At 35.1% G+C, this 72,089-nt stretch overlaps 3 protein-coding genes and 3 long non-coding RNA genes across 6 annotated transcripts; 5 read left to right on the top strand and 1 right to left on the bottom strand.

Annotated features, from left to right (window-relative positions):
• The first annotated feature begins 8,108 nt into the window (after nucleotides 1-8,108).
• On the top strand, nucleotides 8,109-9,394 carry LOC115699961 (uncharacterized). The gene is made up of 4 exons (XM_030627507.2): nucleotides 8,109-8,352; nucleotides 8,442-8,606; nucleotides 8,705-9,129; nucleotides 9,215-9,394. Exons 1-4 carry the CDS (start codon nucleotides 8,109-8,111, stop codon nucleotides 9,392-9,394), a joined length of 1,014 nt encoding a protein of 337 aa, XP_030483367.2.
• Nucleotides 9,395-26,717: 17,323 nt separating this feature from the next.
• On the top strand, nucleotides 26,718-27,802 carry LOC133030046 (uncharacterized). The gene is made up of 3 exons (XR_009683948.1): nucleotides 26,718-27,405; nucleotides 27,573-27,648; nucleotides 27,740-27,802. It is a non-coding gene; the product is annotated as an uncharacterized LOC133030046 (long non-coding RNA).
• A 64-nt stretch (nucleotides 27,803-27,866) lies between these two features.
• LOC133030047 (uncharacterized) lies at nucleotides 27,867-29,920 on the top strand. Its single transcript, XR_009683949.1, has 4 exons — nucleotides 27,867-28,010; nucleotides 28,769-28,852; nucleotides 29,485-29,625; nucleotides 29,723-29,920. It is a non-coding gene; the product is annotated as an uncharacterized LOC133030047 (long non-coding RNA).
• A 1,175-nt stretch (nucleotides 29,921-31,095) lies between these two features.
• Nucleotides 31,096-32,576, bottom strand: LOC133030199 (uncharacterized). Its single transcript, XR_009684068.1, has 2 exons — nucleotides 32,436-32,576; nucleotides 31,096-31,741 (listed from the first exon to the last, which is right to left on the bottom strand). It is a non-coding gene; the product is annotated as an uncharacterized LOC133030199 (long non-coding RNA).
• Nucleotides 31,211-33,086, top strand: LOC115701306 (peroxidase A2). Its single transcript, XM_030629061.2, has 4 exons — nucleotides 31,211-31,447; nucleotides 31,555-31,746; nucleotides 31,881-32,046; nucleotides 32,443-33,086. The coding sequence occupies exons 1-4, from the start codon at nucleotides 31,211-31,213 to the stop codon at nucleotides 32,859-32,861; spliced, it is 1,014 nt and encodes a 337-aa protein (XP_030484921.2). The 3' UTR covers nucleotides 32,862-33,086.
• A 23,765-nt stretch (nucleotides 33,087-56,851) lies between these two features.
• Nucleotides 56,852-59,979, top strand: LOC115701270 (uncharacterized). Its single transcript, XM_030629020.2, has 4 exons — nucleotides 56,852-57,821; nucleotides 58,075-58,124; nucleotides 58,637-58,719; nucleotides 58,835-59,979. Exons 1-4 carry the CDS (start codon nucleotides 57,468-57,470, stop codon nucleotides 59,701-59,703), a joined length of 1,356 nt encoding a protein of 451 aa, XP_030484880.2. The 5' UTR covers nucleotides 56,852-57,467; the 3' UTR covers nucleotides 59,704-59,979.
• The last annotated feature ends 12,110 nt before the right edge of the window (nucleotides 59,980-72,089 follow it).

Below are 72,089 nucleotides of genomic sequence, written 5' to 3' on the forward strand. Positions count from 1 at the left end.
AACCATGCCGACCACAACAATGAAGATATGGCAAGGTTTACCAAGTGAAATAAAATTTTCTTTGATCGAATTTCTAAGGAAAAACCTCAATGTATTTGCATGGCTGCATAATAATATGGCCAGAATCTGTCCATGTGTAATCTTTCACGCCTTAAATATTGATGCATGCAACTTCTGACCAATACATCAAAAACAGAGGCGGCTTGACAAGGAAAGAGCCCAAACTCTTAAAGAGGAAGTGGAAAAACTCTAAACTAAAAAATTCATCATAAAGGCATTTTACTTGATTTGGGTATCAAACCCAGTGCTCATCCCATAACCCAACAGTAAATGGCGAGTATGCATAGAATTAACCGACCTATTTAAGTCATACCCAAAGGATTGTTTCCCACTTTTTAGGATTGATCAATTGGTGGATGCTTTTGCTTGTCATGATCTTAAGCTTTATGGATGCCTACTCAAGCTATAATTAGATCAAGATGTTCCCACCAATTAAATAACACATTAGCTTCCAAACAGATGTTGGTCTATATTGTTACAAGGTTATGCCATTTAGTCTAAAAAATTGCTGGAGCAACCTACCAGTGCTTGGTCAACTGAATGTTTAAAGATTAGATTGGACAAAACATGGAATTATATGTAGATGACATGCTTGTCAAGTCCAAAAAGGCTAGGGGCACATAGAGAATGTGGATGAATACTTCAAAATACTGAGAAAATATAGTATGAAGCTCAACCCTCTCAAATGTTCATTCAGGGTAGGATCGGACAAGTTCTTAGGCTCATTAACCCTCAAATAGCGCATCCTCTTAAGAGGCAAAGAGAGGAGGAATTTGATGGTTTTTGTACTAAGAAAAGTCGGTATGATTCTAAGAATCATCGAGACCCATATGTGTTTAAAGCTTCCATTCCATCTCATTGAAATGTAGGCAGTGAAGACCAACCACTTGCTCAGGCAAAGTAACTTGTTGAAGATGAAGTAGTTGCTCAGGTGGAGTAACTAATGGATATTTCCCAAAAGGTCACACACACGGATTTAGATAGCTTACATGAGTTGGTGAGAGACCTTGCTGCCTCGAGAGGTATCGTAGACATGAGTCTCAATAGAGATAAGCTATCTCCACTCTCGAGAAGGGTCATCGCATTGACCATCTTGATCAGGATGCTGAAATGGAGTATGTATGTAGGAAAGGGAGACCCTCTTTCTGACATACATAATTTCAAAGTGCAGATCAATCTGCAAGGTGTTTGAGATGATTCTCGATGTTAAGTCTTTTCATCCACCCTGTTAGTAACAACACATCAGTAGTATATCAAGCTTTCTCTAGGATCTATTAATTATTATGGAGCAATTGCAAGAGCGTTCTATGACAATTTCTCACCATCAAGAGAAAGACCAATCAAGCCCAACAATTTGGTATGTATCAAGCAAGAGTAAGATGAGCCTCAAAAGAATTATATATAATGATTTTTAGAGGCATCCACTCAGACGAGGGTACTCAGTGAAGACATTAAATTCATGGCAATGGCAGTAGGACTTGCTACTATGAGTCCATTATGGCAAAACTTGAAACTCAAAACAGTGTACACTATTTAAGAGTTTCTAGACAAAGCTGATGGTTTCATCAAGATCAAAGAGGCCACCGAGAAGTTTGGTGGCATTGATCCACTTACAGCATTGCATTACTTTGCTTATCGGATTCCTAATTTGAGTTTAAATACATGATCTTGAAAATTGTAAAAGATATGTTTATTTCAGTAAAGTTTATGTTATTTATAAAATTTAAATTAATCACATTTTTCACTAATCTATTTGATAAGAAAAGGTTGGCACAGTAATTTGGAAAACACTGAAGCGTGCCTAACCAAGTAGGGCATTACAATTTTAGAAACTGATATATAATGTAATAAAGCTAATGAAATAGATCAAAAACAAAAAATAACACAGGAGTTTTTACATGGTTCAAGGATTAACGACCTCTAGTCCACGAGTCAATATTATTATGAGGCTTAAAAAGCCTTTTGATTTACATAAGTATTTTGTCAAGTGCTTGAACCTTAGAATTTTCCTTAGCTCCCAAGTTTCTAGATTTTAACCCTTTGCATGAATGAGTTTTCTTATATTTATAGAGTTAGGGTTCTCATATGTAAATCTTGCCCACTAGTGGGGTAAAAATAAATAACATATTGACTTTAGGTTTCTTTGGTGAAGCCCGACCCATGAGGCCTTTATCTTCTACTAACGTGGATTCCACATCATGTTGATAGTTGTCAAAACATGTCCTACCTTTGTCAATAATAAAGACACATAAATGCTTGATTGATGATTACTCCATTTATTTACTTATAATATTCGATTCTCAGACATGATCTTGGAAATAAGTCTTGATATTATGGGATTTGATAATAAATAAGTGAGATACGGAGCTAGATATCTGAACGTCCCTTAAGCACTCTCTCTGAAGCACTACTTGATGTTATCTAGAGAGATGTTATGCTGGATGCTTATCTCATCTAGACGAGATCTTCATCCATCATCTAGATGGCTTGACCTAGCTAATGGATGCAATCCATTAACTTGGCTAGGCCTACATTTAGACCTATTTGTAACTGAACTAAACCATCTTCGAATTACACGTGTCTTCTGTACAAAAACACAGATAATATTTATCCCTAAGCCTTCAGAACTTTAGGGTTTTAGAGGCTTGTAGTCTCCTTTCAGATGGCTTGAGGCCATGTGGAGGCTAAAACGGTGGAAACCTTTTTAAATTCTAAGTAGAAAAGTTGTGGTTGACAACTTGTTGCTTTTTGAAATGGAGCGACATGTAGAATTTTTTCATTTGCTCATGCAAATTACGCTTACTAAAAAGGTGTGTGAAGCGTGGGTTTGCAAAAAAACGACAAATGATCATGTCAGCGATTATCCTGAGGCAAATATTATCATTCAAATATCTTGGTTCCAGGCAATGAATCAAATGTAAATTTGATAGCTTTTTGGACCGTCGAATGCATTTTATGTTTCTTTGGATACAATTTGAGCCATTGATTTAACGGCATGTAGATCGCCATTTCAGTACTATAAATATCGTAGAAATCGTATGTTTACCACTTTTGCTTATTTTTAATTTTGCATTCAAATTTTTAGAGAATGAACCATTACTTCAACCAGTATCTTTGTCCTCTTCTTCCGATTTGTGCACGTGAATACTCAGGAGTGCCACCCCCAGTTTTAACCATTGACTCTTTAAATCTATCATGACCACTGGATCTTCAAGCAGAGATCGAAGCGCTCATTAATAAATTCTCATTCCCTTAATACTAGGCTTGTGCACCTTGACCAACTTTCCTTGGTGGGAGTATCTTTAAGACCGATGCACGACGTTCGAATTTCTTATTCAAATCCTCCACCACCCCTAAGTTCTTCATCTTTATCAAGTAAGTGATCTTTAAGTATCTAAAATTCTAAACAATGTTTGAATTTTGTTTTCCTTACTTGATGATGTTCACTCTAGGAGTTAAAAGAATAAGATTTAGCTATTTGGGGAAGTTATGAACATCCTTTCAAAATAGAGACCTTTTACATATACTATTTGTAAATATTGTTAGGTTCTTAAAAATATTGTCTTCATTAGTGAATTTATGGTTATATAGCCAAATGTCAGCAATATATGCGTTTCATTTTAAATCCTTTGTCTGGGATTCTTATGGTTCTGGAAGATATACTTTGGAACAATGTTCTTTGAGAATCTTGCTTCTGGATGTAGGGTCCGGTGGGGACCTCTCCAGGCAGTGATAAAGGAGGACTCTCCCATACCCTTGTTATCTTCTTTAGTGTGGGTATTTAGTTGTTTGTTTTTTTTATTCTTTTTAAGTTTCTATTATGGGTGAAGCTGCTCAAATCGAGGAGGCCAAAATTTTGGAACAAGAGGAAATTACAGCTCTAAGAGTAGTGTATAATTCATCTCCATGGGAGATGGATCAACATAACGAGCCCTCAAGAACATCCCTGGCTTATTCTGGAATAAGCTTTCCATCTTGGGGGAATTTCCATGTCAATGCGCTAATTGTTTCAGTGTTTGGATCATAAGGAGATGGGAGCTCATCTTCCTTTTAGAAGTTACTTCATGTACTTCTGTGCGGAAGTAGGGATCGCGCCCTTCCAGGTGATCCCTTAAGTTTACAAGTTGTTGGTGGGTTGGTTCATCCTGTGTTGAGCCATGATGGAGAAAGTCCTATCCCTGGAGGAAATCATTTACTTTTATCGAGTAAAGTCTAATACAATGTGGAAGAATAGGAGCAAGGTTGACCAACTCGAGAAACAATATTGAACGCTAATATGTCTGACCAACACGGTAAAATACACACATGACTTCTAGGACTATTGGTTTTTCACCACCGAATTTTCGTTTAAGAGGGTTCCGATCCTGTCTTTGAATTTTAGCATAGTAAGTGATGACTCCCTTTTCTCCTTTCCAACTTTTCATTCAATCTTGTAGTGAAAAATCTAATTAGGACTTCTTTTTCTTTTTTTTAGACAATACTGCACATCTGACAACCACTTCTTTCTTGCATGAGAGAGAGGCTTTGTATAAAGGCTTCCCTAAGGAAGATTTGTAGGTGGAGAAACTGGTCCCTACAACCAACCTTAGGCAAGTTGTTCTACTTACTCCTCACCAGGGCATTGATGCCTGTCATGCTCGTGATGTCCATAATGACGCTCCAAAGGTCAAGAAAGTTATTGCAAAGATAATCGCAGATGAGGCGAGGAAGACCATCAAGAAGGACAAGCAATGGCTTAGAGAGTGGGCTAGGCTGCATCTGAAGTTATTCCTGATAGAGGTGCTTTGTGTGCCAACATGTCTGGAAGAGGCAACTCTCCCTTCCGTTTATTTCGTGCCTCAAATCTAGAAGACATAGGCCACGTTTATCAAGGAGGCTTTGATCCATATTTTTTAGAACTAGACCACCATAGATACCTTATGATTCGTTATTATGATAGGGTAGATGACATAGTTGAAAGCCAAAACTATTTCCTCCTGCCTTCCTAATGTGTTAGAGTAGACCCATTCATCTTGCTGAAGTATTTAGGGTTCTTCCAATACGGTAGCTTCTTAAGCAAAGAGGATATCTCTTTATTTTCTTGTGGGGATCCAAAATACAGTAGTGTTAATGTTTGGATCCAGACTTAGCTTTCAAATTATTTTACTGTTATTGTTTTTGTTGCTTCCATATGTTTTAACTTTTGTGATCTTCTTGTAGAAAATACCCAGACCGCCCAGATGGGGCCTGGGTCCAAAGAGGCCAAAGAGGCAAGTCTAGAACATCTTCCCAGACCATAGTTAAAGAATCAACACCTCCAGACAATTTGCCAGAGGCTATTCTAGAGGTTGTAGTCCTGGACGTTATTTAAGGATCCCAAACCAAAGAGGCTGCGGTGGAAGCTCATGCTCAAGAAGTTGCGATGGCTTTGACTCTTTAAGTGGAACCTTTCCAACAGGATACACTTGCCACTCTCAGGTCATTACTGTTGAGGAAGATGATGAAGAAGACGGTGAATGAATAGTATTTAATCGAAAGAGGCCAAGATCTAACATCGATACGGAGGGCAAGAGAATAAAGGCAGAGGTTTTCCAGCAATTAAACCAATGCCGTAAAAATGAGAAGTTGCGTGGAGAGTGGAGGAGCAAAGAGAAGCTAAAAAGAAGAGGGCAGAGAAGAAGAAGAAGAAGAAGAAGTAGAAGCCAAGGAAAATCTCACATACTAATAGAAAGGTTTTAGATCCCAAGTCCCGGGATGCTAGACCTAATTTTAGCGTACATCTTCAAATCCTTTCGCAAATCTTATTCTTCCTATACTTCCTTCAACTAGCTTAACTCTTCCAGACTGGTCATTGGAATTGTTAGAGGAAAAGCATGTCCAACTTGAAGAGTTAGGTCAATTCTTACAAAAGAAGATTGAGGTTGAGGAAGCTAAGATCCGCCAGAGGACTAACGTGATTGCCACCAGATGCAAGGTTGAACTAACTGATTTGGTTGTGGGATCTAATGCGCCTAATCTGATTATTGATCATCTAGCCATCTCTGAGAAGCTTCAGACTAGGGTTGAAAGTGATTTGGCTCTGTTTATTGTAGATCTCTTAGAGAAAATAGGTGACACTTATTGTTGGATGGGAGCATAGAGATGGGTTACAACGACTAGTGAAGATCTAGCTTTTCTTGCATATTCTCTTCGTCGTCAATTGGTTTTATTTTATATCTTCCAGGGAACTTGTTGGTAGAAAGGTGCTCTAAAGCAGTGGTTAAGATGTCTCTGGAACTCAAGACCTTTAGGGCTGAACAAGATGCCTTAGAGTGAAAGAGAGAGGAAACCTTGGCTGAATGGAAGAAAGCCCAAGCACAATCAAAGGAGTTGCTGAAGCATCAAGTTAAAGCAAGGCTAGAGTCAACCATAGACAATGTTGTAGCTGGTTATAAAGATGAAATCTAGAGGCTACAGAAGTGCGGTGATGACTATAAGGCTAGCTATCAACATGTCAAGACTCAAGTTAATTTGTTGGATGCTTGTGTTGAAAGCTAAAGGCTAAAATTTTAGGAGGCTGAGATCAAAGAAAAAAGTGCTACTCTCAAGGAAGACATGTTGAAGGAGGAGATTAACGAAAAAGACCTTAAATTCACAACCTAAAGCAAGAAGTAAATCTGTTGACCAACTTCTAGGATTCTATAGTTCAGGCCTAAAAAGAGATTTCTACCAAACTCACCTAAGTGGAAATTGACCTTGACTTTCTTTCAAAAATGTTAGGATACAGTTAAAGTAGATGTGACTCGATTTGTTCAACGATTCTTTGAAAGTGGTGAGTTAGAATCGTCTTGTGGTGAGGCTAATGTGGTATTGATCCCGAAAAAGAAATGCACAGATACCATGAAAGATCTTAGGCCAATCGCTCTTTGTAATGTTTTGTATAAGGTAATCACAAAAGTGATAGCTAATCGAATGAAGCCATTCATGGATATAATTATCTCAGACTCTCAAAGTGCATTCATACTTGAGAGATTGATCTCAGACAATGGTCTCCTTTAAAGTTCTTCATTACCTCAAAAGGAAGAGAAAGGGGAAGACAGGGTTCATGGTGTTGAAACTCGATATGAGTAAGTCGTATGATTACATAGCATGGCCTTTTTTGGAGGCTATGCTGAAGAAAATGGGTTTTTTGCCTAGATGGATTCGTTTAATTATGACATGTGTTACTTCAGCTAATTATAAAGTTATTCATGGCTGCCATGATATGAGCCCTATCATTCCAGGTATCCGACAGGGGGATCCTCTCTCTCCGTATTTGTTTATTCTTTGTGCGGAGGGACTGTCATCTCTTATGCGTATGTATGAAAATCATGGTTGGATTCATGGTTGTAAAGTGGCTAATAGAGCGCCAAGAGTCTCATATATGATGGCTTATGGAAAACATGTTAATTTTGTTAAGTCCTCAATTTTTTTTTAGTGTTAATACTGAAGCTAATTTGAGGAGCCACATATGTTCTTTTCTCCACATGAATGAGGCGGTAAAAGGAAGCTTTTATTTGGGTCTCCCTCGTACAATGTCTCTGAATAAGAATGTGGTCTTGGGATATCTTAAAGATAAAGTCCGTAGACGCATACAAGGATGGGAAGGAAAGTTTCTGTCAAGGGTAGGGAAAGAAATTTTGGTGAAAACAATTCTTCAAGCCTTACCTACCTATGCAATGAGTGCATCCTTACTTTCTTTGGAAATAGTAGAGACATGTACCGTATCATGACTAAATTTTGGCGACAAACTTCAAAGGATGCGTTGAAAGGTATACACTAGATTGTCATGGGATAAACTCGGTAAAAATAAGAAAGGGGGTGGTTTAGGCTTTCGTGACTTGCGGATTTCAATCTGGTAATGTTGGGTAAGCATTGTTGGAGACTCCTTACCAGACCCGAGTCATTGGCATCAATAGTTTTTGAGGCAAGGTATTTCTTTGATGGTAACTTTCTCTCTTCTCAACTCGGTTCTAACCCAAGCTTCGTTTGGCAAAGCATTCTTGAATCAAAAGAGCTAGTTCTTACTAGCACGAGATGGTGTGTGGGGAATGGCCAATCTATATCAGTTTTGGGCGAGCCTTGTACCTGATGCAACTAATCCCAATATCATTTTAACTCACCCGACTCTTTCTAGTGCTACTGTGGCAAACTTAATGGGTATGGATAGTTCTAGTTGGGACGAGGAGATTATTATGGATCTATATGAGGAAAGAGACCGACGGTTGATTAAAAGTATCCCTTTGCAAGCTTCAACAGCCTCGAATCAACTGTTTTGGATAAAGGAGGTGTTAGGTATGTACACGGTAAAGAGTGCTTATGGTTTATTGCAACTTCAAAAGGGCTTCTGGTATGAAGACACTATATCAAATTTTTGGCACAAGCTTTGGAGCCTGAAGGTGCCACCGAATTAGCTAACTTGCTATGGCGTGCTTACTCCGAGTGCCTCCTCACGTTGTTACAGCTTCGTGTTAAGAGAGTGGTGGTTTGTACCTTGTGCTCGTTATGCCGTGAATCAGAGGAAACAACCCTGCATTTCTTGGTCACCTGTAGATCGATTCAAGTATGCTGGAATCGTGTAGGGATCGGCACAATTCCACGCCTGGTGCATAATTTCTTGATTGGTGCATCACTACTTTTCAAGCAGTAAGTTTAGAGAAGAAAGGTATTGTCATTGCTGTTTACTGGGCTATATGGGGAGCCCAAAATTATCTCTTTTGGAAAAATAATGAATTTAACCCAGGTGACGCTGTTGTGTTTGCTAATTTTTATCTTGATCAATGGAAGAATGCTACAAAATCTAACATGGATGCATCATGGTCTAAATATCAGACAGGTGATGGGAGAGAGCATTGGACACCACCAAATGTCAATAGTATTAAGATTAACATGGATGCAACATTGTTCAAGGGCAGTCGTAGTTATGGCATTGGTCTTGTGGCTAGAGATTATAATGTAATGCTTATTGAGGGTAGAAATTCCTTTTCCCATAGCATGGTTGAACCATCTCTTGCTGAAGCTATAGGCATGAAAGAGGCTCTCAGCTGGATCAAAAAAAGGCAATGGCAGAATGTTTGTTTGGAGTCTAATTATCTATGCGTGATTCAAGCTTTACAGAGCTTTAAAAATAATTTTTTTGTTTGGTTTAGTTATTTAGGACTGTAAATCTTTGTTTAATACTATTGGTACTGTGTCTTTCTCTTTTGTTAAACAATCTGTTAATGTAGTGGCCCATAACTTTGCTAAGGCTGCTATTTTATTTCCTAATCGTCATTTTAGTTTGGAGGATGTTCCAACTGATTTGCTACCTTGTTTGGTGGTTGATGTAATTAGTTAATAAAGAAATTCCCTATTCAAAAGAAAATTAAATTACTTAATTTAACATTATTTTTTTTATATTGATTTTATTTTATAATTATGAGGTAACTAAAATTTTATTTTAGAATATGGACCCTATTATTTAATCTTGGCCTCATCCTTGATTCTAAGGGGTATTATTATCAGGACGTATACTACAAAAGATACAATTTGATAGGGTTCCAAGCCAAACTCTATATTACTCGAACAGGGTTCCCCTTGTGGTCTTAGAATATGCCTTGCCACGTGTCACTTATCACTCTATTCGAGTATGCCCCAGTTTCATATTTTGTTGCGTTATGTCACATAGTCAAAGCTTTTTATGTTGACTCTTTTCTATTTCCAAAAGTTAGGTACAAGAAGTTCTAATCTATAAACGACAATTATAACATAACTCTAATACATATTAAGTAATGTTTTGTTTAGTGTAATAGAATGGTAACATTAGTGATAATAGATTATAATAGAAATAGTAATGAGAATGATATTATGATGTTTAATTTATTTTTGAAATGGTAATGAGTAGCGTATTCATAAAATTATATATACTTTTTAAATTTTTTTAAATGAAGGGTATAAATATAATTTTATTTTAATATGTTTTGTAATGGTAATTTTTTTATTATTGAAACATTTAATAAATATATTTTTGAGTATACAAGTTGAGATTCGATCCCATGATCCTCACACACGCATCCCAATGACCCATATTGCCACTTTTGTAGTTTTGTGTTACATTTTTAATTAAAGTGTGATGGTGATTACATATGTATAGTGTAATTTTTATTTCTATAAATAGTGTAATAGTGATTACATTATAAAAGTATTATAAGATTCTTTTAAAAAAATAAACAATTAAATAAATGGTTATTTTATTATGATTACGATTATACTATAAATTAAATCTGGCTTAGTTCAAGTGAAGAAATAGATACAATAATAAGATCAACAATGGGTGAATTAATAAAATATGGTACTTATTTTTTGGGTTTGTGTAAGTTAAGTTTTCTTTTTAACTATATTCTGGTTTTCAACTAGTTTTTTTTGTTTTATTTTGAAATTTCTTCATGTTAATTGTTCCCTCCATCACAATTTGCCATGTTTCCCTTCTCGCTGGTGCCTACTCCCTTACTCTTGTGTCTTTCTTCTCCTACTTTTCATGGATCCTCTAATGAACAACTTGCATTCAATGCTCTCTCTTACTGATGAGGAGAGTTCTATTATTCACTTCCTGATGTTGCACTTCCTAAACCAATGGCTCGACCTTCCTTTGTTCTCTTAGCCAAAATTCTCATCACTTAAAATATCTACAAACCAAGCTTTTTTGATCAAATGTTTGGCCATTAGCAGGGTCAGTTTCCAGTCACAATTATAGAATACATGGGTGATGATGGTTTATTTCATATATTGTTTGGTTGTGAGGGAGACAAACATCACGTTCTTAATAAAGAACCTTAGCACTTCCAAAACTATCTCATCATATTTTTGGCACCAGATGCTATATAAAATATCTCAAAGAAAAATATGACATACACTCCTTTTTGGGTACAAATATATCGACGACCTTTCTTAAGCAAATCAAGTTTGTTGGCTGAAGCACTTAGTAATATCATTGGTAAGTTTATAGAGGTATTTGATGACTCTACTAATGAAGATTGAGGTCCTTTTTTACGTGTCGGAGTTAAACTTTGTGTTACCAAGCCACTAATGCGGGGTCAAATGATCCGACTGCCAAATATCAAGGATGAATTTCGTGTAGATTTCCGCTACGAGCGACTTCCTAAATTTTGCTTTGATTATGGTCACTTAGGTCATCCCTTTGAACATTGCATCATTTTTATGGAATGAATGGATAGTGGCAATGATAATGATTTTCAATATGGATCGTGGATGAAGGGTGCAAAACTCCCTATTCATGGTTATGATAGATATCGTTTAGACTTCTCAAAATAAAATACTTAGCCACTTCATAATAGATTGGCCCACCACTCCCTCTGCCGACATTATGTTCTCGTAGTCTGCCTCAACTGCAAGTTCTTCATGACGGAGAGTCTTCCAACCAACTTCTTCTACATAGTGCCCATAATAACCATGACAATGCCTCTCCCCAAATCATTCCAATCTCAAACCAACTACGCCCTTTACTACCTCGCATCAGTCAAATGAACATGCCTCCTTTTTCTACATTTCCTACAACTGCCACTACCTCTACTTAGGAGTTTCCAAACACTACTTCCACTACCACCACTAATACAAATCCTAAACCTATTATACCTGATTTCCTACATCTATATACCTGATCTTGGTCATGGGACAACATCCCATACTTCTCCACACAATCTTTTTTCCACCTACCCGCCCTTGACCCCATTACAACCATTTGGTCCACTACCTTACCTAAATCACACAACCATACCAGTAACTTCTACCTTCACCACCACATCGCCCATTGCCACTACATCAAGGGATTAAGAAAATATCTCACCGAACAGTAATTCTAAGAGACCAAATGACTCCTTGCCTGTGCGGAAAATGCTTAAACGATCTTGGGTTATTGATGGAGCAACATCTTCTTCTTCATTAGGGGAAGATGGTTTTGTGCCTTTCATTTCTATTACTGCATATTTAAAGGACATCACTGACATAACAGTGAAGGTTGCAATGCAACCTCGCATTTTTCCATGAAAATACTTAGTTGGAATGCTCGGGGTTTGGGGAACCCGAGTGCATTCAGACACCTTCAATTGCTTGTCCAACAACAATCGCCCCATATTTTGTTTCTTATGGAAACCAATCTTAGTATTAATTATGTTTTCCATTGTTGTCAATTTATAAATTTTAAGAACGGTCTAGAGGCTCCCAAAATTAGTCTCAGCAGTTGATTACTACTTTTATATAATGTTGATGTTACGCTTTTAAACTATGGTCATTCTTTTTTTGATTGTTTTATGATTTTTGAAGAAGACTCGAGCTTCCATTTCACTAGCTTTTATGGTGCTCCAACATCACATAATAGGAACGACTCTTGGACCCTTTTACGAAGGCTGGCTGATGTCTCACCTCTTCAACCATAGCTTGTAATTGGTGATTTCAATGAGATCTTATCAAATAACAATAAACAGGGTGGATCTTTACGTAATGAATCTCAAATGGCAGCCTTTCATGGTTTAGACCACTATTTTCTGCATGAAAATTCCTATAATGGTGATGTGTTCTCTTGGATTAAGAATCAGACTATAGTTCACACAATAAAAGAGCGTCTTAATTGGTATTTTGTCAATAATTAATAGGATAATATTTTTGTGGTTTCACAGATATCCCACTGGGATTATTTCCACTCTGATGATCGTGTTTTTACTGCTACATTTACTCCCAATATTAAATGACCTTAACAAGGAAAATGAAGGAGTCGCTTTCGCTTTGAAAAGCTCTGGCTATCTAATCTAGAGAGCTAAGAAATAATCTCTCAATGCTGGCATAACCAATCTACATATTACCCTATAACTAATGTTCTCAACAACCTAGAGTCTTGCGCTACAAATTTACAAATATGGCATATTATGAAATATGATTGTATGAAGAAAAATATTGTAGAAGCCCACTCCAAAGTAACAAACCTTAACAACTCTTTGTCTCGAACCAGCAATGTGATGAAGGAGCTTAAGTTTTTGGAATTTATTCTCGATGACTTATTGGAACAAGAAGAGGTCTATTGGAAACAATGCTCACATGTCAATTGGATGAATTTAGGGAATAAAAATACAAAGTTTTTTCACGCAAAAGCTACAGCAAGGAATTCCAATAACAAAATTAAATTTCTTTTCAATGAATCAAGCCACAAAGTTCAATCATAAGCTGATATGCCAGCTGTAATTCAAGATTATTTTCAGAATATTTTTTAGGCCTCCAATATCGACGAAGCGACCTTGTTCATGGTCATTGACACCATTCCTTCAATGGTTACTACTGAGATGAAACATGGTCTGATCAAACTGTTGTTAGAGCTGAAGTGGAAGACACACTACAACAAATGGGTCTGGATGAAAGCCCGAAAATTGATGGTATATCTGTAATATTTTACCAACCAAATTGGAATATTATTGATAATTTGGTCACCAAGGCAGTGTTGGGGATTCTCAATGAAGGTGTTGATCCCACTAGTTTGAAAAAAAACCATCATCACGCTCATCCCAAAAATTAAAAAACCACAAAATATGAAAGACTTATCGACCCATTAGCCTTTGTAATGTGATCTCAAAGATAGTTACTAAGGTCCTTGTTACCAGATTTAAGGTCGTCCTTTCGCTGGTCATTTCGAAGACGCAAAGTGCCTTTGAACCAATTAATTATAGACAACATTTTCGTGGCTTTTGAGCTTGTTAATGCTATTAAAAATAGAACCACTAACCGCAATGGAATTGTCTCTTTGAAATTAGATATGAGTAAAGCCTTTGGCTGAGTGGAATGGTGTTTTCTTCAGGAAGTTATGAGAAAAATGGGCTCCGCCGACCAATTGTTAACACTTATCATGACCTGCTTATCTACAGGTTCTTTGATTCCCTTTCGTGGTCTTTGCCACGGGTTTCCTTTATCTCCATATATGTTCTTTATTTGTTTGGAAAGCTTGTTAAGATTACTAAAACATGAGGAACGAGTTGGTTGTCTCCATGGTTATAAGCTCACTAGACATGCTACTCTTATTTCTCACTTGCTCTTCGCTGATGATAGCCTCTTTTTTTATCATGTGAATGAAAGCTCTTGCCTTGCAATAAAGTAAGTGTTAGACATTTACCATCACGCTTCTGGTCAAGTCGTGACTCCGTTGAATCGATTATGTCTTTCTCTTCTAATACCACCTTGGTTGCCCAAGTTTTTTTCCATCGATAACTCTCTATGCCAATTTGTGAATGTCATGAAAAATATCTGGGCCTACCATCATATTTCGGAAGAGATAAACAACAACTTTTCAGCAATATAAAGGAGAAAATTTGGAGACTCATGCACAGTACGAGTGAAAATATTTTTTTAGAGGGGGGTCATGAAGTGCTTTTTAAGGCTGTAGTTCAAGCTATTCCCACATACTCTATGAGCTATTTCGGACTGCCTATAACACCCTAACTAGCATAGGCGTATTACGTGATTTTTAAACATACTGTGCAGCTCGTTGCTAATCAACGAGGTTTATGGAAATCGTGATTAATTAAAATTTTTTCTTTTTAATTAAACTTTTAAATTATTTATACAAAAATACTCGGGATACCGATTACAAAACATTTTACAAAAGTTCACTGACTATACAAAATACTTGTCGCCTAGCAACTAATTACAAGAATAGCCTTGCTGTCCCGAGGATCGTACGCTCCAGGCCTAACCGCCCCGACATGTACAATCTTCACCGGCTCGCTCTCACGGTCCTTCAGCCTTAGCCTTGCCCTTACCTACACATAAACATAGCACTGTGAGTCGACAGACTCAGTAAGAAAAGCATAAACAAATATCATACACAAATCCCGAGTTATGATCAGATGCCCATACCCCTGACCATAACCCTAAATGCCGTGTCCCACACGATACTGAGTCTTGAACGTTCATAAGACGGTACTATTGTCAAGTAACAGCCTATACTCAATACACTGGTCATACTCCAGCTGCTAGTCATACTCTAGCCTGTACCGATGTGTTACAGTATCAGCCTATACTCGGCACGCTGGTCATACTCCAGCTGCTAGTCATACTCTAGCCTCTGCCGATGTGATACGTCAAATAGTACAGAACCACCAACCCTAGTATCAGCCTATACTCGGTACACTGGTCATACTCCAGTTGATAGTCCTACTCTAGCCTGTACCAATGTGATACAGTGTCAGCCTATACTCGGTACACTGGTCATACTCCAGCTGCTAGTCATACTCTAGCCTGTACCGATGTGACACAGTCAGATGGTTCGAAGCCAATATACATATCTAATGTAATCAACCAGGCTTCCTACATGCACGCTAAACATGTAATATATATGCATACTGTTATACTAATCTTACCTCAATTTCGAATTTAGGTATGCCGGTCAACCTGACTGGAACGAACTGCGCAGCGGTTTACAGGCTCCTAAACCATAACAATCACAACACTATAAGTGATACGCTAAATCACTTCTCGGGGACTTAAACTAGAAACTAAAAGTTTCCCTATCGATAAAAAGCATGGAAATACCCCAAATAACATAAAAACGAGAAAATCTAGGGTTCCTGAAAATCACCAACCGGCAGACCGGTTGCCCAACCGGAATTCTGGTTCTGGGAATTTCAGAACCCCATCTGGAATTCCGGATGCACAACTGGAATTCCGGTTCCTCGCAAACAAAACTCAAAAATTCATACATTGCTCAAATCAAATCCAAACCACACCAAAACTTGCAGACCTGTTCTAAATACCCTAAAGAACAAGTCTAAAGCAACAAAACCGTCCAGAAACCTTAGATACCAAAAATGCCATGTGAGCTTCAAGCTTTGAGTTTAAAAATCAAACTTGGCTAAAGCTCACCTACAAGCATCTAAACTTGATTTAATCTACATAAACATGCATTTAGAAACTGCAGAAAACAATCTCAAACTCATGCAACAAACACAGCAACTAATTTCAAAATTTCTCTTTGAAAACTAAAGCTTTTGAACCAAAAACTATAAACTAGGTTAAACCCAATCAAACAAGCACCAAAACAGATTCAATCCACTCAATCCAACATGCTTAAACCTCTGAATACAACAACAAAATCACAACAACAACATCAACACAAAACTAGCATGCAACACTCATCTTTTTCATCAAAATTTCAAGAAACTAAAAGAGAGAGATGAAGAAACTTTACCAACAATTAAAGATCACCAAAATCTTGCTAAAATGAGCTTGATTCGCCAAGAAAAAATCCCACTTCCTTGCTGCTCAAGGAGGGCCGAATAGAGAGGAAAAGAGAGAGAGCTTTTTCACAATTTTTCTAACTTTGGAAAATGAAAATAAAGGTTTTAATTACATACTTTAGCCAATATAAATGCCACATAATCACATAATTTCCAATTACAAAGTCCACTGAAGGACAAAATATCATTGGGGAAAAATGACCAATTTGCCCCTCCATACTAAAACAACATAAAGGCACTAAAGGGGTATTTTGGGAAATTCTAAATTCCCGGCCAATCCCGACATTCCCAATGTCTAAAAAAAACTGTCCCAAAATACTAACATACTACGTTGTGATTTTACTAAGCCAAACACCGAGTTCCATGTTACCGGGCACCGGAAATGCAAAATTATGAAAATCACTAAATGACATAAAATGCATTTCAGAGTTCAATAATAACAGCATAATAATTATTTAAATAGCTATAAATAATTTTCCATAATTAAACATAATTAACTGCTAATTTCCAAATTAAACTAAGCGGTCTTTACAACTATTCCCCCCTTAAAAGGATTTCGTCCCCGAAATCTAACCTGAATAACTCTGGATATTGAGCTCTCACATCTGATTCTAGCTCCCAGGTGGCTTCCTCCACCTTGCTGTTTCTCCAGAGAACTTTGACCAATGCTATGGTCTTATTCCGGAGGACTTTATCCTTTCTATCCAGGATCTGCACTGGCTGTTCTTCGTAAGACATATCTGGCTGCAGTTCAAGGCTCTCATAACTGAGTATATGAGAGGGATCTGAAACGTATTTTCTCAACATAGAGACATGGAATACATTGTGAACTGCTCATAAAGCTGGAGGCAATGCTAACCGGTATGCCACTTGACCTATCTTCTCGAGAATCTCGAAAGCTCCTATAAATCTAGGGCATAACTTGCCTCTTTTCCCGAAACGTTTGATCCCCTTCATTAGAGATACCCGTAAAAACACATGGTCCCCTACTTGGAACTCAACATCTCTACGTTTTGGATCTGCGTAACTTATCTGTCTACTCTGTGAGGCAAGCATTCTAGCTTTTATCTTTTCAATTGCCTCATTGGTCCGCTGCACTGACTCCGGACCTAGGTATTTTCTCTCCCCTGTCTCATCCCAGTGGATGGGAGATCTACACTTCCTACCGTATAACAGTTCATAGGGAGCCATCCCTATCGTACTCTGATAACTGTTGTTGTAAGAAAATTCTATCAACGGTAGATATTTATTCCAAGAGCCTTCAAAATCCAAGGCTCGTAACATGTCCTCCAATATCTGAATTTTCCTTTCGGACTGACCATCTGTCTGAGGATGGAATGCTGTACTGAATTTTAGTTTTGTACCCATTGCTCGTTGCAAACTCTGCCAAAACTTGGAGGTGAACTTCGGATCTCTATCCGAAACTATAGACTTCGGTACCCCGTGAAGTCTTACAATCTCTCTAACATACAATTCTGCCAACTGATCCACTGTAAAGGTTGTTCTAACAGGCAGAAAATGAGCAGATTTTGTGAATCGATCCACCACTACCCAGATGGAATCAAATAAGCCCGTGGTTCTAGGTAACCCAACCACGAAATCCATCGTGATATCTTCCCACTTCCATTCAGGTAGGGTTAAAGGCTGGAACAACCCTACTGGTCTCTGATGTTCAGCCTTAATCTGCTGACAAGTGAGGCATCTCGATACGAATTCTACCAAATTCTTCTTCATACCGCTCCACCAGAAGTACGGTTTAAGATCTTGGTACATCTTAGTGGTGCCGGGATGCAGAGAATAAGGGGTAGAATGAGCCTCTTCAAAGATCTCACTCCTGAGTTCCACACTACTCGGAACACAAACCCTCGCTTTATACAAAAGCATGCCGTTGTCTGGCACTGAAAAATCCTTGGCTTGACCAGCCAAAACCTCATCTCTGATTTTCACTAACTCTGGATCAGACATCTGAGCGGCTTTAATTCTTTCTAACAGATCAGATTGTAGCGTTAAGTTGTGAAGCTGACCTACCACAAACTCAATGCTAGATCTAACCATGTCTCCAGCTAACTGAGGTGAGATTTGAATCATGCTAGCTACCTGCCCGGGACCCTTCCTGCTCAGGGCATCGGCCACTACATTGGCCTTCCCAAGATGATAGAGAATCTCACAGTCGTAATCTTTCACTAATTCCAACCAACGCCTCTGTCTCATATTCAAATCTTTCTGAGTAAAGAAATATTTGAGACTTTTATGGTCGGTATAGATTTCACACCTTTCTCCATAAAGGTAATGCCGTCAGATCTTCAATGTAAAAACCACCGCGGCCAACTCTAGATCATGAGTCGGGTATCGCTGTTCATAATCCTTTAACTGACGGGAGGCGTAAGCGATAACCCGATCGGCTTGCATCAGCACACACCCCAGACCATGTCTGGATGCATCGCAATAAACTAAAAATTTCTCGTTGTCTGAAGGCAAAGCTAGCACTGGAGCGGTAATCAATCTCTACTTCAGCTCTTAAAAACTAGCTTCGCACTTGTCTGACCAGACAAACCGCTGATTCTTCTTTGTAAGTTCAGTTAAGGGTGTTGAAATTTTAGAAAACCCTTCCACGAACCTACGATAATACCCGGCTAAACCCAAGAAGCTTCTAATCTCTGTCAATGTCTTCGGTCTGGGCCAATCCCTGACGGATTCTATCTTCCTGGGATCCACCTTGATCCCATCTTTGCTAACAATGTGCCCTAAGAAGGACACCTGAGATAGCCAGAATTCACATTTCTTGAATTTGGCATAAAGCTTGTGTTCCCGAAGCCTTTGCAATACCATCTGAAGATGTAACTCATGCTCCTCTTCTGATTGAGAGTACACAAGGATGTCGTCAATAAACACAATCACACAGATATCGAGGAAATCCTTGAATACTCTATTCATCAAATCCATAAATGCTGCAGGAGCATTGGTTAGTCCAAACGACATAACCAAGAATTCGTAATGTCCATACCTAGTACGGAAAGCCGTCTTCGGAATGTCCTCCTCTCGAATTTTCAACTGATGATAACCCGAGCGGAGACCAATCTTGGAAAAGACCGTCTTCCCCAGAAGTTGATCAAACAGATCATCGATCCTAGGTAGTGGATATTTATTTTTCACTGTTAGCTTGTTTAATTCTCTGTAATCAATACACATCCTCATAGTTCCATCTTTCTTCTTGACGAACAAAACCGGAGCTCCCCAGGGTGACACACTAGGCCGAATAAACCCTATGTCAAGCAACCCTTGAAGCTGAATCTTTAACTCCTTAAGTTCAGTTGGAGCCATTCTATACGGAGCCTTGGAAACCGGTTCCACTCCTGGTGCCAAATCTATAACAAAGTCAATCTCCCGCTGAGGTGGTAACCCTGGAAGTTCTTCGGGAAAAACATTTAGAAATTCCCGAACCACCTTGATGTCCTCTGGCCGAATGGTATCTGGCCAAGGGGTGTCCATCACCACGGCCAGAAACCCTAAACAACCTCCATGCAGTAATTCCTTAGCTGACATGGCCGAAATCACTGGGATCCGAGATCCCCGAACCGAACCAACAAACACAAAAGGTTCTTCACTTTCTGGTTGGAAGATCACCATCTTCCTCTTGCAATCAATACTAGCTGAGTATTTGGATAGGAAATCCATTCCTAGAATAACATCGAAATCTACTAGGCTCATCTCTATCAAGTCAGCACTTAGCTCTCTACCATCTATTCTGATCGGCATAGACCTAATCCACCTTTTGGAGATAACTAACTCTCCGCCAGGTAATAGGGTTCCAAACCCTGATTCATAACTATCAAACGGTCTACCAAATTTATTAAAGATTCTGGTTGCCACATAAGAATGTGTGGCCCTAGAATCAAACAGCACTGAGTAATACGAGTTATTAACCAAAAGCTGACCTGTTACAACTGAGGGGCTGGCTTCTGCATCAACCTGAGTGATGGCGAACACCCTAGCTAGAGTGGGTCTCGCCGGAGCCCTAGGTGCCTCTGGACGTAGCTGGGGACAATCCCTCTTGTAGTGTCCAGGCATGCCACACTGAAAGCATCCCTGACCTCTACACTCACCCTGATGCTGCCTTTTGCAACTAGGGCACTCAGGATAAGAAAACCGGGTCTCAGCACCACCCTGACGGCTTCCTCTACTCTGGTTCCCTCGGAACCTCTTGTCCTGACTCGAGCCACCGGATGCAGTGGATGTTCTCCTCTTTTGGTCCATGGCCGAACCACTACCTCCCCTGCTAAAACCTGATGCAGGAGGGGTAGGAGCCCCGCCACTCGCTGGAGTACTAGCCGACTCCAACATACATCCAACTGCGCCCTCAGCTCGCAGTGCCTTCTCCACCATCTCAGCATAGGTGGTCTTGTCATCGGTGGTGATCATCAGGTCATGTTTGATCTTCACATTTAATCCGTCCAGATACTTTCCTTCTTGCTGAAATCGGTTGGCACAATTCCCGAGGCCAACCTCGCCAACCGATCGAACTGGGTGGTATACTCAGTCACGCTCATGTTTTCCCGCTGGGTCAGGTGGGTGAACTCCTTTCTCTTGGCACTTCTAACTGCCTCATTATAATACTTGGCGTTGAAGAGTTCTTGGAACCTTTCCCAGGTCATGGTGGTGACATCATGAATCTGAGACACCATGTCTCACCAGACTAGAGCGTCTTCTTAGAACTGGAAGGTGGCACACACCACCCTGTCAGTTCCGGTGACACCCATAAAATTCAGTATCTTGGTTATCACCGTTAGCCATTGCTCGGCTTTCATGACATCTGGACCTCCCAGAAAAACCGGAGGTGCTTGCTTCCGGAACCTTTCATACAGGGATTCCATTCTGTTTGCCGCTACTACTATCTCAGCCTGGGCAGCAAGGGCGGGTGCCACAGGAACTTCTGGCACAGGCACTGCAGGAGCACCCTGCTGCCTCAATCTCTGTATCTCAAGATCTTGCTCCTCTATCCTGGCCTGCATTTCAGCAAACCTAGTCTCCCGATTCTGGGCTTCCTAATCGGCTTGGGTAGCCTGGGCAGCCTGTGGCGGGTTATCATCACCCCGACCACGAGCCCTACCCTTGGGACCTCTACCACGACCCCTAGCATGCGGGGGAAACTGGGCTCCCTGACCTTGATTCGACCCTACTGAGTTTCCCTGACTCCTAGTATTCCGCCTGGCGTCCATCTAGTCTGAACAGCCTGCGAAACCAAGAGTTGGCACATCAGGTCATGATCAAAGAGAGCTTACTAATGCCGCTTAATTTGGAAATTAAAAACAAAACACACGCCTATTCTACTATCAGGCTACTAACATGCTTCCTATCAGGCTTTTCTCATTTCATAATAATAATAAGCTACTAAAGCAATAAAAGCTTACTGAACCGTAGAACGAGCTAACTGCTGATGATGATTGTACATGTCGTGACGATCTTTGGAAGACAACCTAGCGGCTCTGATACCAAATTGTAACACCCTAACTAGCATAGACGTATTACGTGATTTTTAAACATACTGTGCAGCTCGTTGCTAATCAACGAGGCTTATGGAAATCGTGATTAATTAAAATTTTCGCTTTTTAATTAAACTTATAAATTATTTATACAAAAATACTCAAGATCCCGATTACAAAACATTTTACAAAAGTTCACTGACTATACAAAATACTTGTCGCCTAGCGACTAATTACAAAAATAGCCTTGCAGTCCCGAGGATCGTACGCTCCAGGCCTAACCGCCCCGACATGTACAATCTTCACCGGCTCGCTCTCACGGTCCTTCAGCCTTAGCCTTGCCCTTACCTACACATAAACATAGCACTGTGAGTCGACAGACTCAGTAAGAAAAGCATAAACAAATATCATACATAAATCCTGAGTTATGATCAGATGCCCATACCCCTGACCATAACCCTAACTGCCATGTCCCACACGATACTGAGTCCTGAACGTTCATAAGACGGTACTATTGACAAGTAACAGCCTATACTCGGTACACTGGTCATACTCCAGCTGCTAGTCATACTCTAGCCTGTACCGATGTGTTACAGTATCAGCGTATACTCGACACGCTGGTCATACTCCAGCTGCTAGTCATACTCTAGCCTGTGCCGATGTGATACGTCAAACAGTACAGAACCACCAACCCTAGTATCAGCCTATACTCGGTACACTGGTCATACTCCAGTTGCTAGTCCTACTCTAGCCTGTACCGATGTGATAAAATGTCAGCCTATACTCGGTACACTGGTCATACTCCAGCTGCTAGTCATACTCTAGCCTGTACCGATGTGACACAGTCGGATGGTTCGAAGCCAATATACATATCTAATGTAATCTAACAGGCTTCCTACATGCACGCTAAACATGTAATATATATGCATACTGTTATACTAATCTTACCTCAATTCCGAATTTAGGTGTGCCGGTCAACCTGACTGGAACGAAGTGCGCGGCAGTTTACAGGCTCCTAAACCATAACAATCACAACACTATAAGTGATACGCTAAATCACTTCCCGGGGACTTAAACTAGAAACTAAAAGTTTCCCTATCGATAAAAAGCGTGGCAATACCCCAAATAACATAAAAACGAGAAAATCTAGGGTTCGTGAAAGTCACCCAATCGGCAGACCGGTTGCCCAACCGAAATTCCGGTTCTAGGAATTTCAGAACCCCATCCAGAATTCTGGATGCACAACCGGAATTCCGGTTCCTCGCAGACAAAACTCAAAAATTCATACATTGCTCAAATTAAATCCAAACCACACCAAAACTTCCAGACTTGTTCTAAATACCCTAAAGAACAAGTCTAAAGCAACAAAACCGTCCAGAAACCTCAGATACCAAAAATGCCATGTGAGCTCCAAGCTTTGAGTTTAAAACTCAAACTTGGATAAAGCTCACCTACAAGCATCTAAACTTGATTTAAACTACATAGACATGCATTTAGAAACTGCAGAAAACAATCTCAAACTCATGCAACAAACATAGCAACTAATTTCGAAATTTCTCTTTGAAAACTAAAGCTTTTGAACCAAAAACTATAAACTAGGTTAAAGCCAATCAAACAAGCACCAAAACAGATTCAATCCACTCAATCCAACATGCTTAAACCTCTTAATACAACAACAAAATCACAGCAACAACATCAACACAAAACTAGCATGCAACATTCATCTTTTTCATAAAAATTTCAAGAAACTAAAAGAGCAAGATGAAGAAACTTTTACCAAAAATTAAAGATCACCAAAATCTTGCTAAAATGAGCTTGATTCACCAAGAAAAAATCTCACTTCCTTGCTGCTCAAGGAGGGCCGAATAGAGAGGAAAAGAGAGAGAGCTTTTTCATAATTTTTCTAACTTTTCTAACTTTGGAAAATGAAAATAAAGGTTTTAATTACATACTTCAGCCAATTTAATTGCCACATAATCACATAATTTCCAATTACAAAGTCCACTAAAGGACAAAATATCATTGGGGCAAAATGACCAATTTGCCCCTCCATACTAAAACAACATAAAGGCACTAAAGGAGTATTTTGGGAAATTCTAAATTCCCGGCCAATCCCGACATTCTCAATGTCTAAAAAAACCGTCCCAAAATACTAACATACTACGTTGTGATTTTACTGAGCCAAACACCGAGTTCCATGTTACCAGGCACCGGAAATGCAAAATTATGAAAATCACTAAATGACATAAAATGCATTTCAGAATTCAATAATAACAGCATAATAATTATTTAAATAGCTATAAATAATTTTCCATAATTAAACATAATTAACTGCTAATTTCCAAATTAAACTAAGCGGTCTTTACACTGCCAGCCTATATTTGCAACCAACTTGAATCTATGATGGCTAACTTTTAGTAGGGGTAGAATGAGAATGGTTCAAAAATACATTGGCAGGCTTGGCACCTGCTTTGTAAAGAAAAAACAGAAGGCAGTATGGGCTTTTGCTTCTTTGAACATTTTAATCAAACTTTATTAACAAAGCAAGCTTGGGGCCTATTAGAAAAACTAGATTCTCTCCTTGGTAAACTGTTGAAGAGTTGCTACTTCCCTATTAATGACTTCCTTGAAGCACATCATTCTTATTCCCCCTCACTGACTTGGCAGGGAATCAATTGGGGTAGAAAATTATTACTGAAAGGCTTAAGATGGAAGATTGGTGAAGGAAGATTGGTTCGAACTGCTTTGGATCCTTGGATACCTAGCCATGACTCTTTCTTTCCTATTCGTTATGCAGGGCCTTCAACTAGGGTTGTTGCAAACTTGATAGCTAAAGATCATCAATGGAATGTCCCCATTCTTCAACAATGGTTTTCTCCATAAGATGTTGATCGAATTCTAACTTTGCCCTTAAGTTTCTTCCATAATGATGATTCTCTTATTTGGCACCACCATTTTTCGGGTAGCTACACACTCCAAACATGATACCACTTGGCCACAACTATTGCTGAAGCTCAACATCTCCATCTTCGTGGTGGAATTTTTTTTGCTCCTTGCAGCTGCCATAAAAGGTGAAAATTTTTGCTTGGCGAGTTCTTCATGACGCTCTACCAGTGGCAACATCTTTGGTTAGGCGAAAAATCATCACTGATTCTACTTGTTCAGCCTGTAAACAAGTTTGGGAGTCCATTAGACATGCGCTTTTTAGGTGCAAATATGCCCGATCGTGTGGCAAAATACACAGTTGAGTTTCGATTGGATTAAGTCGTCCGATATGCATAAAGGTGATTATTTTGTGTATCTCTCAACTGTTAACAACAGAGAAGAGATGGAGAAAATTATTTGTACACTCTGGTCTATTTGGATAGAAAGAAACTGAGTTATTCATGGAAATAAAACTAACCATCTAATGTTCTTGCTTCTTTTGATGTTAACTACTTGCAAAATTTCAGAGCTGCCACAATCAAGTATCATCCGACGGTTAGCCCAACCCCAAACCTCTCCCCACTGGTTGTAGTTTAAGCTCCATGGAAGCCGCTTGTTGAAGGATTTTTGAAGGTGAATGTGGATGCCGCTCTCGATGCCAATCGAAATATTATAAGAGTTGCGGTTGTTGTTAAGGATTCACAAGGCCAGGTGATTGCTGCACTCGCCAAGCCTTTAATTGGAAATTTGTCATCTCATGAAGTGGAGGCAAAGACTATGTTTTATAGTCTAAATTGGATCCTACATATGCAATTGCCTATTGCATAAGTGAGAACGAATGCTTTAATGGTCTCAAATGCCTTGAGAACTCCTCTGTCTGATATTACTTCTTTCAAAAATTTAATCGTAGACATTTCGAGTCTTTTATTCTTTTTCCCTCAAGTAATGTAGTTCATGTCAAGCATTTAGCCAATATGGTTGCTCATAGTTTGGCTAAATTTGCATTAGGGATGGATGAAGCTTACTTTTGGTTGGAAGATATACACCCACCTATTTAATCTATTATTATAATTGACTTATCTCATTAATTTATAATAACAAGTATTTATTCTAAAAATAAAAGATCGACATTGGATAACAGGAGAAACTACGATTAATATTCCAAAATAAGAAATATGTCCTTTTTGTGAGCCTAGTCACCTAGTAAAATAAGTGACAAGTCCTAATTTCCATACAAAGTTTAAATTTATCGGAAGCCAATCATACCAAAACCATTGCACATTGTGAGATTAATATCTTTGGAATTAGAGTTCTAATAAACATTTAAATTTCTTCTATTTGTGGGGAATTTAGATTTGTGAGGAATATAACAAATATACAAAACCACAAATATATTATGGGAAAATGGTAGAGTCACAAAAAAATATATGTATATACAAATATATATATTTTTTTCATTATGTGTCACTCTCATTTTTAATACTAATGTTTAATTAATTCCTCTTATATTATTTTTTTAATAATTTTGTGATATTAATATGAGAAAAATTACTTATTCTCAAAAAAAAAAATTAAATATTAAATATATGATACACCCCTAATAACTCTAAAAAGAATTAAAAAAAAACAAAATAATAATAGTGCATTGTAATTTATCCTCTCTAAACAAAAACTCTAAATAAAATTTTTAATAATAAATAAAGAAAATAAAGATAAATTACAATACACAATTACATCAATAGATATATATCTGATAGCGTACACCGAGATAGTTTATTTTCTTGCTGAAACTAGTGTTTGACAAGAAGAATTTATTGTAGAATTGTGTTCCTTCTAAACTCCAATCGTTAATTATCTAATGAAAAAAAAAAAACCTTTTAACTTCATCAATGGAAGTCACTGAACAAATTTTATTTAAAAAGATATCTATAATACTTCTCCTATAATTTTATTTTTTAGCCGTTATTATTAATTTGTTTTTTTTTTTAAATCTTTTTTAAAGTTAATAGAAGTGTATCCTATATTTTATTAATAACTTTTCTTATTTATTTATTTATTTATTTTGAGTACAAGTAACTTTTCTTATATTAATATCACAAAATTATTAAAAAAAATAATAATATGAAAGGAATTAATTAAATGTTGGTATTAAGTGTAAGAGTGACACATAACACTACTACAAATATATCTTTTATTTTCGGTTTTTTTCTTTAATAAATTAAAATTTCGAAGATAAAACTATTTTAAGACCAATATGATCGCTTTTAAATTTTTGCCAAATAAAATTTTAGTTATATTTTCGGTGTTTATAGATAACCGAAGTTAAAAGTATTTAATTTTTTATTTAATGCTTGCTCTTTTGTTTAAGAAAAGCTTTGTCTTCGGTAATTAGAAATGACCGAAATCAAAGGCTTCCACGCGGAGAACTTTGTTTTTTGTTATTAGATAATAACCGAAGACTAAAGTCTTCTTATTCCCACAAATAAAGCAAAGGGACCGACCTTTCAATTTACCCCCAAATTGTCGAAACCCTTAACCCCACGATCCTCAAACCCTCAACTTCTCAAACTCTTCGCTTACAGCTACCCCGACGACAAGGACGAGGACGAGGACGGCGGTGGACTGACTGAAGCTCTCTGCTCCGACTAACCTCCTCAATGGATTTTCTTCTGGTAATGCCCGACTTTCACTCCTCACTTCTTTTTATTTGATTGAACGAGTCCAACAACTTCCTCAGGTGTTGTGTTGGATTTCTGTTCGTTTCGATCCCCCTTAGATCTAATCAATTAAAACACTAAAAATATTTTGGTATGTAATAGTTTTATCATATATGAATTAGGTATTGACTTGTTTTCGTTTAAAGATCTTCTTCCATTAGTCTCTTCTTCACATCACCTACAAATAATGTTAAAAAAGTAAGCATTTCTTTCTTAGACAGTATTTATATATTTATCATTGTATTTTGTATTTAATGTATTTATTTGCTTTGTTGGATTGTGTGGATAGTTGTCATTGGTTCATTGGGTGCATTTGTACAGTTTGGTGGGTTTTGTGGTTCCTGTACAATGCTATGACTTCATTTCCCGGTACATGACGAGAGGCCATGTAGGTCCTTTCTGGGACTCCGCTGGTATTAAATTGAAGAAGGAAGGAGTCCCTGTGGTGTTTGTGCCGGGGATTCTGACTGGTGGGCTTGAATTGTGGGAGGGTCATCATTGTGCAGATGGGCTTTTTCAGAAATGTCTTTGGGTGGAACTTTTGGAGAAGTCTATAAGAGGTAAATTTTAATTGTCCACAATTTCTTTTGATCAATTTATGGAATTTATTATTTTTGCTTTATACTGTAATTTCTTTTTCGAGGCTTTCAGATTTTATGCTTTTGTTTCTATTAGTAGATTGGTTAAAATGATGGTAAAATCGATTTCATTTGCTAATCTATAGTACAGTAATCTAATTTCATTTGTATAGACTATTGAAAGAGACTTGTTTAGTGTAAAATTTTCTTTTGTTTGATGTTCAAAACTGTACTCCTTATTGTTTTTTTTGTTTTTGGTTTTAAAATATATCTCTTACTAAAGAATTGGTAGGAAATTTTAGAATATACTGTATTTCATGGCCTAATCTCTGATGTTGGTATGTGGGTTGCAAACTTCAATTATGTACATTTTTATAATTATACATTACTCATCACTATACTTGTATATTGAAATTTAGAACTCAACAGTTTTCATTTTTATAATTATACATTACTCATCACTATACTTGTATATTGAAATTTGGAACTCAACAGTTTTCATTTTTATAATTATAGTCATCACTATACTTGAAAATTCTCTATGTATAATAGGGAAATATCTAAAGTGCTTGAATAATTTCAGCTTTAGTGTCACTAATAGGATGAAACAACGTTATTCTGGTTTTCTCATGGAGAAGAAAGGACTTTGAGATTATCTTCAGTTACAAGAATTATACCTGGACAAAGAACTGTGAATTAATAAAAATTTGATCCAAATTTGTAATGTTGTCATTTTAAAGATCTGTAAGGATAAAGCTCAAGCAGAATTAGACGTTCCTACAGGAGCAAAGTGCATTAGAGGTTCTAAGAGTGATACTTCTAAAGTAAGTCCTTATGTTAAATTTGTTCATTCATTCATTATTGACAGTTGCGTTTCGATATGTGTAACTGTTTGTTATTTAGTATAATACGCTATGAATTAATACTTATTGTACATAATGCTAGGGATTGATCATTGAATTTTTTGTTTGTTCTGCCTGCAAATTACATATATTGCTTGTATGCTAAAGTACTAATGTAAGTTTCATTACTGTAAAAAATAAATCGACTTTTATTATATGTTTTTGTGTAGTTTTGATTATTCTAATGTAGTTATTTTATAGAGAAATAAAAAGTTAGACGAAAATATTTACGGTCTGAATTTTTTTGAATATTTTGGGTATTTTAGGTTATAATTTGTTAATTTGTACTATGGATTGCTAGTCCTTGTGATTAGTAGTTGTGATTATTTCTGTATAGTTTAAGGCTTTGTTGGTGAGTTACATCCAGTTAAGAATAATGATAATGGCAAGTATGTGGTGTACACACATTAACATATGTATTCACACCTCTAATAAAAGTTTTCAGGATCATATCATTACTCAGTTCAAGTCACTTATGACTTTAGTTTGTTTTGGGAATGTAGCATTAATAGTTTTATTTATGTTGTGTGATATGGCATATAAAATGCTCATAGGTTCCAACACGTTTCTTGGAGAGTTTCTAAAAGTAACCCCTATACCATATCCAAAACAAGTATTGAGATATGAATGTGGTTTTTATGTACATTAATGACATTGTGAAAGCTGGAAGATTTGAGATGATTCTAAAAGAAAAGGTAATTTATATATTCCTTTAATTATGTAAATATCTGTAACTAATATATTAACTTATAATTAAGTAATATATAACTAATTTATATTTTAATTTTACAGTTTGGAGGAAAGTCAAACTACGATGAGGACACAAATTTGCTACAACACCAACATCAATGGTTATCAAAATTGAAACTTATTATGTAATTTTATTTGTAAGGATAACAAATATACCTTAATTTTGTTATTTTATAATTAAATTGTATTTTTGTAAAGTTTAACTTTTTATAATATAATTAAATTCATGTTTATTTCAAATTTAATCTTTGTTATTTTCCTTATTCATAATTATTTCAAAAAAAAAAAAAATTGATATATATTAATTAAAATAAAAAGTAATATTCAATTTTAATTAAATAAAAAAAAATCAGTAAGACTTATGACTTCGGTCATTAATTAAAAAGTGAAGTCTATTATTCTACCTTTAACTTCGGTTATTATGTAAAAACCGAAGTCATAAGCTACTTACATCTTCGGTTTTTACATAATAACCGAAGTTGTAAGTCCCTCTTACGACTTCGGTTTTTAAAAACATACGACATCGCCTCAAATAACTTCGGTTACAACTATGCATAAAGACCGAAGTTAAACTGAGATAAAAACCGAAGTTAAATGTCTTTTTTCTAGTAGTGTAATATAAAAAAGTACCTTTTTCATGACTCTATCTAAGTATTTTACTTAATTATGATAGATTTATTTATACTAAGCTATATAATGAGATTAACAATGATCATTAGTGAGATTAAACTCATGGAAGATATATATCAAGAATCAATGAATATATTCTAATTACAACCAATCAAGCACAGTGTTAAGCGTAATTCAATCAACCGTAATTGATGCAAAATATACACACCTAATTTATTAAAGTTTATGATTTATATGATACAATAATATACAACTTATTATTAAGAGGATATGATAGCTACGGTTTGTTTGTCTCTGGAAAAAGAATGTGTTAGGTTTATTTGAAGCTTCGTTCTATCTTACATCAAGTGACTGCATACTATATTAAATAGACGAAGAATTGAAAATTACTTCTCACCATAGCATGATAACAATATTATAGTATGAGCTTAAAATATACTAAGTATATATGCCTGGACAATATATATGCCTGAACCGACAAATTATTGTTTCCAAACATGTACCAAATGGAAACTTTCTTCTAATTCAAGATATAATATATTTTTTTGCCAAAAATATATACATATAATAATTTGACCAGTGTTTTATATTGACTTTTTCTCGAAAACTTGCAAAGTTGTAAACCTAATCCTAATAACAAAATGCCATTTTTCCACAACCGCGTGAAAAATAAGGGAAGGAAGAATCTTCGTGTAGAATCTCTTTTACACTTTGCTTATTGTGATATGATATATTATACTAATAATTTGTAAATGCCTAAAGCAAAAGACTTGGTTATCTCTCGATTAGGGAGAATGACGTGATATTTTCTTATATAATGACTGGAGGTGATAGCCAATAGACACATAATTAAGATAATAGAAAGCTAAGGTAGCCAACAATAATTAAACCAAAACCATAATGTTTTCCTTCTCTTCTTCTTCTTCTGTTTCAAATTACTATTCCATACTATTGGTATTTAGTATTGTAGCAACGACTCTATATGAATCTAATGCTCAACTAAACACTACATTTTACTCTTCTACATGCCCCAACGTGTCAACCATAGTAAGAAATGCAGTTCAGCAAGCTTTGAATTCTGACTCGAGGATTGGCGCCAGCCTCATTCGTCTTCATTTTCATGACTGCTTTGTCAATGTAAAGTCATATAGTTATTTTTACTCTTTGACATGTCCAGATCTAGATTTAGTGTCAAGTTTTGTTGTTGATCACCGAGTTCTAATTCTGTTGATTAATTATGTTAGGGATGTGATGCTTCATTACTGTTGGACAACAGTGGCAGCATACAGAGCGAAAAAGATGCCGGCCCTAATGCCAACTCCACAAGGGGTTTTGACGTTGTTGACAACATCAAGACTGCCGTGGAGAATTCGTGCTCCGGTATTGTTTCTTGTGCTGACATTCTCGCCCTCGCCGCCGAAGCTTCTGTATCTTTGGTAAGTAAAAACAATCAGCAGCATACAAAACCCCTTGAAGAGACATAAATTAACTTTTATTGAATACTCAAAGTTTAGGACATAAATTTGCATATATATAAAATAATTTAGTGTTAACTATTATGTGTTTGTAGTCAGGAGGCCCATCTTGGAACGTACAATTAGGAAGAAGAGACAGCTTAACCGCAAACCAGGGCGGAGCCAACACTTCCATTCCAACTCCTACGGAAGGCTTAACAAACATCACTTCCAAATTCTCTGCGGTTGGCCTAAATACCAATGATCTTGTGGCACTATCTGGTGAATACAACATTGCTAGATTCATCTCACATGGCTTATAATCTAAGCCCATTTTCCTATATGACTCAATACTTTTACATTTAATCTATGAGATAATGTTCTTCAATATCCTCTCTAGATGGTGGCTATTTTTGTTCACCAATCTTAAATTTAACTATCTAGGTGTGGATCGAAATCCCGCTAGGGATATGGCTCTGATACCATGATGAGAATCATGGTTCTATCTCAAAACCAATTGGTGATGAGTGGAGTAGCCCATATTCTTATATATGGCTCAATACTTTTACAGTTAATCTCTTACGAAACAAGAAACCCACGATTAAATTAATCTTTTTTTTTTTCTATTGTCCAATTCAAAGTTTTATTCATTGACGCATTCTATCGAATACCTGACAGGCGCACACACGTTCGGACGAGCTCAATGCCGAACCTTCGTGAACCGTCTATACAACTTCAACGGAACAGGGAATCCAGACCCATCATTGAACTCAACCTACTTGGCTACTCTGCAGCAAACATGTCCCCAAAACGGCAGCGGAACCACTCTGACGGACCTCGATCCAAGCAGTGCCGATAACTTCGACAACAACTACTTCAACAATTTGCAGAATAACAGGGGGCTTCTTCAGTCGGACCAGGAGCTTTTTTCGACATCGGGAGCCTCCACAGTCTCCATTGTCAACAACTTCATCAGCAACCAGACTGCCTTCTTTGTGAGCTTTGCTCAGTCAATGATTAATATGGGGAACATTAGTCCCTTGACGGGAAGCAATGGTGAAGTTAGACTCGACTGTAAAAAAGTTAACGGAAGTTAAAAATAAATAATGATAAGAGTTGTAAGCCTTTGTTGGTCAAATTTTATAAAAGATAATGATAATCGTGCTTTAATTAATAATTCTCTTAAACAAAAAAGTAACCTGTTTAATTTAATTATATCTTATGCTAAAATTTAATATGTATTAAATTTAATACACTTTTTTAAAATGTAAGACCATTAAAGAGATGTAAAAATTAATCTATGTTTGACATGAAATATAGTTTTGTGATAGAGCATTGCTATTGGGCACCAGTGGTGCCTAGCACCCTTAAGACGTGTCAGCTTGCGATTAGCTAGCGATACTCCCTAAAAGCTATTATATTAAACTATATGGGACTCGATACTAAATTAGACCAATAACGATATTGACACATAGGAGTGTGCTTGGCACCACTGGTGCCTTTTAACATTTTTCTTTGTGAGCATTGCTATTGGGCACCAGTGGTGCCTAACACTCTTAAGACGTGTCAGCTTGCGATTGGCTAGCGATACTCCCTAAAAGCTATTATATTAAACTATATGGGACCCGATACTAAATTAGACAAATAACGATATTGACACGTAAGAGGGTGCTTGGCACCACTGGTGCCTTTTAGCATTTTTCTTTGTGAGCATTGCTATTGAGCACCAATGGTGCCTAATATTACTATTTTTACATCAACTTTTATTATTATGCTCTAATATGTAATTATAAATCTTAATGCAAAATTTAATAAATCATTTAATGCTCATCTAGATCTAATATTTTATTAAAAATATATAATAATAATAATAATAATAATAATAATAATAATAATAATAATAATACATAGATAAATATAAAATTTTATAATAAAATAATAAAATCATTTAATGCAAATTAACATATTAACTAGTAAGAGAAATGATATGTGTCAATATCGCTATTGGTCAAACTAAGTATTGAGTCTCATATAATTTAATATAATAGCTTTTAGAGAGTATCGCTAGCCAATCGCAACGCGACATGTAGAGAGGGTGTTAGACACCACTAGTGCCTAATAGCAATGCTTTAATATTAAATATAAAAGCATAGCATGTAACATAAATTTTGTATCATGCTATATTGTGATCCAAATTTAAATCACTTTTGATTATGTGAGATATTTGTATAATAATTTGGGACACTATTGAAGTTAAATTTTGACAAAGTAAACTATATTTTATATTTGCATCACTGCTCCAATTAAAATTACCACCTAAACAACTAACATGTCCTATAATATTTGTCTAATTGACACTGTTATTTATCTGTGTTGTATTATTTTATTTATTTCCTTAATTTTTTTTTTAATTAAGGGAAGTCTTTGTTTCCTTGTATTCTCTCTCAAATGGGAAACAACATTTCTTCTCTTCTTTTTTTTTTTTCTTTTTGATAAACTTTGTGCAAAAATATAGAGAACACACCATTTATTATTTTTAGTGGAAGAAAAGTTAGAGTTTTCATTTTTCCTAAAGTAATTAAATAAATTTAAGGGTTTTTTTTTTTTTTTCATTTTTACACTTTAAAATAGTTTTTTTTTTTATTATTTTTACGGAATTCTACATAGAAATTCATATTGTAACTAACAGAGTAACCTAAATCGCAACTAAAAATAATATAGCAACATATATAGAAACCACTAAAGAAACCACCTTAAAAATCCAACCATAAATTTAAAAAAAAAAAAAAAATAGTATATAAAATAATTTTCCTAAATTTAATACATGAAGAACTTGTAAATAATTTAAATTTGTTATTTCATAAACTTTGGTCTATAATTATATTCAAATCATTTTGCATTTAAGATATTGCTATTAGAATTTGCAACCTATCATCTTTGTTCTGCTTAATTCAGTAATCATGCTATGCTTCCGTTTCGTATTTATTTTTTCTTTTAGAGTAATTTACGGCATAAATATTTAAATTTAATTTTCAGTTATAAATATACATAAGTTTAATTTTTTGCAGTAATAATACCTAAATTATAATTCTAGAGCTTTTGTAGGTACCTGACTGTTAAGTGTTAAGTAAATTGCCACGTGACAATCCCTGATTGGTCCAAATTATTAAATTTTTTATTTTTTAAAAAAATAGTTTAATTATACCAATAAAAAAAATGACATGTAGATAATGACTAAATATTTAACGGTCGGGTACCTATAGAGTTTCAAAAAAATATAACTTAAGTATTACTACCGCCAAAAATTAAACTTAGATATTTATTTATAACCAAAAATTAAACTTAAGTATTTATACCGTAAATTACTCTTTTTTTTATATGAACATATATGGATACTTTTGTATTAATTGGTTGTTTTTCCTTATGTAAATAAACTATAAGTTGTTTGTGAAAATGTCTCATTGAACTAATTTAGTTGTGATATACTTCTCTAGAATTCTTATCTTTGGTACAATGGACTAATTTAGCTAGTGATGATAGAAGTTGTATGATCTTTACTTTCTCCCAAGTGTAGAAAAGCAAGAATACATAAAATAAAATGAAATCATTAGTTGAGTTAGTCTTCAATATGCTATCACAATATTATTAAACAACTTTGGAAGACCATTGTATCCTTCTCAATCACTTCTTCTCGAGTGTCACATATCGACTATTTGGACACTCCTAAGTAGGTGAAACGTGCATGCGGCAGTACTTGCTGGCATATCAAGCTAGCAAGTCAACCTAAATGCACCTATAGGCACAAGCTCAAGGGTTAGGCACGATACATGTCTCGTGCAAACAAGAAGCATGAGCAAGAAAATATAAGTCGTTCTTAAGAACCAACCTCACACAATCCAAAAGTAAATATATAGACAAATGACACACAATGGCCCAACAAAAGCAACAAACAATCATTACGTAGCCAACATAAAAGCATGCACAAGAAGCATTGATGAAATATTGTTTTATTATTATATGGCCTTGATAGGGCAAGAGAGTACACAACTGGGCCCCTATCATGCTGGTGACAAGGTACATCATAAGTCACCAGGTCACCCCCCCTAAAAAGCATAATGAGGTTTCAAGGGATTTTCAAGAACATATATGATTTTAGCTCTTCATACATATGTGAATGGAATTACAAAAGAAAAGCTAATCACAAAAGTCTCCCCATCCCAATGAGGTGCTTGGTCCAAGACTTGACTAATGATCAAGCACCAAGGCATGCTCATCTTACAAAATGGCCCCTTGTGGGTGTGCTATGGGGCAGAACGCCATATTCTCCACAACTTAATTATTTGGCATCCTCGACGAACCTGCTGCATGGTCTTTAGTCTTCTACAAAAACTGCTGCAAGTCATGCGCCTTCTCCCAGCTGATCTCGTCATCAACGAGGCCCTTCCATTTAACTAGTTACTATTTTCTCTTCTTTCTCTTCACACAAACAATTCTTTCGACAAGGATTTCTCCTGGTTCTTTGTTATTGCATCATTGAATGCTGATGTTATCCCTGTAGACTTGTTGTGAGCTGGATCTTCTAGATCTTCATCATACGGCTTGAGGTTGCTGACGTGAAGGACCGAGTGTCTTTTCATCCAAGAAGGTTGTTCGACTTTGTAAGAGTCTAGGCCAACTTTGGAGATGGCTGGAATAGGGCACTCATATTTTTGCACGAGTCTGATGTCCTTGTCTCCTCAAAATCTCAGTTGTTCTGGCTGTAATTTGATCAACATTAAGTCACCTGCTTTAAACTCCATTGATTTTCATTTTTGATCTGCCCACTTCTTCATTCTTCGTGAGGCTTTCTCTACGTATGCTTGGGCAATCTCTGTATTCGTCTTCCGGACTTTTGTAAAATTGAAGGCTCGTGGATTCCGTCCGTGGTACTCATCTACTGTGTGGGGTAACAATGGTTGATGTCTATTCACAACTTCAAAAAGGCTCTTGTTTGATGTAGAAATCTTCTGAGAGTTGAAATAAAATTGAGCTACATCTAGTAGTTACACCCAATTCTTCTAGTTGTCATTGATAAAGTGCCGCAAATACTCCTCCAACATCCCGTTGAATATTTCTGCCTGCCCATCTGTTTGTGGATGGTAGCTAGAGGAGATGTTCATTTGTGACTCAAGAAGCTTGAATAGTTCAGACCAAAAGGTCCAAGTGAATCTTTGGTCTCATTCACTCACATATTCAAGGTACTCCTCAGTACTTTACTATATGTTTAAAGAAAAGTTGAACCGTCTCTTCTGTTGGACACTGCTTCAACATTGGGATGAAGGTTGCATACTTTGAATATCTGTCCACAATCACCAAGATCGCATTCAAGTTTCCTATCTTTAACATACTAGTAATGAAATCAAGCGAGACACTCTCCCATGGCCTGCTTGGGACCAATAAAGGCTCTAACAACCCTAGCGTCTTGTGTCTCTCCACCTTGTTCTACTGGCAAACGAGATAGGTCCTTATGTAGTCCACTACATCTTCCTGCATTTGTGGCCAATAGTATCCATGCTTTAAAAGGGTATGTGTTTTATGCCACCCCTGATGACCTGCCCATAACGTGTCGTGACACTCACTCATCAGTGTCCTCCTTATATTACTTGTCTTTGGAACAAACAAACGGCCACCCTTGGCCCATAAGAGATCATCCTCCACTCAAAACTGAGTTGTCTTACCTTTTCTTGCAAGACCCATGATGTTCTTTGTGACCGGGTCCTTCTCCAGGTTCTCCTTGATGTGTTCCTTTATTAGTGTACCCACCCGGCTAGTTGACATACTCACTAACACCTTTAGAGTTGCCAACTCTGCTTTACGGCTAAAGGCATCAACTATCTGATTCAGACGTCCTGCCTTGTGCTCAAAGTATAAGTCAAATTCTGCCAAGAATTCTTGCCATCAGGCTTGCTTGGGGGTTAGTTTTGGCTGCGTGAGAAAATGACTAACACTAGTATTATCCTTCTTCACCACAAACTTCGACCCCAACAAGTAATGCCTTCACGTCCGTAAACAATGAATAACCGCTAGGAGCTCTTTCTCCTGTGTTGTATACCGCCTTTCTGCTTTGGAAAGTTTATGGATCTCAAATGCCACGGGGTTTCCCTCTTGTATGAGCACCCCTCCCAAAGCATAATATGATGCGTCCGTCTGTACTTCGAAGGGCTTGCATACATTTGGTAGGGCTAATGCAGGATCTTCAATCATGACTTATTTCAAACTTCGAAATGCTTCTTTGCACTTATCAGACCATGCCCATACAACACCCTTCTTCAAAAACTTTGTCAAGGGTGCCACTCTTCTTGAATAGCCCTCCACAAATCATTTGTAGTAATCGGCTAAACTAAGAAAAGAGCATAATTATTTCACATTAGTTGGGGTCATCCACTCTTGGATCGCCTGAACCTTCTCCAAATCCATGTGGATCCTCCCACGTTCCACAACATGGCCCAGGAACTTAATACTTTCTTGAGCAATCTACACTTCTCTTGCTTCACATACAATTCTTTTTTCCTCAACTTCTGGAACACCGCTGCCAAGTGTTCTTGATGCTCTTCTAAAGTGGCATTGTAGACCACAATATAATCCAAGTACACTACCACAAACATATCTAAGTATTCATGAAAGACTTCATTCATGAGTGTACAGAATGTAGCTGGCGCATTTGTCAACCTAAACAGCATGACACAAAACTCAAATGCCCTATGCCGAGAAACACAAGTTATCTTTGGTTCATCCCCTTCTACAATCTGAACTTGATAGCAGCTTGATCTCAAATCCAACTTTGTGAAGTATATTGCCCCACTTAGCTGGTCAAACAAATAAACGATCAAAGGAATGGGGTATCTGTTACGCACAGTCACTTTGTTGAGGGCGCGATAGTCTATGTAACGCCCTAATGCTAAGGCACGCTACAGTGCTTTTTCAATAATTGTGCAATCTTTGCTAATCAAAGAAATTTCTCGAAAAACGTGTCAAATTAAAACTTTTGCATTAAACATTAAACTTTATAATTTAATGAAACATTTACAAGTGCCGGGATCCCGATTTTTAAAACTTTACAAACTTTACTTTTTAAGCATACATTTCAAAATATACAGATTTACAGGTCGCACAGCGACTTTCAAAATACAACTCCCAGATGTCCCGAGACCGAACACTCCAGGTCGCGCTGCTTGACATGTACAATCTCACCCGAGCTCAGGTTCACTCCTGTTCAGCTTTCGCCTTCCCTTTACCTACACATGGAAGCAGAAACTGTGAGTCAACAGACTCAGTAAGAAATGCATATAACATATCATATAATTTCCGACCTGTAAATAGGCGCCCATACACCTATTTACAGAGCTTAACAGATGAGTATGAACGTTCTAACTGGGACACGACCATGTACCATGTACCACATACACTCATTATACTTTCGTATTAGTATAGGTAAGGTATGACCGCACCCTGAGTACTATCTAGTGTTGTACCACAAACACCTCGTACCTTCCCGTACAAGTGTTGGTAACACTATGATGTACTTCCAAACATCACACACCTTACCAATGCACTCCGTACCACAACCGTACAAGTGTTGGTAGTGTATGAATCACAATAAATAAGCATGTATACATATTAACACATACATACATTCAGATAATCACATCATACATTATACACAGTTCTTACCTGTTTTCCGAATTCAAGTGTGCTAGCCGACCTGAACGGAATTTCTGTGCTAGATGGATGCCCTAATCACATTTTGAAACCGGGTAAGTCACATGATTAAAACCCTAATCCCGGGAATCCCAAAACCAAAACCCTAGGTTCTGCTATGCTCTAAAGGGGTTATTCTAACTCTGGAAATGGGGAAACACCCAACCGAGGTACCGAAATGGACAAAAATTGAGAAAACGAAGTGTTCGGGAATCCTGCCAAAACCGGCAAACCGGTTTTTGGGGCATGGCAAACCGGTTTGCCGGTTTGCACCAGTAATCCCAAATCACTTCCTTCTTTGCTCAATTTTCCACCAAATGATACCAAACTTTCCAGAGCTCCTAAACAATGCATACACAATAAATCCCAGCCAGTAATTCACAGAAAAACACAATAAATAACAACTTGCCATTAAAGCTTAAAGCTTGAACTCAAAGCTTAGAATTGCTTAAAACCAACAACCAATCTCTAAACCAGCTACCATGAACTAGAATCAAGCTAAATAAACCCTAAAATTCGAACTAAGCAAACCTTAAACCCTAACAGCCCCTAATACCCAAAATCACCTCAAAAACCAACTTACAACCTCATGAACTTGAAAGAGAAGGGAGCTAGGGTTACCTTAAATATTTTCCCTTGAATCCTTGGATAGAAATCCAGAAATTATGATGGAAACTTTGGGTTTTCCTTCTGGTTTGAGAGAGCCGAACCCCAAGAGAGAGAAAAGAGGATTGGTTTTTGATTTTCTTTAATTTTTAATCTCTTTTCAAAATAAAACCCCTTCATTTAATTAAAATTCAAAAGTAAATAGGTGTCAACACTAAGGGCAGCCACCTACCCCTCACCAATTAGGAAAAGACTAAAAAGCCCTTAAGGTTATAACTTAGTTAATTCTAAAGCTAGGGGTAAAATGGTCAATTCCATAACCCCGCTCAATCCCGATAAAATATTTTCTCTAAAATATTTCCCACCATGAAATAAGGTTCTAAACTTACCCATGTGATCAAACTAGCCATCCATCGCATTTTCCGTTGTCGCCAAACAAAAATTACAAAAATAACATATTGCACATACAAGCTAGATAATACCCCTAGAGTTTAATAAAATCTCCGAAATTGAGAAATTATAACTCTAATATTTATTTCTAAATATTGGGGTCCACATTTAAATTTAATTCACAAATAATAATAAAATAATAAAAATTAGTGCTAATTGCCTTTTTCTAATCCATATTACTAGAGCGGTCATTACAATTATCCCCCCGTTAATAGGATTTCGTCCCCGAAATCTAACCTGAATAGCTCTGGATGTTGAGTCCTCATATCTGACTCCAACTCCCAGGTGGCTTCTTCCACCTTACTATTCCTCCAGAGCACCTTAACCAGTGCAATAGTCTTGTTCCGAAGAACTTTTTCTTTTCTATCCAAAATCTGAACAGGTTGCTCTTCATAGGATAAATCTGGTTGAAGTTCAAGGGCTTCATAACTCAAGACATGAGTCGGGTCTGACACGTATTTCCTTAACATAGAAATGTGAAATACGTCATGAACAGCTGACAATGCTGGTGGTAAGGCTAGCCGATACGCTACCTGCCCGACCTTCTCAAGTATCTGAAATGGCCCAATGAACCTAGGGCTTAATTTACCCTTCTTCCCGAAGCGTCTAATACCCTTCATTGGTGAAACCCGCAGGAAAACATGTTCCCCTGCCTGAAATGTAACATCTCTGCGCTTCGGATCAGCATAACTTTTCTGCCTGCTTTGAGAAGCAAGCATCCGAGCCTTGATCTTATCAATAGCTTCATTGGTTTTCTGTACTAATTCTGGACCCAGGTACTTCCTTTCTCCTGTCTCGTCCCAATGAATAGGAGAACGACATTTTCTACCATATAACATCTCATAGGGAGCCATCCCTATTGTACTTTGGTAGCTGTTGTTGTAGGAGAATTCAATTAAAGGCAAGTACTTACTCCATGAACCCTCAAAGTCCATGACACAGGCTCGCAATAGGTCTTCTAAAATCTGGATAGTTCTTTCTGACTGACCATCAGTCTGAGGGTGAAAGGCTGTACTAAACTTTAACTTGGTACCCATAGCCTTCTGGAGACTCACCCAAAACTTCGATGTGAACTTTGGATCCCTGTCTGATACAATAGATTTAGGGGCTCCATGGAGACGAACTATCTCCTTCACATACAATTCAGCATATTGATCCACTGAATATGTAACTTTCACTGGTAAGAAGTGAGCTGACTTTGTGAATCTGTCCACGACAACCCAAACAGAATCATACATTCCTGTAGTTCTAGGCAAACCAGTTACAAAGTCCATTGTGATGTCTTCCCACTTCCATTCTGGAAGGACTAAAGGTTGCAATAATCCTGCCGGCCTCTGATGTTCAGCCTTAATCTGCTGGCAAGTTAAACACTTGGACACGTAGTCCACCACATCTCTTTTCATCCCATACCACCAGAAGTAGGGTTTCAAATCCTGATACATCTTGGTGGTTCCCGGATGCAATGAATAAGGCGTGGTGTGAGCTTCATCCAGTATTTCTTTCTTAAGCTCATCCACACTAGGAACACAAACTCGAGCTTTATATAGCAACATTCCACTGCTCGAGACTGTAAAACCTTTAGGCCGACCAGCTACCACTTCATCTCGAACTTTAATTAGCTCGGGATCTTCCAGTTGTGCCTTTCTGGTTCTCTCCAACAGATCAGATTGGAGTGTTAAATTATGTAGTTTCCCGACCACGAACTCAATTCCTGCACTAACCATTTCCGAGGCTAGTTGAGGAGCTATCATAACCGTAGTACACACTTGACCGGGACCTTTTCGGCTTAGAGCATCGGCCACGACATTGGCTTTCCCGGGGTGATACAGTATTTCACAATCGTAGTCCTTAACCAACTCCAACCACCTTCTCTGCCTCATATTCAGATCTTTTTGGGTGAAAAAATATTTAAGACTTTTATGATCAGTATAAATTTCACACTTTTCACCGTAAAGATAATGTCGCCATATCTTTAAAGCGAAAACCACCGCAGCGAGCTCTAAATCATGAGTTGGGTAACGCTGCTCATAATCCTTCAGTTGACGAGAGGCATAGGCTATGACTCTGTCAGCTTGCATCAGAACACATCCCAGACCCTGTCTGGATGCATCACAATACACAACGAATTTCTCTTGATCTGATGGCAAAGCTAACACCGGAGCTGTTATCAAACGCTGCTTCAACTCTTGAAAGCTTGATTCACACTTATCCGACCACACAAATCTCTGATTTTTCTTAGTCAATTCGGTTAGGGGCATAGAAAGTTTAGAAAATCCTTCGACGAAACGTCGATAATACCCTGCTAACCCGAGAAAACTTCGAATTTCCGTCACAGACCTAGGCCTCGGCCAATTCTTCACTGATTCCACCTTGTTTGGATCGACCATAATTCCATTCTTCCCCACAATATGTCCCAGAAAGGATACCTCGGACAACCAGAATTCACACTTTTTGAACTTGGCATACAGCTTGTGATCCCTAAGTCGCTGTAACACCATTCGAAGATGATGCTCGTGCTCCTCTTCTGACTGAGAGTACACAAGAATGTCATCGATAAACACTATAACGCAGTTATCGAGGAAATCCTTGAATACCCTATTCATAAGATCCATAAAGGCCGCAGGAGCATTAGTCAATCCGAATGACATTACCAGAAACTCATAGTGCCCATATCTGGTTCTAAAAGCAGTCTTCGGTATGTCCTCCTCTCGAATTCTAAGTTGATGATAACCCGACCGTAAATCAATCTTTGAAAACACAGTCTTTCCCTGAAGCTGATCGAATAGATCGTCGATTCTGGGCAACGGGTACTTATTCTTAATCGTCAGCTTGTTAAGTTCCCGATAATCAATACACATTCTGAGGGAACCATCTTTCTTTTTCACAAAGAGAACCGGAGCTCCCCAGGGCGATACACTGGGTCGAATAAACCCAATATCCAGCATCCCCTGAAGTTGCAACTTAAGTTCCTTGAGTTCTGCTGGAGCCATCCTGTATGGAGTTTTAGATACGGGTTCGACTCCAGGTGCCAAATCAATAACAAAGTCAATCTCTCGTTGTGGTGGCAATCCCGGCAACTCCTCGGGAAACACATCAAGAAAATCTTTCACTATTCGAACTACCTCAGGCCCAAATGTTTCAGGTCTGCCGGAGTCAAATACTACCGCTAGAAATCCTACACAACCATTGCATAGTAAATCCCTAGCTCTCAACACAGAAATAACCGGGATCCGAGACCCCTGAACCGATCCAACATAAACAAATGGATCTTCACCTTCCGGCTGAAAAGTCACCATTTTACGCCTACAATCTATACTGGCCGAATACTTGGATAGGAAATCCATTCCCAGTATAATATCAAACTCAGTTAGTTTCAATTCTATGAGATCAGTACTCAATTCCCTATCTTCGATCCTAATCGGCATAGACCTAATGCGCCTATTAGAGATAACCAATTCCCCGCTAGGCATTAGGGTTCCGAACCCTCTTTCTAAAATTTCACAAGGCCTACCCAAAAGATCAATCACTCTTGTAGCCACATATGAACGTGTAGCTCCCGAGTCAAATAATACTGTAAATAACAAGTTGTTGACGGGAAGCTGACCTGTCACAACAGAAGGACGCTGCGGCATCGGCTTGGGTAATGGCAAACACACGAGCAGAACCGGTTTCACCTCGGCTTTCGGCTCCTCTTTCTTTGCTCGGGGGCAATCTTTCTTGAAATGCCCCACCATGCCACACAGGAAGCATGTCTTCCGGTTACACTCTCCCGGATGATGTTTCTTGCATCTTGGACACTCAGGATAAGAGTAACCCTGGCGTCCCCCTCTGCCTTGGTTCCCACGGAACCGCTTGCTTTGCCCCGAGCCACCAGAAGCTGGAACCACTTTTCTTTTCTGCTCGGTGGTGGAGTCACCACCATCCCTACCATAAACAGGAGTAGGAATAGTGGGGGTTCCACCAACACTCGGAGTCACCCGGGCCTCCTGAAGGAACTTTACCGCACCCTCGGCTCTTAAAGCCTTTTCAACCATCTCCGCATAAGTGGTTGCCTCAGTAGTAGTAATAACCAAATCATGTCTAATTTTTGCACTCAAACCCGCCAAGTATTTTTCCTTTTTACTGAAGTCGGTTGGCACAATTCCCGCTGCCAGCTTGGCCAACCGGTCAAACTTCGTCGTATATTCAGTAACCGACATTCCCTCAGTCTGAACCAGATCAGTGAACTCTTTCCGCTTTGCACTGCGGACTGCTTCATTGTAATACTTGGAGTTAAACAACTCCTTGAATTCTTCCTAGGTCATCAGCGTGACGTCTCGAGTGAGGGTTATTAACTCCCACCACACGAGAGCGTCTTCCTGAAACTGGAAAGTGGCACAGGTTACCCGGTCATTTCCAACCACTCCCATAAAATTGAGGATGCGCTCTATTACCGAAAGCCACTGCCCGGCCTTCATCACATCAGGGCCTCCCAGAAACCTTTGGAGGTGCACGTTTCGAAATCTTTCGTACAACGGTTCCATACGGTTGCCAACAATAGGTTGTTCTGCTGGCACCGCAGGAACTGCAACGGCCTGAACTTCTTGAGGAGGCACGGCAGGAGGACCCTGCTGCCTCAACCTTTGGATCTCTTCATCTTGCTGGCGGATCCTATCTTGCATCTCCGCAAATCTTTGCTCCCAATCAGGAGGAGCTTGAGGTGGATTTTCAGGGCGACCACCCTGAGCTCTGCCACGGCCACGGCCGCGACCACGAGGATTTTGGGGATTCCTCTGACCGCCTCCGGTCTCAACCATGCCACCCTGACTTCTTGTATTTCGCGGGGCGTCCATTTAATAGGACTTAGCCTGCGAATCCATAAGCCAGGCAGGTTAGACAGCGATCAAAATTAACACCGCTCTTAATAATTTAAAGGCAACACACTTTCTTTTCTTTTCTTAAAAAAAAAATTTAATTTAAATCTAATATGCTTCCTAACATGCTTTCACATTCACATTTATTTAAGATACTAAACAAGTACAGGCTTACTGAACCGTGAACCGAGCTTTCTCTGATGAAGATTGTACATGTCATAGCAAGCTTCGGTAGACAAACCTGGCGGCTCTGATACCAAAATTGTAACGCCCTAATGCTAAGGCACGCTACAGTGCTTTTTCAATAATTGTGCAATCTTTGCTAATCAAAGAAATTTCTCGAAAAACGTGTCAAATTAAAACTTTTGCATTAAACATTAAACTTTATAATTTAATGAAACATTTACAAGTGCCGGGATCCCGATTTTTAAAACTTTACAAACTTTACTTTTTAAGCATACATTTCAAAATATACAGATTTACAGGTCGCACAGCGACTTTCAAAATACAACTCCCAGATGTCCCGAGACCGAACACTCCAGGTCGCGCTGCTTGACATGTACAATCTCACCCGAGCTCAGGTTCACTCCTGTTCAGCTTTCGCCTTCCCTTTACCTACACATGGAAGCAGAACCGTGAGTCAACGGACTCGCAAGAAATGCATATAACATATCATATAATTTCGACCTGTAAATAGGCGCCCATACACCTATTTACAGAGCTTAACAGATGAGTATGAACGTTCTAACTGGGACACGACCATGTACCATGTACCACATACACTCATTATACTTTCGTATTAGTATAGGTAAGGTATGACCGCACCCTGAGTACTATCTAGTGTTGTACCACAAACACCTCGTACCTTCCCGTACAAGTGTTGGTAACACTATGATGTACTTCCAAACATCACACACCTTACCAATGCACTCCGTACCACAACCGTACAAGTGTTGGTAGTGTATGAATCACAATAAATAAGCATGTATACATATTAACACATACATACATTCAGATAATCACATCATACATTATACACAGTTCTTACCTGTTTTCCGAATTCAAGTGTGCTAGCCGACCTGAACGGAATTTCTGTGCTAGATGGATGCCCTAATCACATTTTGAAACCGGGTAAGTCACATGATTAAAACCCTAATCCCGGGAATCCCAAAACCAAAACCCTAGGTTCTGCTATGCTCTAAAGGGGTTATTCTAACTCTGGAAATGGGGAAACACCCAACCGAGGTACCGAAATGGACAAAAATTGAGAAAACGAAGTGTTCGGGAATCCTGCCAAAACCGGCAAGCCAGTTTTTGGGGCATGGCAAACCGGCTTGCCGGTTTGCACCAGTAATCCCAAAACACTTCCTTCTTTGCTCAATTTTCCACCAAATGATACCAAACTTTCCGAGCTCCTAAACAATGCATACACAATAAATCCCGGCCCGGTAATTCACAGAAAAACACAATAAATAACAACTTGCCATTAAAGCTTAAAGCTTGAACTCAAAGCTTAGAATTGCTTAAAACCAACAACCAATCTCTAAACCAGCTACCATGAACTAGAATCAAGCTAAATAAACCCTAAAATTCGAACTAAGCAAACCTTAAACCCTAACAGCCCCTAATACCCAAAATCACCTCAAAAACCAACTTACAACCTCATGAACTTGAAAGAGAAGGGAGCTAGGGTTACCTTAAATATTTTCCCTTGAATCCTTGGATAGAAATCCAGAAATTATGATGGAAACTTTGGGTTTTCCTTCTGGTTTGAGAGAGCCGAACCCCAAGAGAGAGAAAAGAGGATTGGTTTTTGATTTTCTTTAATTTTTAATCTCTTTTCAAAATAAAACCCCTTCATTTAATTAAAATTCAAAAGTAAATAGGTGTCAACACTAAGGGCAGCCACCTACCCCTCACCAATTAGGAAAAGACTAAAAAGCCCTTAAGGTTATAACTTAGTTAATTCTAAAGCTAGGGGTAAAATGGTCAATTCCATAACCCCGCTCAATCCCGATAAAATATTTTCTCTAAAATATTTCCCACCATGAAATAAGGTTCTAAACTTACCCATGTGATCAAACTAGCCATCCATCGCATTTTCCGTTGTCGCCAAACAAAAATTACAAAAATAACATATTGCACATACAAGCTAGATAATACCCCTAGAGTTTAATAAAATCTCCGAAATTGAGAAATTATAACTCTAATATTTATTTCTAAATATTGGGGTCCACATTTAAATTTAATTCACAAATAATAATAAAATAATAAAAATTAGTGCTAATTGCCTTTTTCTAATCCATATTACTAGAGCGGTCATTACAGTCTATGCATAGTCTCAAGGTCTCATCCTTCTTCTTCTGAAACAACACAAAAGCACCAAATAGTGCCTTTGATGACTTGATCAACCCCAATTCTAACATCCCCATTAACTTTTTCTTTAAATCTCGAGTTTTGGGGAAGACAACTGGTGTGCTGCTTTATTTGGGGGCTTTGCAACTGGTACCAGTTTATTTCGATGATCAACTCTCCTCTCGGGAGGCAGCTTCTTTGGGAGTTCAACTGACATCACATTTTTGTATTCATCTAACACCTGGTCAATTTAAGGCGGAGTGAACTCCTCAACTTTTGCATCATACAAAGCAGAAGCGATGACAAATGTTGACCTCTTCTTCTTCAAATCCCTCTTCAGTTGCAAGGCCGATAGAAGCTTGACTTTTAAGGGATGTCTTACTTTCGTGGGAACCATTGAAGGTTTCTCACCCATTATAAGTAAATTCCCTGTTGCTGGAATTGGAATGGCCCCCATGTCAGCTAGAAACTCCATCCCCAATACCACATCAAAGTCATCCATGCAAACTGCTACGAGGTCCAGTTGCCCCTCCCATCCATCGATCTTGACATTCACTTTCTTGGCCACTCCAATTTTGGCCATGGCCTTTGAATTGACTGGTTTCATGCAGCCGTATCCTTCTCCAGTTTTAGGCCCATCCTCTTGGCTTCGAATTTAGAAATGAAGTTGTGGGTTGCGCCAGTATCAATCAACACGCTTTTGGCTTGCTTTCCATTTAAATTAAGTTTTATTATTTATTTAGTTAGAAAATCAATTAAGTTGGAAAATGACAAAAATAAGATAATCCACCTCTTCTCTCTCTCTCTCTCTCTCTATATATATATATATATATTGGCCCTAGGAGAATCACTAAGAAACCAGAACTTTTCTTCTCCAATTTTAGTAGCTTTCAGTTGGAATTCAAGGGATTTTGGGAGCTAAGATCCAAGGTAAAAACCTAGAACTCTTTTCCTTTGTTTTAGTGGTGGAATTTAGGTTCAACATGCAAATTTTTGATGTAGTTGTTGTAGGGGTTGGAAGAACTTTAGTATATTTAATGCTTGTTGGATGTGAATTTGAGGTTTGTTTGTGGTGTTGACCAAGTTTGAGTTCAAGAACTCAAACTTGGTTCAACCATGGTGATTTTTGTATTACTGTGTTTTCTGGGGTTTTATTGCTCGGAAATGATTCATTATAACATGTTTAGGTGTTCAGGAGCTTATTGGAATATTAGGGGTAGTTTTGGTTTGTTATGGAGGTCTTTCATTTTTCTGCAGTGAAAAATGGCAGGTTGTTTCTGTAGAAATAGCCTACAATTTTTCCTGGTGTAGAACCCAGAAAAATGGCCTGCCATTTTTTAGAAAATAGCCTACTGTTTTTTGGGCAAGTTCCCCGTTTTAGGGTTTTTCTCGTGTTTTCTCGATGCTTAGGACTTTGTCTTGTTAGATATCAATGGGGAAACATTTAGTTTTGAGTTTAAAGTCCCCAAAAAATGATTTAGCGTACCACTTATCAGTTTTACAAATATTGTGACTTAGGAGCCTGTAAACTGTCGAGTAGTAGTTCCAGTCAAGTTGACGGACACACCTGAATTTGGAATCGAGGTAAGACTAGTATAATGATATGCGTATCTAAATACATGTTTAGTATGCATGTTTATGATTGCCTGTTAGATTACATTGAAATAGCAGTAGCAGTATATATAGAATTATATTGGTTACCGATAAATGTATATTTGGCTTAAGTACTGATTGATGCTATCACATCGGTACGACTAGAGTACCGAGTATAGGTTGATATTATGGTCAATAGTACTGTCATACAAACATTCTAGACTCAGTATCACGTGAGACGCGGGGATAGGGTTATGATTGGGTGTATGAGCGCCTAATTGTTTATGATTATATTTTTCTTATTGAGTCTGTCGACTCACCATTACTATTTGCATGTGTAGGTAAGGACAAAGCTAAGGCTGAACAACATTGAGTGTGAGTAGATGAAGATTGTACATGTCGGGGCGATTAGGCCTGGAACATACGATTTTTAGGAAAACAGGCTATAAATGGTAGCTAGGCAACAACTTTTATAATTAACATGTTGTATCTTGATTGTAACTTTTGAAAATATAGGATTCTGGCTTTTGTAAAGTTTATTTTATTTTAAGTAAATGTTAATTAAGAAAAGTTTTAATTAAACACGATTTCCAATAAACTTGTTGATTAGCAATGAATTGCACAATAAATTTTAAATCACGATAACACGCCTAAGCTAGTAGAGTGTGACAATCTAGGTCCTGGTAAAACAACATCTAGCATCTAAAATCTCATTATAGATTTGGATCCAACTGTTAGTACTCCTAGAATTAACACTATAAGGGAACTAATATTCGATCCTTTCGAAAAGCTTGGATTCCATTATTGTATAGCATGTTCCCAACTACTTATGCTATTAAGTTCCCAAAATAGAAGTTGTAAGAATCTTCTCTGAGAAATTTTAATCAGCAAATCAAAGAACTTAATAAACACAAACAGGAGTTCATGAATAATTAAGATTCAGACAGATCTACTAATAATCATCGTTGTGATATGAATAACTCTTTTATGATAAATGATACGTTGATAAAATATGTTAGTTTATATCAGTCCAATCATGTGTAATCAAATTATACATAATACCTTTACTAAATGTTTATCTAAATATGTGATCCGAATTAAAATTACACGCACTAGAGTATAGCGGTTATTAGTAAATTGTAGTTGGTAAGTCTATATTAAAGATTTCATACTTTAATACACTAGCGACTTATTTTATTCATATTGTATGATCTTAATTCTCTTGTATTTCCTTACAAGATTATACCTACTCTATATGTATATGGAATTAATAGATATTTATTAATTATATTTCTATAATTAACATATTTATTTGTCTTATACTTGTATTTTCTTCAATATATTATCTATTAAATATTTACTTTTAGGGAATAAATTTTACAGTTTTTTGAAAACTGATTATACCAACGATTAAGCTAAAGAAAATATGATTAAGAAGAAAAGAGACATAATTTTTTACGTTGTTAGAGTGTTAACGAGCCTTAGTCCATGATGCAGTTTTATAAGCTCTTGGCTATGGATTTTTTTAGTTCTTTAATGTATTCTCTGGTTATGAACCAGGAAATCTAAGCCCTTTGCATAGAGACATAATGCCATATTTATAGGTACATGTGCTTAATGGGTCGGGCATATCCATGCCTCATTAGTGTTTTGTATAATATAATTCACTCATGGGGGTAAAATACATTATTTAATATTATAATTTTATAATTTGAGCTATTAGGCTTTGTAGGTGAGACCCAATTCCAAAGATTTTCCTTCCATACGATGCAACACTGTTGACAGTGATATAATGAGGTGTGTGCAGTTGTTGATAAATAGGAATTTCAGAGTAGTGGGCCCTCCAAAAAGGTGATCTCCTTTTCGTCGTGTGCATTTCTAAGATCTAGCAGAGGGGACAAGCTGCCAGATTCTTAGGATTGTGTGAGAGATGTGCCACGTAGGCTACCTCTCAGGTGGTGGATGATCCTGGATACCCTTTAGACTCCCGTTCTCGGATGACACCTAGGAGCATTCTTCTTATGTTCCAATATTACTTATGTCTTTTATTGGGGTTGAACCATTTTTCTGGGAGCTCAGGAGATCTAGAGCACTTATATCATATTTGGAAAACATGTCTGATTTTGTACCCACTTAAAAGTTGGGCTCTTCTATTCGTTTAGACCAAATGATAGGCCCATGCCTAACTGGCTTCAACGAGAAATCACGTGTCACCCATCCAAAAATTCAAATAACAATATGTTACCTCTATAAATTAAATATACATATAAAATATCTATTTGTAAGAATATATTAAATGAAGTTCATTAGAATGTTAAAAATATTTACGGGGTATAACTTTGTCTTTTTGTCTCTTTTTAATTAGTTATTGAACCACACTTTTTGCCTTTCCATTGCTTCTAGTTGGTAATCAAATACAAAAATATACATATATTTATATAAATAAATTATAAAATAAAACAATAAAATATTTATCAAATTAACAATCTAAAATACTAAAGTTTATAAAATAATCATATTTAATTTACTTTATACAATCATAATGATCGTACAATATAAATCTATAATCATTTTGTGATCATAATAGTCGTTGAAACCGTACAAAACTGTAATTTATAATCATTTATAGTGCTTAGTATAATTCATAATTGCGTCTATTATCATACAAAATTATTTTACTAATAAAAAATTTAAATAAAGATTATTTTTTACAAAATATTATTGTTTCTTACAATTTTCTTTTATTAAAGAATTGGTATAAATGTTAGGTTAGGCGGCCTCTATTAAAAAAAAGCACTTTCTTGAAACGGAAAGTCTGAAAATAAAAGGAATGTCACACCATTTTCATTAAATGCCATATGCGCTGCCAGTTGGGCTGATGTAATTTTGTATTATAATATTCAACCATTACATATATATTTTCTACAAAAATATATATATTTATATAAATTTATGTGTATTTATTTTATTATACATATGTTAGATATTTCCTGTTCATAAATAATTGTGTTTGGCCTTCCCATCCCAACATGCCATCGCAATTTTCAACTGAAATTTATAACAAAACCTGCTCTAGATAGTATTTGATTGACTACACTACACTTCATTTCTAATTTTAAAATCGTTACAGATAATAAATAGAGAAAAACTAAAAAAGACCGTGGTGCCAGTACATCTTTATTGTGATAATGCTACTATTATAATTAACTATTCCATTCCAAAAAAAAAAATAAAATAAATAAATAACTATTAAATTTCATATAATTTAATATAATAAATTTTATAAAATATTGTTAACTAATGGCAAAGTGTCATTTCTAAAAAATTATAGGCACCACCACTTATACTCCTCGACAATGCTCTAATACAATTTAATAGTGTGTTTAACTGTTAATTGTCAAACTTTATCAAATTTGTATGTTTCAAATTTACATCAAGATAAATATATATACAGTATTATTTTAATTTAGACAAAAAAATATATAATTTTTTTCCATGAACGGATTAAAAGTATATACGTATAAGAGTGAAAACATACATATAACAAAGGACAATGGACATATTACAAGAACAAATTCACTTTCTTGTATTGTCTCTTCGATACAAAATAAGTTCCTTGACTTTATGGCTATAATATTCACTTAAAGAGAAATAATAATAATAATAATATTAAAAAAAAAAAATTGAACGATGCAATAAGATATGTACGTATATATACGTTATATATACGTTCGTACGTTATTATAAATACATCCTAGAATATTGGAAGAAAATTTTAAAGGCATTAATAAAATGTGAATCTCCTTCCACAAATTTTACACACAAATAACTAATCTCAATTCTCAGAGTGCAGTTTCCAGTACTAGCAAATACATAGAAACTTTGAGTCACAATAGATGGTTAATCAATTATCTGAGAAGCACCAATATGTGCCACACATTACAAAAAAGGACCGCTAGCTCAATTATTTCTTAAACATATATATTTTTTCATTGGGTTTCATTATTATTTATATATATATATATATATATATATACTATGTGATTGTTACGTGCCAAGAATTACGTTAGTTTTATTTAATATTTTAGTTTTTTATTTTAATTAATAATTAAAATAGTATAATTATTTGAACGATTTGTTTTATAAAAATAAAATATATGTCAGTATATTTAGTAAGTAAAACATAGTTGTGTTATAATAATGTATGTTATTAATAGTAAAATGTACATTAATCTTCTAATTGAAAAAATATCTATTATCTCATTTCATATCTAATAATAGCTACACAACTATATATTTATTTTTTTAAGCCCAAGCCCAAAAATCTCTAAGCCAACACAATCAATCTTCTTTTATATTATCTTTTTTTAGATATTTTATCCATATTTTTCTTTTTTAAAAAATAAATAAAAAAATTATTAATATTCTCCCAAGATAGGTTTGTTAGAAAGATATGTGGCTAAGATGATTTTTTAATTTAAAAAGAGATTATTAATATTTAAAAGATTGTTTAATTATTGGGTTTATTTTTTAACGGGAGATCAAACCTAATCGTTAAATTTAACAGAATATTCTTTTATTTTTAAGTATATTCTGTTAAACCAAGAATGTTAAACCAAGAAATGCCGTTAGATAGGCACTTTTAATATATAAAAATATATTTTTATATATAATATGTTTATCTAATTGTTTTTATTGATTTTACTAAATATTTTTAAAATACAAAAATTATTCGGTTAAATTTGATAGAGTTAATTTTATAAATATCAGTATTATTTATTTTAAATTAATTTATATATATAAATATTAATATATTATTAATATATATATAAATATTAATAAATTATTTGTAACATTATTATTATTTTTATTTTTTTTATTATTATTATTTTAATATTGGAAGAATATTGTTTAATATACAATATTAATAAATATTCAATATATTATATTAATATATTTATTTTAATAAATTAATAAATATTTTTTTTAATTTATAAATTTTAAAAATACATAAAAGAAAAGTAAAATCTAAAAATATAACTAAGTATATTTACTTACAAGTAAGAATAAATTGATATATATTTATATACTAGGTGATTGTTACGTGCCAAGCCACGTAGTGTTAGTTTTATTTAATATTTTAGTTTTTTATTTTAATTAATAATTAAAATAGTATAATTATTTGAATGATTTGTTTTATAAAAATAAAATATGTGTCAGTATATTTAGTAAGTAAAACATAGTTGTGTTATAATAATGTATGTTATTAATAGTAAAATGTACATTAATCTTCTAATTGAAAAAAGTTCTATTATCTCATTTCATATCTAATACTACACAACTATATAATTATAGACTTTCACATTCTTTGCAAATTACTAATAAGCACCAATAATATTTTGATATTCTAATATTTTTAAAATAAGCACAAACATATAAGGTAAATACTAATTACAGCCCATTTCATCTTCTTTTTATTTTTTTAAGCCATTTTATCTTTTCTAGGTAATTACAAAGGGGCAACTCATATACTGTCTCACATTTATATTATCTTTTCTAGACATTTTATATATATTTTTCTTTTTTAAAAAATAAATAAAAAAATTATTAATATTCTTTTTTAAAATAGGTTTGTTAGAGAAATATGTGGCTAAGATGATTTTTTTAATTTAAAAAAAGATTATTAATATATTTTTCTTTTTTAAAAAATAAATAAAAAAATTATTAATATTCTTTTTTAAAATAGGTTTGTTAGAGAAATATGTGGCTAAGATGATTTTTTTAATTTAAAAAAGGATTATTAATATTTAAAAGATTGTTTGATTTTTTGGGTTTAATTATTGGGTTTATTTATTAACGGGAGATCAAACCTAATCGTTAAATTTAACAGAATATTCTTTTATTTTTTTTTATAGACACTTTTAATATATAAAGATACTTAGTTTGTAGTCTTGTATTCTTTGTAAAAAAAAAAAAATATAGTTTGTAGTCTTGCATTCTTTATTTGAAAAAGAAAAATATAGTTTGTAGTAGTTAAATGATAAACTAAACTATTGGAAGCCGTTGTTTCAGTAAAAGCTCTAACCAATGACTCATTGTGTTGGGTGGTTGGATATTTGAGTTGGCTAACCTCCTCTTCCTCATTCTCATAGACTCATAATACTGTTCCCCTTTAATGTTGGTGGCGCTCTGCTTCTTTAACTTGCTCTCCCATAATATACAAACCCACAAATTCAAGAGTGCAAGTATGATTATTTGATATAATATGACTTGTTATTATTTGTAGCATATAATTAGTGCACCATTAATATATATAAAGAAAAAAAAATTGCTCAAGCTAGTATCATTGATGAATTATGAAAAAGAAGAAGCTCACAGTTCCCACTTCACACTCAGCTTCCACCAATGTATTATTCTCTCTCTCTCTCTCTCTCTCTCTCTCTCTCTCTCTCTCTCTCTCTCTCTCTCTCTCTCTCTCTCTCTCTCTATTTTATATTAAGTTATTCAATTTTTTTGCTAAAAAAAATTCAATTTTCAGTAATGGTACTAGCTAATACCAAAAAACTGTTTGTATTATTATTGATGGAGTAAATAGAAAATTATCAACATCAAATTGAAAAGTAAAATTTATAAATGTTTGAAAAATATATATATTTTTTATGAAGAAAGAACTTCATTAATCAAAATAACCAACAATTACAAACAGCAAAGCGCCTCTGAAGACCTGTGAGCTCAATTACATTTGATCAATGAACTTCATTTGTTTGAAAAATATATATATTTTTTTTTTTTGAAAAGTGTTTGAAAAATATATTGAAATGATAGAATTATATAATTTATTATTTTTTAGAAAATATGTTAAAAAAAATAATAATGAACAACTCGAATAAGAATCGTCTTCCTTTTATGAAATTACTTAATTCTTTCTAGGCATGGTACATATTTTATGATCATGCGCATAAAACTATAATGTTCACCAATATCTTATTATAAATGAGCTTTGACCATATATATATAACTTTAAAACTCTACATTCCATAAGTCCTCAAAACGTTGGGGACGAAGATCTTATTCTCTACTTCTAAACCAAACAGAAAATCATGGATCTACAAATATGCCTCATTAATTAGTTTATTTGTTTTTGGCAATAGCATTAATTAGTTATTCTTAGACAGAAATTGTTCCTCCCTTAATTTGGGAAATAAAAATTTAATAATTTAATAAAACTGATAGCCTGACCACTGGTCATTACCCTGCAGTAACAAATGTACTGCAAATAAAGCAAACCGAAAATTAACAACAAATGATAAAAAAAATAAAAAAAAAAAATTTTAATACATTTATTTATTTATTTTTAATAAAAATAAAATTAAGAGGAGCATCTGGGTCGTCGTTGGAGCGAGTAAGGCCCACACAAATTTTTTTTGCTTGTGTTGTTTCCTTTCTCTCAAAAGTATAAACGATAAAACTACCCACTCCCATCATTTTGTATTACTAATAATCCCTTCTTCTCTCTTTCTCTTTCCCTTTTCTTCCACCCTGGCATCCTCGTCCGTACTTTGTCCCTCCCTTCTCTTCTCTCTCCTCTCAATTCTGGTTTACCCGTTACCGGTTCAACCAGTCACCCAATTAAATTACTCCTCTCTATCACCCCAAACCCAACCCCGCACACGTGTGTTGTCCAGAGAGGAGGAGCCTGCCTGCCTTGCACTGTTCCATCCATGACCATCCGCACGTGCCACCTCTCCCATACTATTCCTCCTTTCTGTGGTGCAACACATTAAAAGTTGAAGAGAGAGAAACCAAGAAAACACAAGCTACACACACAGAGAGTGTGATAAAGAGAAATTGATAGACACAGAGAGAGAGAGAAACACCATTTATTTTTTTCCCTTCTCTAAGTCTCTCTACCTCTCTCCCTTTCCTTCGTTGTGTTTTGTAATTTTATTTATTTACAGTATACGAGTCTTCTGCTTAATTTCTATTCATAATTATTGTATAATTAGATAAAAGTTTGACTGTGGGAGAGAGAGAGATCATTGTTTTTTTTTTTTTCTGTTACTAAATCTATTGGGACAAACCCAGTAGAGTCAATCTTATCTTGAATCGATGAGGATCCGTAAAAGACAGGTGCCGTTTCCTCTCTCTTCACTCTCGCCGATACCTATCTCAGATCCCCTCATCAACCTCAATCAGCCACCACCTGTGGTGGTGCAACTCTATCACTACGATCCCTCTCGAAACGACGCCGTCAATCTACATCCACAAGGGAATCCTTCTCGGGAGCCTTATCCAGCTACTCACTTCACTCCTCAGCCGTCTGATCGTCCCGTGAATCATCGTCTATCGCCGATCGGGGCAGGAAATATAAACAGAAGAACCGACGGCTGTGATTTCTCTGATGCCGACAACAGAAATGATCACAAGGATACGATGAACAACAAGAAAAAGGAGGATCGTTTGGTAAGTGAAACCAAAACCTTCTGACATATACTTTTATTTATTTTATTTTAATTTTTCCGTTTTGTTATTTCATGTTTTTTTTTTTAATTTTTTTATTACCAGTAGTGCACTTCTGTTCATTGTGACCTAAAGAGGAAGTTTATTAATTTTCTTTTTTTCCTTTCATATCCATTATTCTTTAATTAATTTCTATTAGTGCATAATATTTGGATGACGTTTATACTTATTTTGTATATCTTTTGTATTTTTTCAGGAATTATTTTTAAAAGACGGAGAAGATAATAATAAGGGTGATGATATCAGGTAAGAAATTGAGGAACAAGAAAGAAAAGATTATATTAATTAATTCTAAATGGATTTTTTTTTTAAAAAAAAATTACATTTATGTAGACATATTTGTATATGTTCTTCACATCTTCATGAATTCTTGTAGTAAAAAAAAAGTGAAAAGGAGAGACCCATAACATGATATAATTAATTTACCCAACAAATAGAAATAGAAAAAGAAAAGAAAAAAATACTGCAAGTGGAAATACTGTTTTAGGTGTTTTTATATCAACTTTGGCTAGCCACCATACCTTCCCATCTAAATCTAATCTAGTATTTGGCTATTTTTTTGGTCCCTCTAACTAATATATAAACCAATGCGGTGCACGTTAGCATGGGATAATGGTCCCCATCTACAATCTATTTCTTTTTTTGTTATACTCGTCACTATTTGTATTTAATAATTGTTTTGGTCAATTTGTTATTTTCACTTTGGCTGTAAAATGTTCCTCAATCAATTTGCTTGAAGCATTGTTTTTTATTTTTAGCAAGGGAAGCACCCCAAGTGCAGAAGCGAATTCAAGGTTTAGTTTCCCGGAGTCAACCATTTCTAGTACTTCTCCTTCTCAAGGTATCAATTTATATCCATCTTACATAAAATACTAGCTTGTTGTTCTGGGATTTGAGTTTAGTTTATGGTTTATCAAAATATTTTGTTGTTGTTTTGGATATTTATTTTTGATTAGTGGTGATGAAGACGTCGTATTGGTGCGAAGGAGAGAAAGTTTTCCCACTGAAAAAGAGAAAAGGGAGTTTTCTACCAGGAGAAGAAGAAGATGGTAATTATCATGATTATCATCATAAGGAGCAACATAATAAGAAGATCACCACTAACGTGATCAAGACAGTCAAAGCTAAAACAGCCCAGAAGAAAGAAAGTAATTCTTCTCGTAAAAACGACGACATTTCAAACCAACAACAATATGATGATGATCATCATAATCAGCATAATCATCAACTTGGTAGTAATAACAGTGGAAAAAGCAACAAGAAAGGTCGAGGTGGTGCACTCGTGGAGGGTTCGAGGTGCAGTCGTGTTAATGGAAGAGGGTGGAGGTGTTGCCAGCAAACTCTCGTGGGTTACTCTCTTTGCGAACACCATTTGGGCAAAGGACGGCTTCGGAGCATGACCAGCGTCAGGAGCCGATCCATGTTAGCTAAATCATCACCATCATCATCTTCAGCTGCAACGGCGATAACAACAGCCCAGATGGGCTCATTACATGAGGTGAAGCAGGAGAAAGAGCCGAAGCTTCATCGTAATGTTGAGAGAATGATAAGAGATAGTATTATAATCAATGAAGAAGATGACGACGAGGATGATGACGAGGATGATTACGATGACGATGATGATGATGAGGATTATGGAGAACATGATTTCGAGAAGAATAAGAATAAGAATAAGAAGAAACCGTTGAGGATTGCGAATAAGAAGAGGGTGAAGCTCGGGATGGTGAAGGCTCGATCTATCAGCAGCTTACTTGGTCAGACCAACAGTTGTACAACAAGTACAGGTACTACTGGTGCAATTTCCATGGCGGATAGTAAATATTAAGCAAGTAAGTATAGTAGTCCTAGCTAGAGAGTACGTTAATAATAAATTACATGAAACACATGATATAATGTGCATTAATATATTCAATCATCTACTGTGTATATCTCTGTGTTACATGTTATAGATCTCAAAGTGCTATAGGGATCTAGATAGAGAGATTGAAGATGTCGACGTGACGAAACACTGAACCTGGTGCAACTATATGGTTTTGTTTGTGATCTAATGATGATTATAGTTTATTTTATTTTAATATATATATTATTATATGGATAGGCATGGTGAAGTAGTGTCGTATTGGCTATCGTTTTCTTGCTTCTTTGTTTTTTCGGAGACTCAGAGTAAATTATATTAAATTATTATTTTTTTTTTAAGGAAAAACATATGCCTTAACGAGATTAATTATAATATTATTTAAATAAAGTAGGGGAAGTACCCATATGTAGACCCTATAATACGGATAACTACTGTATAACTTTTGACTAACGTTGTTTAATATTATCTTGTAACTCTCTGTTGCGATATTGCGCGAGCCACATAAAAACTGTATTCTACAGTTTTTTTTTTCTTAATTAGTGTTCAATTTAAATAAAGAATATAATACGCGCATTATGAAACTCCAGAAGTTTCAAAAAATATTTCTGAAAATGTATAAGTAGATGTTCAATGGTTTCATAAAAAAAAAAAAAAAAAAAAGTTGATAGGTTCCCAGTCAAAATGTGTCAAACTAATAATTCGTTTTTATTATATACGTACAAACAGCTTTTTGTTTTACTTATAATAAACATATTTTTACAAGCAAGAAAATATTTTTTTTTCTTTCTTTATGTATGGAAAATAGAAATACAAACAATATTTTAACTAAATTCTGTTGCGTTCTTAACATTTAAAATTATGTGATGAGTAAAGTATATGTATGTATATCAAGTTTTTTTTTAGATAGATTTAATATAAAAGGAAAGTACCATTTATGTGATGAGTAAAGTATATGGTATGTATCAAGTTGTTAATTGGTACAGTCTATAGGTCGAAGTTGTTAATTGGTACAGTCTAGTCGGCACCGGGCGCGGCTGGTTTTCAATGTGATGCAAAAAAAAGTAATACATATGTGTGCATGCGTTTCTACGTAGATCATTATCTATTCTATATAAAGTGTGCCTATATAACTAAATTCTTGGTTTATGATAAATTCATGGATGTGACTTTTTATTTATATTTAATAAAAAAATAAAATATTATTTATATATAATAAAATAATAAAATAAAAATTTAAACTGATATTTGATATTTGACCTGATATTATTTATATATATACAATATTATATATTGTTTTCATGTGATATTATTTAAACCATAAATTTACTATCCTATTTTGAATTTAATTAAAACCAATAAAATATATATACCTAATCTTGTACGTTCTCATTTTTTCTAATTTTTTTTTATTAAAGTTAATTATTTTAAATAAATAAAAATTCATAATAAAAATCTAATTTCTAAATTTTCTCTATTACTATACTATTTTGAATTTAATTAACAACAATAAAATATATGTACGTATATTTTTCATTTTTTTAATATAAATTTTCTATATATACATATATATTTATACAAAAAAAAATAGAGATAAAAAATAGTAGTGAAGAGATCCAAAAAAATTTACATAAGCTTCAAACACACTCTAAAAAAAGTATCATTTATAATTCTATGTGTAACTAATTTATTTCTTTATTTGGATGATTTTAGTCTATATATCTCAAATTATACTTTTTAATTTTTATAATTCGGTTATAGCAAGTAAGAATATTTGGGTTGATGTAATCATAACAGTATATATATATAGCTTTATTAGTTGAGCATGAATTGTCCATTTGATTTTGTTTTAAGTTTAGATTTTACAATTGTATTTGAATACTTAGCTATACATATGTGGATCTTGAGTTTATCGGGTTAATTTGTTGAAAATATATGTTTACTGATTTGCTCAAAATAAATATACATAAACACATATATTTTGTTGAATCCAAATATACATAAACACATATATTTTGTTGAATCTATCATGGAGTGCTATGAGATTGATGAGAGGCTTCAAGAGAAGAATGATATTAAGATAAATTTGGAGAGCATTGCTTTGTTATAATATTATTTGGAAGCTATCATATTTCTTGTTTTTTATATTTTTTCTTTCATATGTCCAGTTATATGCCTGCTACCCTTATTCTTTATAATTTTATTATTACCGGCTCGAGTTAAGTATCCATAGTAAGTGTGTAGCATTATTATTTTTTAAATATATTTCAAGATAATCTCCATTCTCCTCTTCTCTTTCTGCAAATTTTAAATTTGACTTTTCACTATTGATTTTCAAATAACCACACACACTAATTAAAATTAGTTTTTAAATCATTTTAAATTATATGATTATTTATTGAATTTTTCTTAATTAAATTATAGAACACATAACATAAAACTAAATATACGTGCCTTGCACGTAACTTTCTTCTAGTATATGTTAATTTCTGTATTGGTTCTTTTTTTTTTTAAAAAAAAATTAATTAATGAATTAATGTTAGAATTTGAGGATAAAATGAATGAGGTAGCATCCTTAAACCAATTGGCAATTGAAAGAGTAACTGATTCATCTTATATACTACAATTTATTTCATCACATTACAATGTGGGACTAACTCTAATATTATGAATTAATATTTCTGCTAGAGATTTGGTCTAGATATTCAATTTTTCCAAACCAACCACTACTACAGTTTTCTTAAAATTCAAAACCCAATAATATGATCAAACCAAACCAAATCAAACCACTCAAAAATATATTGGTTTGTATTTTGTAGTTGTTCTATTTTTTTTTTTACAATAATTGTTCATTTTTTCGGTATTTTTTTTTTTACTTTTAATAAGTTTATAATACATAAATAACAATAAAAATTATTATCGTAATAATATAAACTCAATATCAATATTCTACTTAAAGTTGTTCCCAAATCAACATTTTGTCTAAAAAAATATATATTAAGTATATATAATAATTATAAGAATTGGTTTGGTTTGAATCGCTACCGAGATTTTTAAAACTGTAGTCGAACCAGAGAATTTAAAACGGTTTGGATTGATCAAATCATTCACACCGAATTTATTTGGTCCGACCTCAAATAATTTAGTCTGGATTGGTTGGAGTTTGAAACCATAGATAACGAATTATATGAGCACCCAATTTCTTAATTTCTACTGCAAAGTTTTCATTTTTCATGTTTATTAACTAAAGCAAGAAATTAAGTAATATTTTACATTAATTTGTTATATGGTACTACTCTTTTCTTTTTAATATATTTATTTCGGGGGTTATAGATAATAATAGTGTCAAAAAATATACATCTTAGTATTTTTTTTAAAAAAAGAACAAAACTAAATAAAAAATTGATGGCACGATGTTGAGCATAGTGTTAACTAGAGAAGTTAGTTAAATAGTGGTTATGTTGTCTGTTAGTTAGTTTCGATGGTAATTTCAATTAGTTAAAGTTAGTTACAGCCATTTTTAAGCTGTGTATATGACTTAGCTAATTTTATATACATATATACATATATAGTTGCAGCCTCTATTAATCTTTTCATTCAGAAAAATAAACACTACAAAAAATAGTTACTTTTAGTGACAACTTTTTAATCATAACATAAATTTTTTATGACTAAATACAAGTTTTAGTCACAACAAAAAGTTACTTGTGACTAAAATATAAAATTTAGCTACAAGTTGTCCACTAATTTAGTTTTAGTCACAATAAGTATTGTGACTAAAAACACATTTAGTCACAATAAATTATAATTTTTGTGACTAATACTTTTAGCCACGAACTTTTTAGTCACAACATAAGAGTGGTGATTTATAATTAGTCACAACTTTTTTTACTTTTTTTAGTCACAAGTTTTGTTGTGACTAAAAGTAAGATTTTTTTGTACCGCAATAAAAAAAATTCTTTCACTCTCTTTACTTTCTCAACTTGATATTAGAAGACCGAAGGTTCTCCAATGGCGTCCTCCAATGGCAATGGTGCATCTGCAAATTCCTTTGTTGTTCCAATAACAATGCTTCTTCTCCCTTTTTGCATGAATTGCAACAACTACTTTTTATAACGATCACAAGTTCTTCTAGAAATCTCGAACGCCTTCTTCTCAACCAGAATCCACCTCAACTTTGAATTCGTCAAGCATCCGAGCAAACAAAAATGATGAGTAACCCTAAATTCACTCGCTGGATGTGTCTCGATCAAATTTCCCGTATCTCGACTGATGTCCTCTATTTTATGAAAATATATTGTGAGTCAATGTGATAGTAGGTGAATAGCATGGTTTGAAAAAGTTGAATTTTGTTAGGTTATGTTTAGTATTAAATTTAGGTTAATTTTAGCATATTTTTTTATTTAGTTTAAATCATGTTTGGAGCATTTTTACGCTTTTTATCTTTTAATTTTGCAGATTTAAAATAGATGAAGAGTTGGAAAATATCAGTAGAAAAAGTATAAAATATCGCATAAAAATATCCCCGTGGAAAATATCAAATTCAAATTCGAAAAAAAAAATAAAAGCATGTAGAATTTGGAGCAGAGGACCACACGGGCCGCGTCATGGTATTAGTATGCCACGGCCCGCCTACGTGAAAAAAATCAAGGGAATATCCCAGAAGGCCACACGGGCCGCGGCATGGCTTTAGCATGCCGCGGTCCGCCTCCTTGTCAGTAGAAAAAAAATATCGTGCCTTAGGTTTCCCCAAAATTTAAATCCGAATGGGAATTTAAACATGTGCGGTTTTTCCATCTTTTTAGGCCCTCAATGCCTATATAAAGGGAAGAAGAGAGTTGATTTCATCAAGCAATTTCAGAGAGAAGAACAGAGAGAATACAGATGCAAAGTGGAGAGATCAACTGCAATATTGGAGGCATTCTTCAGAGGGTTTTCAACATTCTTCTCTTCTCTATTTTCATCTCTTTTCTTAAAGTTAATATGTGTGATTGTGCTTCCATGAACATGTGTAGCTAAACACTTTATTAGGGTTAGATGGAGATTGTTTAACATTGTTTTATGGTTTTAACAATCACTATCCTGTAATTAATTGTGATGGCAGCTAATGGTATTTAATTTATTTTTTTTAAGAAAATTACTATTAGCGGCGGGGTCCGCCGTTAATGCCCCGCCGCTAATAGTATTCAAACCTTATGGGCAGAAGTAATTTTGCCCGTTTATTAGCGGCGGACCCCGCCGCTAATAGTATTAGCGGCGAACAGCCCGCTACTAATACCATTCCAGGAACAAAAAAATTTACCCGGCCAAATTAGCGGCAGACATTGGGGTTCGCCACTAATACCCTCATTATTAGCAGCGGATTGTGTCCGCCGCTAATGCCTCAAATTGTTGTAGTGCTACCAGCACTATGATCGCACTACGGGATCGGTACTATGTTCTTTCCACTATGATAGTATCAATAACACCCAAAAGTACAATTGGTCATGATATCACTCTTAACTAGTACTATGCTCGTACTGCCGAACCGACACAGTGGTACAAAATGGTTTTTCTGAACGTTTTTAAACAGTCATTTAAAGTATTCTCGTCAATTTCTATAAACGTCGCCTATACGACCGTCGCAAAACGGGCAAAATAGGCGACGATTAAAACCATTGCTAATTTGGACTTCTCGACGGTTTAAAACTGTCCCCTATACCCTGCTATAGGCGACGGTTTTAAACCATCGGGAATGTAAAAAAAAAAGAAAAAAAAATACAGATTTTTCTGTAGAAAAATCTGTATTTTCCTCCAGTTTTTTCCTGCATTAGTTTTATAATTTTACCTAAATTAAAATAAAACAACTAATTAAGTTTATTATAATAACAACTAACTTTAAAACACATTAAATTTATACAATAACAAAATAAATATATATAATAAAAAAGTATATAAATAAATAAATATTTTATAACGAGCTCAGAGAGAGAGGGAGACGGACGGGAGGTGGCAGTGGTTCGACTTATGAGATAGAGATGAGAGGGACACTGACGGGAGGTGGTGGTGGTCCGACATATGAGACAGAGATGAGAGGGACACTGACAGGAGGTGGTGGTGGTCCGACGTATGCGATAGAGAGGAGAGGGAGAGCGACGGGAGGAGGGGTGGGTGGAGATCGATGGACGAGAGAGATGAGAAGAAAGGGAGATCGAGAGAGGGAGGAAGACGGCGAGAGAGGAGGGCGATGGTGTGGAGGCGTGGGTGGGATTTTAGAGAGTTAAGATTTTTCGTTTTAGGGTGTGGGAAATGGAGAAGAAATAGGTGAGAAAAAATAGGTGGGCATGTGAGAAATAGAAAAAAAGTAGGTGGGCACGTGGGAAATGTGGCGAGAAATAGGTGAAATTTTTTTAACGGGCCCTTAAACCCGACGGTTTAAAACCATCGGGTATAGTATAAGCAACGGTTTTAAACTGTCGTGTATAAGACTCTCCTAAAAATTCGTATTTTATTAAAAAACGTCGCTTATTTTGCTTACTATGATTTTAAACTGTCGGGAATACTAAATTTTTCCTGACAGTTTTAAATAGTTACTTAATTTTTTTAGCGACGGTCCCCAAAAAAAATCATTTTTAAGACCGTCACAAATTTTGATATTTGTAGTAGTGCAATGCTTGTACAGCTATGATAGCGCCAATTAATACTTTCTGGGGTGAATATCATTTTTAACCAATACGGTACCCATACTGCCTAACCGACACAAAACATAAACACAGCATGCATATATAATATGTTCTATGCTAATCTTACCTCGTTTTTGAATTCGAATGAGTTAGCCGACCTGAATAGAAAATCTCATGCTAGATGGATGTCCTAAGTCACATTTACATAAACGGGTAAATAATGCGCCAAAACCCTAATCCGGGAAACCCAAACTCACTACTAAAGGTTATGATATTGGTATTTATTATAACAATATCCTAAATATCACAAAAATAGCCAAAAACAAGGATTCTCAAAACTGCCCCAACCGACAGACCGGTTCCCCAACCGGAAGACCGATTCTATGGAGTTTCCTAGGGACTAACCAGAATTTTGATTCCTACAGGTCCCACTAAACCGGTCAACTGGTTTAGTGCAGGATACACCAAAAACACCACCAACACCTCAATTCGATCCCAAAGCTATACAAAAACATCCAAAAAAACCTATACCAACTTCAAATAACATCTTCCAAGCAATAAAATCCAGAAACACACAAAGGAAGAAAAAGTGCCATTAATGAATCAAGTTTGAGTTTCCAAACTCAAACTTGGTCATTCACCTCACAAATCAACTAAACCAGCCACAAACAAGTTATTCCTATTCAAAATAAACTCAGAGAACGTACAAGAGCAAGATTAAACCTAAACAGCCACTAATTCTCAAAATACACTATCAAACCCAATTGAAACTTAAACAACAAAGAAGTAAGAGCTCTAGGGTTTACCTCTACTTGGAAACACTTAATCCCTTGCCGCAACTCAAAAAATTGAAGGGAAATGAGTTGATTCCCTCAGGTTCAAGCTAGGTTCGAGAGAGGGAGAGGATGAACATAAAGTCTTCTAGCTATTTCTTGTATATTGCTTAAATGATTAATTCTAATAATCAATAAAACATAGATGAAAGTAGAAATTTTATTTAATGGCCAGATATCCCAAAAATAAGCTGCCACCTAATCCCCTAATGCAAGTTACTAAAATGCTCATGTCTTGAATATTAAGTAATTAATAAGCTTAGGGGTAAAATGGTCAAAAGCTATAACCCCGCTTAAACCCGACATTCTAAGTATCTCATAAGTCTGTCCCATTAAGAAAAAGATTCTAAACTTACCCATGTGACACAAACGGTCATCCATCGCATTTTGCGTCGTCTTCGAGCAAAAATTACCAAAAAATTGCATAATTCATATTTAATATAAATATTGCTCCTAGAGTTTAATAAAATCTCTAAAATTGAGAAATTACAACTCCAGTGCCCATTTCTAAAAATAGGACCCACAAAAAAATAAAATCATCAAATAGTTATGAAAATATCAATAATTACTGCTAATTGTCTTTATTAATCCATATTCTCATATGTGGTTATTATACCCATTATAGTACCTTTAAAACCTGTGAAACCAATTTTAAATCTGTGAATCTTGTGAAAAATCCTTAAAAATAAACTAAAACCAAATCTCTCGTGAATTTTGTTTTTTCATTAGATTCCATTCCTTGGTGAAGAGAAAAAAATAAATGGCCCTACATTATTTGGGAACCAAAAAATCATGGCACTATTTTGATGCCTAAGAGGAATTCAAACCTTAAGTTTTTTAAGTGGCAAACAACATGCCTAACTATTGAATTTTTCAAATCAAACCATTAAAGATAATTAACTTACCTTAGTCCATTCCATAGGCAGTCCATTTCTACCCAAATTCAGTTTTGTCAAGTTTTTAGCATAATCAACATCTTTCTCATCATCCATATAAATAAAAGTAAAACCTATATAATCAAATAATTAGGAAACACAAAGATAAACCACAGTCATACTTATGCCCAAGTTAATTTTCCAAACTGCGTTCACACTACAAAAAATTTTTACTTTTAGGCACAACAAAACTTATGACTAAAAGTAAAAAAAATTGTGACTAATTATAAATCACGATTCCTATGTTGTGACTAAAAAGTCCGTGGATAAAAGCTCCGGCAAAAGCTTATATCTCGTCTGGACATTGTCCACAACATCGAATTTGTTATCAAAACTGTTGGAAGATCTGTGATCGAGGTTGCTGAAGTCGTGAAAGGAGTAGTTAGATTTGTTTCTTACTCCAGACCAACGCAGGAGAAAAGGTTCTTTTTTTTTTTTGAAAGAACTACAAGAAAAAAAAAAGATTTTCTTAATGTTTACAGTGTCCGACATTGTCATTTTTTTTATTGTTTATTAGTATTATAGTTGTTGTTTTCTGTTATTACTATGACACTACAAAAAATTGCTATTTTTAGTGACAATTTTTTAGTCACAACACAATTTTTGTGTGACTAAATGTGACTTTTAGTCACATCAAAATGTTACTTGTGACTAAAATATAGTATTTAGTTACAAGTTGTCACTAATTTAGTTGGAGCTATCTTCAGCTACCGGAGCTAACAACGATCGGAGCAAGAATCAACCGGTGAAGAGAGAAAAGAAAAGAGAGAGACAGCGGGTTAAAGATAAACAACTTTGAAAAGAATTAGGGTTTGACTTAAAATAATACAAAAACATACACTACTACAAGAGAAGGCCTTTTATCCCGGTTTTTAAGGCTTTTTATCCCGGTTTTCGCTAAAATAAAAACCGGGATGTATGCCAGTGGGATAAAAGGTATTTAAAAAACCGGGATAAAAGGGATACTTTTTATCCCAGTTTTTTCATGAAAACCGGGATAAAAATTAAGTACCTCTTTTATCCCCTTTTTTGAAAAAAGTGGGATAAATTTTATCCCACTTTTTATGAAAAAACTGGGATAAAATGTACCCTTTTATCCCACTTTTTCTATAAAAACTGGGATAAAAAGTCTTATTTTTTAATACATGCATATTCTGCCTATATTATATATATATATTTTAATACTGCCTATATAATATATATTTCACATATATGTACAACTTTTTATTAGAAAATAAATAAAATTTATTGCACCAATAAAATTATTTACAAATGATAAATAAAATACTTTTTACATACATTCATACCATTATAACTTTATATATACAAACATTAACACATAGTTAATACCATAAATCTTCCAAGTTACAAAAGTAAAGAAAATGCACAATATTCCTCCCATGAGCTATTTTTTTTCCTCACTTTCCTATACTTGTGACTTTATCCTGAAAATTGAAAGTTATAATATACTGTAAGTGACAGCATGAAAAGAAATAATTTTAATAATAACATATTCAAACAATCGTGTGTAAAGAATAAAATCAATAAACTAACATGAGAAGATTATTTAATATCAATTGTTGTTTTCACTTCATAATCCTTATAACACAAACAGAAAAGAAAAAAAAAAGGAAAAAATGTCATCAGTAATTTAGTTTACAAAAAAACTTTTGTTATTACAAAATAATCTGTTGAACCTAATTTTCTTTCTAAAAACCAAAACTTCTAGGTAAAGAACTAAAGAAAAATAATAATACAATAAACAATGTGTACAATATATGCAAATTAACAACCTCCTAGGAATGATTATAATTGACTTTTATGCAAATTAACAACCACAATAATTCATGTAATAACAATTCAAAGCAAAAATCAAACTACTATTAACTATATAGAGCTTTTCTCAAACTTGATATATTGAGGATTAATAAAACTATATAAAGATTAATAAACAGAGATGATTACTCTTTGGGAATTGCAGAGTAAACAGAAAAAGCAATATAAAGATTAATTAAACTAGCAGTGGTACTTCACTATTTTTTTCTTTTATTTTTTTAGGTGAACTAAAGACAATATAAATATATTTATTCAATTAAAACTAAGTAAAGACAATACACTAATATCGAAAACTATGGACAAGAAAATATGCAATGTGATTCTTTAGAAAAACAGTTATGTCGTGCCATAAGAGAGACATATAAAGATTAATGAAACTAGTATTGAGATTGTAATATTTTTTTTAATTTGTTTGTCTTTCCTTGAGGAAAAATAAAGACAATATAAATATATTTGTTCAAGAGACATGTAAAGACAAATCCTTTCAATATGTTAAAGAAGTTAAAAAATCTCTCTGTCAAACATTTCAAGTTCACACTTGTTTTTTTTTCTTCTGTTGAAATTTTAAGTTCACACTTGCTGTTTTTGGGAGATCCGAAAATTTTCTTGACACTGATTTAATAATAAAAAATTTCACCTTATTAAGCACCACCGCACACTATTTTCATACACAAAACGAACAACGAAAAAACAGTCGTTGAACTTGCACAAGCAACATCACAGAAATAAAAAATATAGAAATCAAATAAAAACTATATTGAACACATCGGAATCGACATAGAAAAAACTTGGAACCAAGATATGATCCCTAACTTTCAGCAAAAAAAAAAAAAAAACGATATAATCTCAAATTAGTAACTATATTAGGCTTCAAAATTCAAAAATTGAGAGTAGTATGTATGAATGAACACTGAAGCACAATCATGAATCAACAACCTTGATAGTTCTTAAACTCCTCTTTTTTTAACACAAAAAACAACAATGTTGATTAACATTATAAATGTGAACCAAACCCAAGAAAATAAAACAAATTACTACTTCGATCTAATGAATTCAATAACCATACTTTATTTCAAATCATTTCATACTCTAAAATCATGCTCACTTGTCAATAAAAATCCAAAAACCTATATATATGCAACTAAAGGGAAAATGGTTGTTATGAGCTAACCTTGTGCTTGCCCTTGACACCACCCACTCCGCAACAGAAAAGAGAAAGACAATGGTTGCAGCTTATATAGTCCCTCATAGCAATTGTTCCAATAACTGTCAATTATATATATATATATAAAAGGAGTTCTAGTTAAGTAATATATTTAACACTTTAAATTTAATTATTTTACGATGACCTTAATTATATATTTACTTATCTATATGTATATGTATAGGTACCTTCAAGAATAGCAAGAATATTGATATTGAGCCTAAGATTCTAAAAGGAAATATGATAGCTTTGAGACAAATAGGGAGATTTTCAATGGCAACAGCCCGGAAGATCCACAACAAAAGGAATATGGCCATAATATAGTTCAATCAGCCCATTTCTTGTCCTTACTCTTATTTAAAAAACCATAACCTTCCAATCTTGAGGTTAGAGCAGAGATATATGCGATTTCGCGAGATGAAAGTGTTTTTAGGGAAACACTTTTTATCCCGATTTTTAACTAATAACCGGGATAAAAAGTTTCCCCAAAAATCTTAATCCCCGTTTGGCTAACCCATAAAAATCAAATCTTGAACTTATTTTTTTACCTTTGATATTTTTTTTTTCAACGTTCTACCAAACAGGGCCCTTGTCTAAAAAAAAATTTTCTCCATATTTGAGGCTCCAAATCTAAAAGTAGGATAGAAAGTCTCAATATATCTTTTATCCTATTTTTTATTTTTGTTAACTAAAAAAGTGGGATAAAAGGTCCCCTTTCTTGTAGTGATAAAATATATATGGTATTCAAAACTAATAACAACATAAATATCGCATCATATATGCCATATATAAGTCTAAAAATTAAAAAACAAATACTACAAGAAAATGGCAATTTAAAACTGTTATATTTATCTAAAAGTATTTTAAAATTCATTAAGTGTAATTT

The sequence above is a fragment of the Cannabis sativa genome, chromosome 8, assembly GCF_029168945.1.
Source record: "Cannabis sativa cultivar Pink pepper isolate KNU-18-1 chromosome 8, ASM2916894v1, whole genome shotgun sequence".
Lineage (NCBI taxonomy): Eukaryota > Viridiplantae > Streptophyta > Magnoliopsida > Rosales > Cannabaceae > Cannabis > Cannabis sativa.

Excerpts from the sequence above, each read along its gene's own strand:
- LOC115701306 (XM_030629061.2), top strand. The coding sequence starts at position 31,211 with ATGTTTTCCTTCTCTTCTTCTTCTTCTGTTTCAAATTACTATTCCATA. Across the intron at positions 31,448-31,554 it reads TTCATGACTGCTTTGTCAAT|GGATGTGATGCTTCATTACT; the intron begins GTAAAGTCATAT and ends TAATTATGTTAG. Across the intron at positions 32,047-32,442 it reads TGATCTTGTGGCACTATCTG|GCGCACACACGTTCGGACGA; the intron begins GTGAATACAACA and ends AATACCTGACAG.
- LOC115699961 (XM_030627507.2), top strand. The coding sequence starts at position 8,109 with ATGGCCAATCTATATCAGTTTTGGGCGAGCCTTGTACCTGATGCAACT. Across the intron at positions 8,353-8,441 it reads TTGGATAAAGGAGGTGTTAG|CTTTGGAGCCTGAAGGTGCC; the intron begins GTATGTACACGG and ends TTTTGGCACAAG. Across the intron at positions 9,130-9,214 it reads AAAAAAGGCAATGGCAGAAT|GACTGTAAATCTTTGTTTAA; the intron begins GTTTGTTTGGAG and ends TTAGTTATTTAG.
- LOC115701270 (XM_030629020.2), top strand. The coding sequence starts at position 57,468 with ATGAGGATCCGTAAAAGACAGGTGCCGTTTCCTCTCTCTTCACTCTCG. Across the intron at positions 57,822-58,074 it reads AGAAAAAGGAGGATCGTTTG|GAATTATTTTTAAAAGACGG; the intron begins GTAAGTGAAACC and ends GTATTTTTTCAG. Across the intron at positions 58,720-58,834 it reads TAGTACTTCTCCTTCTCAAG|TGGTGATGAAGACGTCGTAT; the intron begins GTATCAATTTAT and ends ATTTTTGATTAG.